The 72,089-nt window shown below is 39.9% G+C and overlaps 2 protein-coding genes, 1 long non-coding RNA gene and 1 pseudogene across 3 annotated transcripts; all 4 read right to left on the reverse strand.

The window, feature by feature from the left end:
* Window positions 1–21,147: 21,147 nt before the first annotated feature.
* On the reverse strand, window positions 21,148–21,587 carry LOC138890211 (uncharacterized). Its single transcript, XM_070173578.1, has 2 exons — window positions 21,462–21,587; window positions 21,148–21,366 (listed from the first exon to the last, which is right to left on the reverse strand). The coding sequence occupies exons 1-2, from the start codon at window positions 21,585–21,587 to the stop codon at window positions 21,148–21,150; spliced, it is 345 nt and encodes a 114-aa protein (XP_070029679.1).
* A 93-nt stretch (window positions 21,588–21,680) lies between these two features.
* On the reverse strand, window positions 21,681–22,322 carry LOC138890212 (uncharacterized; annotated as a pseudogene).
* Window positions 22,323–46,943: 24,621 nt separating this feature from the next.
* On the reverse strand, window positions 46,944–48,115 carry LOC138889058 (uncharacterized). Its single transcript, XR_011406620.1, has 2 exons — window positions 47,889–48,115; window positions 46,944–47,372 (listed from the first exon to the last, which is right to left on the reverse strand). It is a non-coding gene; the product is annotated as an uncharacterized lncRNA (long non-coding RNA).
* A 21,702-nt stretch (window positions 48,116–69,817) lies between these two features.
* LOC138890214 (uncharacterized) lies at window positions 69,818–70,546 on the reverse strand. The gene has a single exon (XM_070173579.1). It carries the CDS (start codon window positions 70,544–70,546, stop codon window positions 69,818–69,820), a length of 729 nt encoding a protein of 242 aa, XP_070029680.1.
* Window positions 70,547–72,089: the final 1,543 nt, after the last annotated feature.

Consider the following 72,089-nt stretch of genomic DNA (forward strand, 5'->3'; position numbering starts at 1 on the left):
GTGGATACTTACATAAGGGGCAAACATATGGTACTTAGAGTCGGACTTGTGACCTTCTTCTTGAGAGAGAGATGAGTGAAAATCCATTAACCTCGGTTTGTGTGTCAATACTTTAAAGGTAAGGTTCGTTTAGGGAGAGTTGAGGATGTGGGAGTTTGGGTTCCACAATGACCAAAGTAATTGAGAGAAGTTCTTTGATGAAATGTGTCAACTCTTGATGCTCTTGTGTCACACTTGATCCATAGTTTTCAAAGTTTAAATGTGTTAATGATGCATTCGTATTGAGGGCAATTGTGAGTCCCAATTGATGCTTGTTGAGGTTACTTTAATATAGATGGAATTACTTGGATTTTCCTTTAAGGGGTGGATCTTATTTTATTTGCTTGAGGACAAGCAAAGGTTTAAGTTTGGGGGAGTTGATAAGTTAGGATTTTAACGTGTTTTATGCCCCTACTTACTTATGCTTTTAGTATAAATTGCTACAAAATAGTCCCAAAAAGGCTCACAGGTTGTGCTTGATTGCAGGTTTGAGCGATAAAGTGACGAAATGTCCAAGATCGCCTAAAAAAGGAGTGAAACCTGCTCAAGTATCAAAGACCAAGAAATTCAAGAGGAGAAGGCCTAGTGCGGACCGTGCAAAAGTGACTGCAGCCGCACTAGGAGGTTCAGAGACATAGTTATTTAGGCTGAAGTTCACGTGGCCGCGGTAGGATTTTCGCGGTCCGCTGTAAGGCTATGCGGCCGCACTACTTATTTGTGCGGTCTGCATCCAGCGATTCAAAGAACCATCATTTTTGCCAAGACCCTACCATGCGGGCCGCGGGCCGCGTCAGAGTCCCTCCGCGACCGCACTACTTATTTGTGCAATCCGCGTCCTCCAGTTCAAAGAGCTTAAAGAAGTCAAAAGAGCCAGTGCTGCCGCGGTTGCTTTTGTGCGGCCCGCACTGACCTCGCAGAGGTATTTTTGTCCAGTTTTTCCAGCCTAGTATAAATAGGACATTTTACCATTTTTAGGTCAAGTTTGGTATTCAGAAACGCAGCTGAGCTCGTGAGACCGATATTGTAGCCATTTTTGGCATATTTGCTTCCCATTAACAATAGATTATAGTAGTTTCTTCTTAGTTATTAATTAATATGTTTAGTTCTTCATCTATTTCTTCAGTTTCTTCTTTAATTATGTGTAGCTAAACCCATTAGCTAGGGTTGTGGCTGAACCGTAGTATGGGTAATTGATGGGTGTTGCCATCTAGGGTTAGATTGATATTGAGTGTTTGCTATTTGGGTTGATTTTATGTTTTTATTCAAGAATTAGTGGTTGCAAACACTGATTCAAGCTTAGTGGGTTTAACTCTTCTTGAGAAAGAGAGTCTATGACCCCAAAATTGACCTAACAAGGAATTGGGATGAACCCATGAGAAATGGTAGTCCCAATTAACGGGTTAAATCTTGAGAGAATAATCACCCTACTTGAACCTTAGTTGCTTGGTCTCATTGGCCTACCCAATTGGTCTCGAGAGAGTCAATTGGGCAAAATCACTCTCTCTACCGAGAGGTGTGAGAGTGGGTACAATTGTGCAACTGCTATAGAATAATCCCCAAATATGTCAATCTATCCTTAGTCACATCTACCCGTGAATTAGCCACCTAGTTGATGCTACGACTCTAGTGCCCTTCTTCCCATTAATTACAACTTAGCAATATTCTCTTAGCATAATTTAGCTTTAATCCTTAGTTTTATAATAGTAGTTATAAATATAAAAACTCAAAAAATGATTGAAGTGACATTAGAAGCACAACCGCAACTCTAGGTTAGACAGAAAATACAACTCCACTACTAGCTCCCTGTGGAAATTCGATCCCGGACCTCTATTCGGGTAAAAGCTATTGCGACCCGCTCTTCCTACCTTAGTGTAGCATCGAGTTGGCTGTGATCAGACAGATTGTACTTTCTTTTCAGATTTTTGTTGTAGTAATCATAGACAGTCCGTGATATTATGACATCTAACCGGGTAGAGATGTATGTTGGCATTGTCGTACTGGCTTTGGTTATTTTATCAGACTAAGTCTTCCGCTTGATTTTATTTATCGTTAATATTTCAATGTTGATTAACTATTAATTCAAATTGTTAAAAAGGGCTAAAGTGAAAGAGTTAGTGATTCTTTATTTTGCGGCTTGTCTAGCTTCTACGAGTATGCACCATCACGACTCCCGAGGGAAGAAAATCCGGGTCGTGACAAGTTGGTATGAGCGCTCTAGGTTACATAGGTCTCACAATTTACGGACAATCTTAGTAGAGTCTGCGGGATCGGAATGGAGACGTTTGTATTTACCCCCCAAAGGCTACAGAGTTTGGAAGAACTTCACATTTGTTCTTTCTTGTCGTGTAGTTTGGTTTCTCAATGCTAATTGAATTTATAATCTGTTCTTTCATAGATGGCGAGAACACGCGCTTCCTTATCCACCGATTAGCACCCCGAGCCCCTAGCAGCAGCTCCCACGAGGGGCAGAGGGCGAGGTCGTGCTAGAGGTCGAGGCAGGGGCAGAGATCTACCCAAAGTAGCAGCACCAGCGGTGGAGCCTCAGGTTGACTTTGATGATGAGGTTCCGGCCCCATCAGTTTCGGTGGGCCCAGCGTAGGTCCCAGAGGGGTTTATTGCTACCTAGTACTCCAGGATGCTCAGGTCCTTATAGTGGGCCTTATGAAGAGTGTCACCCAGGCAGGCTTGCTTCCTGTAGCACTAGCCATCTCTCAGGCTAGAGGAGGAGCCCAGACGCCTGCTACTTACACTCTGGTGCAGGTAGCTCCCCAGTTTCAGACTCCAGCAGTTCAGCCAGTTGGAGCAGTTCAGTTGGGTGTGGTAGCTCAGACCGGTGATAGAGCAGCTATGTCTGCCGATGCTCTATGAAGATTGGACAGGTTCACCAAGCTCTTCACTACTATTTTCAGCGGCGCATCTTCGGAGGATCCCCAGGATTATTTAGACAGTTTTCATGAGGTTCTCAGGAACATGGGGATAGTAGAGATCAATGAGGTCGATTTTGCTACTTTTCGTTTGTTGGGATCCGCCAAGACTTGGTGGAGAGACTATTGTTTGGCTATAACATCCGGATCGCCAGCCTTGACTTGGGAGTAGTTTACTCAGCTATTTCTGGAGAAGTTTCTCCCCATCACTCATAGAGAGGCCTATCCGAGGCAGTTTGAGCGTTTCCAGCAAGGTTCTATGACTATTACCCAGTATGAGACCAGATTCATCGACTTGGCTCGTCATGCTCTTATCATACTTCCCACCGAGAGAGAGGGTGAAGAGGTTCATTGATGGCTTATTCAGTCGATTCGTCTTCAGATGGCTAGGGAGACAGGGAGTGAGATTTCCTTCCAGGAGGTGGCCAATATAGCCAGGAGAGTGGAGATGGTTCTGTCCCAGGAAGGTGGTCATGGGTCAGACAAGAGGCCTCGTCATTCAGGTAGATTCAGCGGTGCCTCGTTTGGAGGCAGGAATTCGTATGGTAGAGGCTATCCTCCTAGGCCCTTTCAGTCAGCACTTTAGGTATCTCACGGTGCTTCAAGTGGCCGTGATTCTCATATGCAATATTCTGATCAGCAGCCCTATAGTGCACCACTAGTTCAGTGCACTGCCACTCCAGAGTTTTTGGGGTGGTCATTCAGGTCTCCAGGGTCAGTCTCAGTTTCCTTAACAGTATCACTTAGGTGGATGTTTTGAGTGTGGTGAGTATGGTCATATCAGGAGGGCTTGTCCGAGATTGGTGGGTACTCAGTCACAGCAGCAGGGTTCCTGTGCTATGGTTCAGCCACCAGGTGTTCCACAGCCCGCCCAGCCAGCTATAGGTGGGGGAAGAGGTGCTAGAGGTGGAGGTATAGGTGCTAGAGGTGGAGCTCAGATGGATAGAGGTGGAGGCCAGCCAGTTGTAGGCCTTCCTAGAGTTGTAGTCCAGGGTGGTGGGGCCCAGCCCTGATGTTATGCTCTTCCAGCCAGGCCTGAGGCTAAGGCTTCAGATGCAGTTATCACATGTACTGTTCTAGTTTGTGGCCGAGATGCTTCAGTTCTATTTTATTCAGGGTCTACATACTCCTATGTGTCATCTTATTTTGCACCGTATCTAGTCATGCCTAGTGATTCCTTGAGTGCCCCTGTATATGTGTCTACACAGGTGGGTGATTCTATTATGGTAGATTGAGTCCATTGCTCTTGTATAGTTGTGATTGGGGGTCTTGAGACTCATGTAAATTTGTTGCTTCTGGACATGGTTGATTTCGATGTCATATTGGGGATGGTTGATCACCTTACCATGCTATCTTGGACTGTCATGCCAAAACTGTGACCTTAGAGTGGAGGGGGACTCCTGGTCATTCTACCCGTAGTGTTATCTCTTATGTGAAGGCTCGGCGTATGGTCGAGAAGGGGTGTTTGGCCTATTTGGAATATGTTCGCGATTCTAGTACCAAGGTTCCTTCTATTGATTCTATGCCTATTGTTCGTGAGTTCCCTGAGGTATTTCCTTCAGACCTGCCGGGTATGCCACCCGATAGGGATATTGACTTCTACATTGATTTGGCTCTGGGCACTCAGCCCATTTCTATGCTGCCATATCGTATGGCGCCGCCTGATTTGAAAGAGTTGAAGGAGCAGTTGTAAGACTTGCCTGATAAGGGTTTCATTAGACCCAGTGTTTCTCCTTGGGGTGCGCTGGGGTTGTTTGTTAAGAAGAAGGATGGATCGATGAGTATGTGTATTGATTACCGGCAGTTGAACAAGGTTACTATCAAGAATAAATATCCATTACCGAGGATTGATGATTTATTTGACCAACTTTAGGGTGCCAAAGTATTTTGGAAGATTGACTTAAGATCTGGCTACCATCAGTTGAGGATTAGGGCATTTGATGTCCCTAAGACAGCTTTCCGCACTCGGTACAGACATTATGAGTTCTTGGTGATGTCATTCGGGGTGACAAATGCCCGAGCAGCTTTTATGGATTTGATAAACCGAGTGTTTAGGCCTTGCTTGAATTCGTTTGTGCTAGTCTTCATTGATGATATTTTGATATATTTCCACAGCTTGGAGGAGCACGAGCAGCATCTTCGAGTGGTTCTTCAAACTCTGAGGGTCAGTCAGTTGTATGCTAAGTTTTTGAAGTATGAGTTCTGGTTGAGTTCAGTTGCATTCTTGGGTCATGTTGTATTGGCAGAGGGTATTCAGGTTGATCCGAAAAAGATTGGGACAATCAAGAACTGGCCTATACCAGCATTAACTACTGCGATCCGGAGTTTCTTGGGGTTGGCAGGCTACTATCGTCGGTTTGTGGAGGGGTTTTCATCTATTGCAGCCCTGATGACCAGGTTGACCCAGAAGGGTGCTCAGTTCAGTTGGTCGGACGAGTGTGAGGCGAGCTTTCAGAAGCTCAAGGCATCTTTAACTACGACACCGGTGTTGGTTTTGCCACAGGTTTAGGGCCATATACCGTTTATTGTGATGTGTCTCGTATTGGGCTTGGTGCGGTGTTGATGCAGGATGGAAAGGTCACTGCTTATGTTTCGCGGCAGTTGAAGATTCATGAGAAGAATTATCCGATTCATGATTTGGAGTTAGCAGTCATTGTTCACGCGTTGAAGATTTGGAGGCTCGTAGGATCAGTTTTTGCCTTTAGCAGAGTTTTCCTAAAACAACAACTACCAGTCGAGTATCCAGATTGCTCCGTATGAGACTTTGTATGGTAGGCGGTGTCAGTCGCTGGTTGGGTGGTTTGAGCCGGGGGAGGCTCGAGTGTTGGGTACGGATCTGGTTCAGGATGCCTTGGACAAGGTCAGGATTATTCAGGATAGGCTTCATACAGCTCAGTCCAAGCAAAAGAGCTATGCCGACCGCAAGGTTCGTGATTTGGCATTCATGGTCGGTGAGCGAGTATTGCTTCGAGTGTCGCCTATGAAGGGCGTGATGAGATTTGGTAAGAAGGGCAAGCTTAACCCTAGGTTCATTGGCCCGTTTTAGATTCTTGATCGAGTGGGAGAGGTGGCTTATAGACTTGCGTTGCCGCCGAGTTTATCAGCCGTACATCTAGTGTTTCATGTGTCCATGCTTCGGAAATATCACGGCGATCCATCCCACGTGTTAGATTTCAGCACTGTCCAGTTGGACAAGGACTTGTCTTATAATGAGGAGCCGGCAGCTATTCTAGACCGGCAGGTTCGTCAGTTGAGATCTAAGAGTTTTTCTTCTGTTCGTGTTCAGTGGAGAGGTCAGCCCGCCGAGGTACCAACCTAGGAGTCCGAGTCCGATATGTGGAGTCGTTATCCCCATCTTTTCCCCGACTCAAGTACTTCCTTCTTATGTCCGTTCGAGGATGAACGGTTGTTTTAGAGATGGAGAATATGATGACCCAAAAGGGCATCACTTGTTTTAGAAATTAATTATGCGTTCCGAGGTCTTTGAAACCTCTTTCAGCATCATCTCTATTTGTGTGTGCAATCCGGGCACGTAGACGGATAGACATTATGTGAAAATTTGTGAAAAATGATAAATTTTGACTACAAAATGAATTAATTTGACTTCGGTCAATATTTTGCGTAAACAAACCCGGACCCGAGATTTGATGGTCTCGGAGGGTCCGTAAGAAAGTTTGGGACTTAGGCGTATGCCCGGAATTGGATTCTGAGGTCCTAAACCTGAGAAATGAATTTTTAAAGAAAATTATTTTTGGAAATTGTTCATGAGTTTTGGAAATGAATTGTGATTAAAACTTGATGGTATCGGGCCCGTATTTTGGTTCTATCACCCGGTACATGTCTTATATGTGATTTAAGATAAGTCTGTGAAGTTTGGTAAGAAACGGACTTGAAACGACGTGAATCGGATCATTTTTGAGAAAATTGGAAATTTGAAGTTCTTAAGGAAATTTCATGATTTTGATGCTAAATTCCTAGTTGTTGATGTTATTTTAGTGATTTGAATGTATAAGCGAGTCCGTATGATGTTTTTAGGTTGGTGTGCATGTTTGGTTTGGAGCCCCGAGGGCTCGGGTGAGTTTTGGATAGGCCACAGGGTGGATTTTGGACTTAACGAGTTGCAGGTTTTATAGCTGGTGTGCTCAGGCCTCCAGGCTTTTCATTTATGAAGCCTGGCTCGCAAATGCGAGGGCCTTGTCTCATTTTCGAAAGCAGCCCAGGCCAGCTCCATCTCGCAAATGCGAGATTTCCTTCGCAAATGCGATGCACCCCTTTTGGGCCTACTATCGCAAATGCAATCCCTTGTTCGCATTTCCCATATCGCAATTGCGAGAACCCCCTTTGCAAATGCAAACATAACAGGGGTCGGGGTTCGCAATTCCCATACCTGCAACCTGCAACTTTTATACTTAGCCGAAAATCAACTATTTTTCACATCTTTTCAAAACATAAACTCCCTAGGGCGATTTTTCAAGAACAACTCTTCTTCCAAATCGATTGTAAGTCAATTTTAACTCGTTTTCTTCAATCATTAACATCCTTTCACATGATTTCAACTTAAAATCAATGATTTTCATTGGGAAATTGAGTGTTTTTGGTAGAACCTAGGTTTTTCAAAAATTGGGGATTTGGACCTCGATTTGAGGTCTGATTTCAAAACAAATTATATATTTGGGTTCGTGGGGGAATGGGTAATCGGGTTTTGTTTCGAACCTCAGGTTTTAACCATGTGGGCTCGGGGGCGATTTTTGACGTTTTGGGTAAAACTTTAGAAAATTCATTTTTCATGCATTGGAGTTGATTTATTTAGCGTTTATTGATGTAATTAAATAACTTGTGGCTAGATACAAGCAAATTGGTGGTGGAATCAAGAGGTAAAGCGATAGTAGAGGCTTGAATTGTATTCGTGACATCGAGGTAAGTGTTTGGTCTAACCTTAGCTTTAGGGTTTAGGAGTTGTGTGCTATTTGCTACTTGTTTCTTGTTGAGTACGACGTATAGGCATGGTGACGAGTATCTATACATTGGTGTCGAGCATGACCGTGAGTCATGAATTGTAATTTACTGTGTTCTTAAATAATACTACGGATGTTTAAGTTGATGCTTCTCTGTATTGAGTAAGGATTATGATTATTCTCGTGAAAATTACTTATGACTAAGTATTGGTGTTAGCTGAGGTAGTTAGATGTTGGAACAAGTTTGGTTATAGTTGTTTCACCTTTGTCGGGACGTAGTTACTTATATTGTCGATTCCCTTGCTGGGATAGTGTTGTTCTTTATTGATCCCTTACCGGGACTCTTGTTATGACTGTTGTTAATGGTATATGTGGGTCGGGTTGAGTGCCGCAACAATGATATATATTTGGATCGGATTGCATGCCGTAACAATGATATAATTGGATCGGGATGCACGCCACAACAATGATATAATTGATCGGGTTGCACACCGCAACAATGATATAATTGGATCGGGTTGCACGCCGCAACAATGATATAATTGGATCGGGTTGCACGCCGCAACACTGATAAATGATATGGATCGGGTTGCATGCCGCAACAATGTTATATGTTGGGATCGGGTTGCGCGCCGCAACAACTGATGGTACAAAGTGTTTATAGATTGGGTACAAGTTTCTTATTGTTTTGCTGTGAATTCTAAGTTGTCTTTATGCCTTTACTCTTGATCTACTGTCGATATTGATATACTCCTACAGCATGTACCCCCCTCTCATCTTTACTTGTTTACTCCTGTTTTATTTTCCGCTGTATATTATATAACTGCACAGGTTCATTTGGTAGTCTGGTCCTAGCCTCATCACTACTTCGTCGAGGTTAGGCTAGGCACTTACCAGCACATGGGGTCGGTTGTGCTGATGCTACACTCTGCACTATGTGCAGATCCCGAAGCAGCTTTTGGACAGTAGCATTTGGGTGGCTGCCTTCAGTCCAGCTAGAGATCCCGAGGTAGCCCTGCAGGCGTCTGTAGGCCCGACGTTCTCTTCTATCTTACTATGTATTCTGTTTTCATTGTTTCCGAGACAGATTGTACTTTCTTTTCAGACATTTGTTGTAGTAATCATAAACAGTCCATAATATTGTGACATCTACCTGGGTAGAGACGTATGTTGGCATTGTCGTACTGGCTTTGGTTATTTTATCAGACTAAGTCTTCCGCTTGATTTTACTTATCGTTAATATTTCAATGTTGATTACCTGTTAATTCAAATTGTTAAAAAGGGCTAAAGGGAAAGAGTTAGTGATTCTTTATTTCGCGGCTTGCCTAGCTTCTACGAGTAAGCGCCATCACGACTCCCGAGGGTAGGAAATCCGGGTCGTGACAATTCAAAAAGGCACTGACAGCGAAGAAACAGACGCAGACGCAAACGGTCCACCGCTGAGGTAGTCTTGATTACGCTCTCAGTGGTGGCAAGGTTCAGAAAGTTATATTTTGGGCTTAACAAGTTACCGTTGCCCGCAGTGAAATTGCGTGACAACGGTGTCTCTGACGCGGCAGCGGTCAAGTTCTCGCCCTCAACGGAATTGAGAATCAGAGAACTAAGTCTGGAGCTCAAATTGAAGACCGCAGTCCGCATTCATATTGCGTGGCCGCGGTAGTCCAAGCGCTGAGGTGGCCCATTTTCCGTTGTCAACGGAATCGTTGTATGGGTAATTTTGTCTAAAAAATTTAGTTGTGAATAAATAGTTCTTTTTCAGATTTTTAGGGAATCTGTTGTTTAGTGGAGCATGTGAACCGCCTCTTTTCACTTTTTAGAGTAATTTTAGAACATCTTTAGCAATTAATCTTAGATTTTACTCTTGTAATTACATTTTATGGCTCATATTTCATTTTCATCTTTGATTTCTTCTTTGATTATGAGTAGTTAAACTCATTAGCTAGGGTTGTGGCCCAACTCTAGTGTGGGTATTTAATAGGTCTTTAATTTTAGGGCTTAAATATTTATGGGTCAATGATATTTAGCTTGATTCATGCTTTAAATGTTGAATTGGTGGTTGCAAACACTGATTTGTGCCTTTTTGACTTAGGCTCTTCTTGAGAAAGAGAGACTAAGTCTAAAAAATTCAAGCTAACAAGGAATTGAGGTGCATTCAAGAGATTGATAGTCCTAATTAAAGGGTTAAACCTAGAGATAGTAATACCCGACTTGAACCAATCTTTCTTGTATTGTGTAAACACCCAATTGGGCTTGAGAAAGGCAATTAGAGCAAAGTCACTTAAACTACCAAGAGGTATAGAGTGAGTAATGATGTGCAATGGTTATATCATGATCCCAATTATAACAAGTTTGCCCTAAGTTTTAGACCCCGTTAGATACCCACCTAGGTGTAAGTCATTTCCCTAGTGCCTTTTTACCAATTGAGAAAACCTTACAAAAATATCATACTTAGCTTATTTTCATTCTTCATTAGTGTTAAAAGTAGAATAGTAACCAAACAAAGCATGATTGGAAATGCAATTAAGAAAATTGCACATAGCTAGATTAGATAGAAACCCAACTCCAACCTAATATTATCTCTATGTGGATTTGATCCCGACCTTTCGGGTAAAAGCTGCATCGACCACTCTTGACATTCTATAGTGGTATAGGGTTGGACCCGATCACTTTTTGGCGTCGTTGCCGGGGAGCTAAACGGTCTTGGCTATCTATCTCACTAGTTTTGTGTCTTGTTTTCTTTCCTTCTATTTAATAACTTGTGTGAGTCAATTGATTCAGGTACAAAATGGAAAACACCGATAATCTTAGAAATGCTATCCCGGGGGAGGAGGTAGATGATAATGGTGAAGATGAGGTACCTCTAGTACCTCAACCTCAAAAAAGAGGCCGCCGGGTCAATAATAATATTCTAGACCCTCCCCCAGCTCCTCCAAGAGTGGCTCCTAGGGTGCTTCCAAATGAAGGGTACGCAAGTGCAATTGTCCTACCTCGGATCCGGGCGGGCAATTTCTAGATTACAAATGTGATGTTGACTTTATTGGAGCAATAAAGGTACTTCACAGGTGCTCCCCATCAGAATGCATATAAACATCTAAAGGGCTTTGTGGATACCTGCTGGGGAAGCAAACAAACTAATAGTGTCGGAGGATGCATTGAGACAGAGATTGTTCCCTTTCTCACTTAAAGGGAAAGCTTTGGACCGGCTCGAAAGACTCCCCAACCATTCCATCACTACATAGGATGAATTGGCCGATAAGTTTATAGCCAAGTTTTTCTCATCGGGACATATGGCTGCATTGAGGGATAAAATCTTAGCATTCAAATAGGAACCAAATAAGCCCCTTCATGAAATCTGGGAAAGATATAAAACTATGGTCAAGTAATGCCCCAACAATAATGTGACTGAAGCAATAATTCAACAGATATTTTATCGGGGTATAAACACGACTAATCAATGTGTGGTAAACCAGTTAGCAGGGGGTAATTTTATGAAGCTGCCTTATGCTGAGGCTTGTGATATTCTTGATGAGATGGGTGATACTTCCTAAGCTTGGCAAAGTCGAGCTAATGTGACACAGGGTGATCCCACTGTCATTCACCTGCACAAAGAGCTCTATGACCATGGCCAGGCAATAGCAAAGTTGACTACAACAATGAATCAGTTGGCTAAAGCTCAATTGCAGCAAGTTCAAGCACCAAGATAAGTAAATGCTATGGAAGGTGTAAACATGTTGATCAACAAGAGGCGACAAAAAGGTCAACAAAGTCAAGGAAATCCGGATCAATATGAGCAAGGTAACAGTGGTTTTAACCAAGACGATGGGTATGATGAGCAAAGTGAACAAGTCCAGTACGTGAACAATTACCAAGGACAAAGGGGCAATGCTCCTAACCAACAACAATAGTGGAGATCCCAAGGAAACTGGGGGAATCAAAACCAATAGGGAAATAGCAACTAGGGGAACGACAATCAGAATTGGGGCAACCAGAACAACCAGGGCAACTGGAGTGGCAACAAACAATAATTGGGAAGGAAACAACAACCAAGAGGGTTGGAATAATGGCAATCAAGGTAATAAGGGACAAGGCTTTCAAAGACCTCCGAAGTATCAACAACCAAACAACCCACCTCCATTTCTGTCCCAAGGTCCTAGCTCGTCAACCAATAAGATGGGAAGGATCGATATGATGTTTAAACAAATGATGAAAAAGAATGCCAACTCTGATGCTCAGTTGGCATCCCATAATACTTCAATCCAAAATTTGGAGGTTCAACTTGGCCAGATTTCGCAATCTTTGAATACTCGCCCTAAGGGGGATCTACCTAGTGATACGGTAGTAAAACCGAAGGATAGGAATAATACCGGTCATGCAATGGCGGTGATTACAAGAAGCAGTAGAGGTGGTGAAGTGAATACCTCTAAGCAAAAGGAAGTTGTGAGTGATTAGGTTGAAGTACAAGATGATGATATTCTTATAGTTGAGCAAGTGAGTGAAGAGAATTTAAATGCGGAAGTGAGAATTGATATTCATGATAATGAGGTGGAGACTCAAAATAACGTGAACCCGTCTAGGGAACACGTGATAGACATGCCGGAAATGGTAGTCCCCAAGGCTAAGGCTCCCCTACCAAGGCCTCATCCACCTTACCCTCAACGACTTTCGAAGCAAAAGAATGAAAACCAATTTAAGAAGTTAATTAAGATGATGAAAAGCTTGTCGATCAATGTTCCTTTGGGGGAAGCTCTTGAGCAAATGTCGGGTTACGCTAAGTTTATGAAACTTGGTGACTAAAAAGAGATCTATGGATTGTGAGACCATCAAAATGACTCATCAAGTAAGTGCAATTGTGCACTTGATGGCTCCAAATCTTGAAGATCCCGATGCTTTCACCATTCCATGTACCATTGGGAGTGTGGATTTTGCAAAGGCATTGTGTGATTTGGGAGCAAGAATCAATTTGATGACTTACTCCATGTTTAAAACTTTAGGCATTGGGAAGCCGAGACCTACTTCAGTGAGATTGCAAATGGCGGATAGAAAGATAAAGAGGCCGTTTGGCATTATTGATGATGTTCTTGTCCGGGTGGACAAGTTTATTTTGCCTGCCGATTTTGTGATTCTTGACTGCGAAGTCATCTATGAGGTGCCTATAATATTGAGAAGGCCTTTCCTAGAAACTTGGAAGGCATTGGTTGATATGGAAGCAGGGGAGCTCACCTTCCGGGTAGGTGACGAGAAAGTTGTCTTTCATGTGTGCAAATCAATGAGGCAGCCGAATAGTACTGAAGTTTGCTCTTTTGTGGATCTTGTCATGGAGGTGATAGTTGATTATACTAGTGCCATGGTCAATATGGAGGATCCTTTAGAAGCGGCATTGTTGAACCTTGATGTGAATGAGGATGAAGGTAGGGTGGAGTGTGTCAATGCTTTGCACGGAATGAATTCTTATTCTTATGAGCCCCATAAGCTTTCTTTGGATCTTGAGAACAGAAAAACTCCACCAACAAAGCTCTCAATTGATGAACCTCCCATTTTAGAGTTGAAGCCTTTGCCTCCACACCTCAGGTATGAATTCTTGGGCCCTAGTTTAACTTTACCTGTTATTCTTTCTTCTTGTTTTGCTAACGTGCAGGTAGATGCCACACTGAAGGTGCTCCAAAGAAGAAAGAATGCAATTGGATGGACTCTAGATGGTATTCGGAGAATAAGCCCCGCCTTCTGCATGTCACGCCTCTTTTCTACCGCAAAATAGTATTATGTGGATTAAAGGGTTTCTCCAATTAAAGTGATAAATTTGAGTAGGAGTTATTTTATTTACAGAGTCGCCACTTGAAATTGATTTTTGGTGTTCCAAGTCATCTTTTATTTGAATCCCTAGTCAAAGAAAGGATTGACTCTATTTTTATTGATCTGCAAAATAAAAGATCGGGTAAGAAATTCTATTGACCAGGGAGAAGGTGTAAGGCACTCCCTGCAAAAAAAAAAATGATCCGAAATTATCCTCTTTATTTACTACACTAAACAACTATACAAACTAACAGGTTTACAACAGCAATCTAAGCTAACCTTAAAAAAAAAGAAAAAAAAAAGAAAGAAAACCTTTAAACTGGACTAACAGAGAAAAGGATATCCCAAAAAAAAGGTCTCAAGCCACTCTTGAATTGAATCACTTACATTTACTTAAAACACAAAACAAATGCTTTAACTGAAACATAAACTAAAGGAAAACAAATAAATACATTTGAACAGACATTAGTAGGCTAGAGTTACTTGCTACAAATCCTCATGAAGGTGCTCAAAATGAATATAAACTTTTTAGCACTCAGGCTTTATGCCGAAACTGGAAACTAAAAGCAGTTAGCATTTACATGTGGATAGGCCTTTTCTCATCATTCGTAGACATGAGAAAAATGACCTTAGACCCTCCTTTTTGTTTGTTTAACACATTTAAAGTATCATTTTAAAAGGACAATTTGCCTTGATACTAAGGACTTTACCATTTAACATGCGCATGGATACTTATTTAACTATTAAAGAAAAACTTGAAATTCAGGAACCCAAGTAACAAATTGAGCCATGGAAATATTTATCCTTTCACCTTCCAAGGAACAAAGCCGACTTCAAATGTAAATAAGCACAAATAAGAGAATCTGACTTCAAATCCAATACGTAAAAAGAAAAATCAACTGCTAACAGTAAGAGTAGAAGCTTTCAACTATTCTTTTTCCATTGTGAAAACTCAACTTAAGGAAATCAAGATGAACCAAACATCCGTATTTTAGCACGTAAATCTGCTTGAGATATAAGACACAACCAGAGAAACAACCATCCAGCATTCGTCTCTTTTCTTTTTAACTAAACAACACTAGAGTATACTAAAAACACATGTCATGTCCATTAATATTGAAAAAGCTGCATTACAGAGGTTTAAGGCTTATCTATGTTGCAGAGAAATCAAAACACAGTAGTGAGAAAATCCAACCAGCAGCAACTCAAACAACAATAGAAAGCAGCTTAAGAATCTCCGAAAATGAACCCAGAAACAACAGTCTTTTTACAAGGAATTACACCAGAAAATAGACTTTTAAAGGCACTAGTATTTCATGGAATGTCCAGAATGTGTAAGATGTGTGTTTTTTAGAGTAAAAGATGTGTGTAAGATGACGAAAGAACTCCTCTTTATATAGGAGGAGAAAGGACTTTGGGACAAATTTTGTTTTACCAAAAATCTGTCTAAAATGATAACTTTTTGACAAATAATCTGTCCAAAATCAAAAATATGTCCAAGAAACATTTTTCTTATACCAACTGGGGCAGATTTTTGGAGTATTATACTTCAAACAGTCCTCGAACAGTAAAAGCAACCAAACAAAGGCCTTACACTCAAGTACCTTCTACAACCCTCACAAACCAATATCAAACTAAACTACTCCTTCAAACTAGAAAGTGCAAAATCACATAACTAGACTTGAACCATTAACAAAAGAACCTAATGACTACAAACAAATAAAATATGTAGTTAAGGCCTTAAACTAATTAGCTTAAACATAGACAAAACTAGAAATAATATACATGAAATTAGAACTTAACAACTTAAGGCAACGCATAATAAGAGTTGATAGTGAAACAACTATCGAGTTGACCGAAACACAAAATAAAAAACGAGACTAAACACGAACTAACGATCACTAACAGATTTCGAACTAAGGCAAAACACCAAAATCAATCGCGAAACCAGAAGATCAGTGAACTTCGCCAATTACAAATAGTCAATCGGATTTCACAAGTGATTAACAAAACCGATTGACTAAACAAAAACGTAATGACAGAGTATGACCAACTAATACATGATTCAAAAGTATAAAATAACGACAAATCATCGATGATTGTCAATGAAGCTAACACGAACTAACAGTCACGGAATAACAATTAATTGAAAACTAGAAGTTAAACTAAACCTAAACACAAATTGGGGGAAAAAAAGAAGTTATAAAAAGAGGGAAAGTATTGAAGCAATGGACTAAACGAATAAACAACAACAGAATTTCTAAAATCAACAAGACGACTAATCAGTAATTAAGAAAAAATAGAACTTAAACTAAACTAAAAATCTAAAAAATCAGTCAATAAAGGTGAAACTAAAACCAATGAATAAGGGATTAGGATTTTACCTAAATGCTCAGGTTTCAAACCAGAAGTACAACACAACTAGATGGCGGATCGACCTCCACACCTCTTTTTCTCAATGACAAATGCCGAAAAACACACAAACTTTGATGAGACATAGTTGAGTCCAGCATTTGTCAAAGAGAAAGAGAGGCAACATGGTCATGCTCATGCTGGAACAGAGGCTCAGCAACGATGAGGCATCGGTGGAGGCGGTCGCGGCAGCAGGGTGGTGTCAAACGGCGGTGGTCGGGTTTCGGAGGTGAAATTATAGGGAAAGTGTAGATATCCTAGAGATCTACACGTCTATGTGAAGTTTGTGGGTGGGGGGCAGTTGGATTTTCCATGAAACTAGAGAGAGGAATAAAGGGGCGGCTACCTAGGGTTTCAATTTCATGGAATTAGAGGGAGGTTTCAATGAGATGAAGAGAACGGTGTAAGTTGGGTGGTGTTTGGAGCACCACCGGCGGCGGAGCACAATGGATACAATGGGGAGAGGCGGCGGCTTGAAAGAAGGTAAGAGAGAGGAGAGAGTGAAGAGATAGGTCTCTAGAGTTTAGATTTTTAGAGAAATGGCAAAAAAATCTGATTTTAAAAGGATTTTATACCTCAAAGGGAATAAATGAGGGCCATTGGATCAAAGATTATGAATGGATGAGATCAAGTCTTTAGATTACTTAAATGAAACGACGTAGTTTTGATACAAAACTACGTCGTGTTGACCCTCCCATGGCAGCCCCATGTGGACCGGGTTTGTGAGTTGTTTGGGCTTTAATTTTGGGCCAATTTGGCTCAATTTCAATTAAAGTACACTAGCCCAATCCATTAACCCCTAATTATCTTATTTAGTCCTAAAGAAAATATACAAATATAAAGACAATCTTTTTGGTATATATAATTCAAAGATGTAAATTAAAATATACAAATAAAAGGTAAAAAATATTTTTAATAAAGGAATGCAAATAAAAATGCACAAATAACTAAAAATTATCCAAATATTAGTACTTGTAGGAGAATTAGAAATGAGCAAAATTAGGTATTCACAACTGCCCCTCTTTGCTCGATAACATGAAGAGTTTTCGTGCAAAGAAAAGGGACTGCCATGACTAATTTTGCTCACACATCACCAAAATGAAAGCATTTTTTATGTGAAAAAGGTGACCGAACCTTGCTTCCGAGGTTGCCTACATATCCTTGGCTATAAAGGAATCAGGTAAGTGTAGTTCTAAAAATATTTGGTAGCTGGGACTACCGAAAACTGGAGTTAAGACTGTTGTTGTTGCTGTTGTTGTTGTTGTTACTGTTACTTGCTGCTTACATCAAAAGAAGAAGAGAACTACATATTCTTGTAAGCTAAGAGTTACAAAATTCCTATCTATGTGTCTTTTGGAGTCAAATCTTGATTCTTGACTTGCTCGCTTGTGTTGAACTTAGATTAGATCTTGATTCTCTTTGAAGAAAAATTTATGATTCAATCTCGATTGCCTGCATTCTGGATCAGAATTTGAGAAGACAAATCTTGAGAAACTGGGTTGCTGATACATTGTCAAAGTTAACTCCAACTATCCTCTGATCATCCTTTTGATGATAACTGAAACTGCAAGATTCGATCGTCACAACCTGTGTTCTGCGACAGGGCCTGCAAAGCCATCAAAGACGAACAAAACGAACAAAAATTTTCTGCCCCAGTTTGGACTAGGAAAATTTTGTGAGTTATCAGCGAAAGCTATAAATTATCTAATTTATTAAAAGGCAAACAGAAACAGTAGTATAAACTAGCTAAAAGAAATAAAATTTGTAACGAGGGATTGTGTACCCTACGTTACCAAGAGGATATATAAGCAGGGGTTGGTACCCTGTATTAGTGAAAGGGAAAGTAACCAGGGGTTGGCACCCTGTATCACTAGGAAAGAATGTAACCAGAGGTTGGTATCCTGTATTGCTGGAAAAGAATGTAACCAGGGGTTGGTGCCCTGCATCACTATGAAGAAATGTAACCAGGGGTTAGTACCCTGTATTACTAGAAATGAATGTAGTCAGGGGTTGGCGCCCTGTATTACTGGAAAGGAACGTAACCAGGGGTTGGCACCCTGTATTACTCGAAAGGAACGTAACCAGGGGTTGGTACCTCTTTATTACTGGAAAAGAATGTAACCAAGGGTTGGTACCCTGTATTATTGAGGATCAATGTAACCAAGGGTTGATACCCTGTATTACTAAGGAAAGATATAACCAGGGATTGGTACCCTATATTACTGATAAAGCGCTGAATCCCTCTAGGCGAAAAGGTTCTACCTGAGTTAAGTTACGTAAAACATCCTGAGCAAAGAGTACTTCCACCAGAAACTATGAGCTGGATCCCCTTAGGCGAAACGGTTCTACCTGAGTTAAGCTATGTAAAACAACTTGAGAGAAGAGTACTTCTACCCGGAACTATGAGCTAGATCTTCCTAGGTAAAATGGTTCTACCTGAGTTAAGCTACGTAAAACAACCTGAGCGGAGAGTACTTCTACCCGGAACTATGAGCTGGATCCCCTTAGGAGAAACAGTTCTACCTGAGTTAAGCTACGTAAAATAACATGAGCGAAGAGTAATTCTACCCGGAACTATGAGCTGGATCCCCCTAGGCGAAATGGTTCTACCTGAGTTAAGCTACATAAAACACCCTGAGCGAAGAGTACTTCTACACGGAACTATAAGCTGGATCCCCCTAGGCAAAATGGTTCTACCTGAGTTAAACTACGTAAAACAACCTGAGCGAAGAGTACTTCTACCCAGAACTATGAGCTGGATCCCCCTAGGAGAAACGGTTCTACCTGAGTTAAGGTACGTAAAATATCCTGAGCGAAGAGTACTTCTACCCGGAAATATAAGATGGATCCCCCTAGGCGAAACGGTTCTACCTGAGTTAAGCTACGTAAAACACCCCGAGCGAAGAGTACTTCTAACCAGAACTATGAGCAGGATCCCCCTAGGAAAAATGGTTCTACCTGAGTTAAGCTACGTAAAACATCCTGAGCGAAGAGTACTTCTACCTGAAAATATGAGCTGGATCCCCCTAGGCGAAATGGTTCTACCTGAGTTAAGCTACGAAACTGGGAGGCGTGAACAGTAGTGATGCATGCTAAAAATAAAAGAAAATGGAGATTTTAAGGAGCTTACGTTTGGTGACATTCGTCATTTGAGAATTGTCATTCTGTACTGCCTTGTTCCTGCTTCAAACAAAGAAAAATTTATGAGTTTTCAAAGTGGTCAGTCTGTGGCCTTGATACCCTGTTGTAGTTTGAATCCACGGCCACTACGCTGTTGAAGAACTGATTCTATCAGTGTAGTATCGAGGTGCTCGGATACTCTGTATGCATTCTGGAGACCTCATTTTCTGAGGTTTCCCCTGACTGTTTCATACTCGGATGTCCATGGTATCGTTAACCCTTGTCCCTAAGGCAAGGTAGTTTTCCCTTTAAAGTCAAACTCGATTGTCTTGCACCCAGTACCAGTTCGTGTCTGTAGTGCTTATCAACTTTTCTCTTGAAGTGTGTCTTGCTTATGCGACCTTTTTAGTTTCTTTGAGACACTTTGTTCGCCTTATCAAACAAGATCACATATGGATTCGTGCCTTTGTCAATGCCATATATGCCCCAAATTGTGCTCGATATTACGGGGAAACTGTAGCTAGTTTTGCAACCATTTCTTTGCTTCGCTTTTGATGCAAGATTAGATAGAAATGGACTCAAAGAAAAATTATGGGTGAAAAACAGAAGAATAATTGAAAGTGAAAGAGAATTGTGCTTAAACAAAAAGGTGTCCCTTTCAGGGAAAGAAATAGGGAGACTTATTTGGAGGTATGTGCCGACTTCAATGAATCATGACATTTCTGACTGGATGCCTGATCTGTCTAAGCTATCTAATTCTCAAAATTCATTGCAAATGTTCATCTTAAAACTGTCTTGGTTGTGCTCATGCCGGAGTACCGAAGACCCTAATTCGGGTAGCAACGCCCTTTGAGGGTTTTCGCTAACTGACCTCTCTCATTTCTCTACTCACCGTCGCCTTATGGTGCTCATTTGGGTTTTCACCAATAAGACTCTCTCATTTCTCTGCTCACTGTCGCCTTATAGTGCCCGTACGGGTTTTCACCGATAAAACTCTCTCATTTCTTTTTTTTCCTTTTTTTCTTTTTTTTCTTTTTGGACTAAGATACTGCATGCGGGAGGTTGCCCAACGCCTTTGGCATGGGGACTTCAAACATTCTCAAAGATCGATCAAACGTTCATAATAGGGAAAAGGCGAAAAGAACCTTGAACTGAATTACAACTTTTGGAACCGTTTTTATTGGAAAAACTATAAAATAAACAAACTTCTGCCCCAAATTTGGAGTATTAGGAATATGGATATTTTTTTGTGATGGGACCGAACCTAGGGTAAGGCTACCTACATATCCTTTCGGAATCAGGTCGGACGTAGTTCAATGACCCAGAAGAATATGGAATTTTTTTTGCTTTTACAAATACACATATTCCAAAAAGGTGAAAACAAAGAAGACAAATACGGCTCGAAGGGGTTAACAAAGGGTGACACCTATTTGGAATAGCGAGCAATGATAGCCTTCGTCATCTCGATCTGAGAAAATCATGCATAAAAGTTCCACAGTAGGTATATATCAGACATAATATCTTTTGACTGCATCTGCGTTAATAGTCATGTCCGGTACCCATCCTTCTTCATCTACCAAGTGCAAGGCCCCTTTTGGTAATACTTTCTTGATGATGTAGGGTCCTTGCCAGTTTGGGGAGAACTTTCCGTTAGCTTCTACCTGGTGCGGAAGGATGCGTTTCAAAACGAGCTGGCCTACCTCAAACTCCCTTGGGTGCACTTTCTTATTGTAAGCGTGTGCCATTCTTTGCTGGTATAACTGGCTGAAACACACTACTGCTAGTCGTTTTTTCAGCATCAGTTGTTCTAATCGGGTCTTGACCCACTCAGTGTCTTCAATCTCCGATTCCACAATAATTCAGAGAGAGCGAATTTCGACTTCAGCGGGTATTACAGCTTCGGTTCCTTATACAAGCAAATACATAGTTGCACCAATAGATGTGCGAACAGTCATGCAGTATCCCAAAAGTGCAAAAGGCAACTTTTCATGCCATTGTCTGGAACCTTGGATCATCTTCCTAAGAATCTTCTTGATGTTCTTGTTCGCCGCTTCAACGGCTCTATTGGCTTTTGGCCGGTAAGGGGTAGAATGGCGATGCATAATTTTAAATTGCTCATATACCTCCTTCATCAAATGACGATTTAGATTGGCTGCTTGTCAGTGATAATGGTATTCGGGATACCAAAGTGACAGATGATGTTGGAATGAACAAAGTCTACCACTGCTTTCTTGGTGACTGCTTTGAAAGTGACGGCCTTCATCCACTTGGTGAAGTAATCAATTGCAACCAAAATAAATCTATGCCCATTTGAAGCCTTTGGCTTGATTAGTCCAATAACATCCATTCCCCAAGTAACGAAAGGCCAAAGAGAGGATATGGGATGTAACTCCGAAAGAGGCGAGTGAATTAGGCCACCATGAATCTGGCATTGGTGACACTAGCAAGCAAAACTGAAGTAATCTCGCTCCGTAGTAAGCCCATAATACCCTGCCCACAGAATCTTCTTCGCCAAAAAATATCCATTCATGTGAGGTCCGCATACCCTCGAATGCACTTCACTCATGATCCGCTCATCTTCTGTGGCATCTATGCATCTCAACAAGTTTAAATCTGGGGTCCTCTTGTACAAAATTTCCCCATTCAGGAAGAAACCACCGGCAAGCCGCCTTATAGTTCTTTTTTGATCTCCTTTGGCATGCTCTGGGTATTCTCTTATTTTTAGGAATCGTTTTATGTCATGATACTATGGTTCACCATCTGGTTCTATCTCAATTGTATTGCAGTAACCGTGTTGATTCCGAACATGGATTTCTAGTGGATCAATATGAGTGTTGCCTGGATAAAAGAGCATCGAGGCTAAAGTAGCCAAGGCATCAGCTAGCTCGTTGTAAAACCTGGGAATGTACCTGTACTCAATGGATTTGAATCTTTTGCTCAAGTGTTGCACACATTGTCTGTACGGAATAAGCTTGATGTCTCGAGTCTCCCATTTGCCTTGGGCTTGCCGAATAAGCAAGTTGGAATCTCCCATAACCAGTAGTTCATGCACATCCAGATCGAGGGCCATTTTCAGACTCATGATACAAGCTTCTTATTCTGCCTTATTATTAGTATAGAAGAACTAAATTCATGTCGTTGTAGGGTAATAATGTCCAATAGGTGAGATGAGGATTGCCTCGATCCCAACTCATTTGATATTGACAGCCCCATCAAAATACATTTTCCATACAAGGTTATCGTCTGGAACTACTTCCTCTATTGAGTTGACCTCTTCGTCTGGGAAGTATGTGCTAAGTGGCTCGTACTCATCATCAACTGGATTCTATGCCAAATGATTTGCCAAAGCCTATGCTTTCATCGCGGTGCGAGTAACATAAACGATGTCGAATCTATGAGTAGGATTTGCCATTTTGCGAGCCTTCCAGTGGGCATTGGCTTTTAGAAGATGTACTTCAAAGGATCCATTATGGATATGAGGTAAGTAGCATAGGCCAAAAGATAATGCCTCAACTTCTGAGCAACCCAAGTCAAGGCACTACACGTCCTTTCTAAAAGGGTGTTCTTAACCTCATAAGTGGTGAACTTCTTGCTCAAATAATAGATCGCCTGTTCCTTTTTGCATGTTGCATCATGTTTCCCTAGAACGCATCCAAAGGAATTATCCATCACTGATAGATATAAAAATAGAGGCCTACCAGGTTCGGGTGGGACCAGTACAGGGGGTTTTGATAGATAATTTTTGATCCTATCAAAATCTTTTTGGAAATCGTCCGCCTACTTGATAGCAACATCCTTTTTTAGCAACTTAAAGATGGGCTCACACATGGTTGTGAGCTGAACAATGAACCTACTGATGTAGTTCAACCTCCCGAGCAAACTCATGACTTCCTTTTTATTCTTCGGGGGTGGCAGATCTCGAATGGACTTTATCTAAGATGGATCCAATTCGATGCCTCATCGGCAGACTATAAAACTGAGGAGTTTCCTAAATGGAACCCCATATACTTCAATCTCTTTGTGCATCATGTCCTAAAAAATGATAGTCATGGCCCTCATATAAGTTGCCCCTGCATTCTTCAAACCGAATGGCATGACCCTATAACAATAAGTACCCCATGGAGTGGTGAAAGCTGTCTTTTCTGCATCATCCTCATCCATTCGAATATGGTGGTAACCAGCATAGCAATCCACGAATGATTGTATCTCATACTTTGCGCAATTATATACAAAAATGTGGATGTTTGGTAAAGGAAAATTATCCTTTGGACTTGCTTTGTTCAGGTCCCTATAGTCAACTTATGCTCTGGTTTTTCCATCCTTCTTTGGCACATGCACAACATTTGCCACACAGGTGGTATATTGGACAACTCTGACCATATTGGCGCTCAGTTGCTTCATTATTTCCTCTTTGATTTTGTCACTCATGTCTATTTTAAATTTTCGTTGCTTATGTTGGACTGGTGGAAAATCAGGATACGTAGGAAGCTTATGAACCACTAGATCAGCACTTAAACCCGGCATTTCATCATAAGACCAAGCAAACATATTTCTGTATTCAAATAAAAGTTAAATCAAGGCATCTCTGGTTTTTTGTTCAGTGTGAATGCTTATCTTCGTTTCTCTAACTTTTTCATGACTTCCGATATTAATCGGCTCAGTTTTATTGAGGTTGGGCCTAGGCTTGTTTTCAAATTGTTCCAACTCTCTTTTTATTTTCTCAACAACCTCATCTTCATCATATTCAACATCTTGATGCATTATTTTGAAATTAGACAGCTTTTTAAGATCTGGGTGTGAATTCCGTATGCATGTCATGTTATTAAAGTCGGTATTAACAAAACTAAAATGGAAACAAAATGACAGGAATTAGGAAAAGAAAAAAAATACAAAATTTAATACGAAACTGAACTGAATTTCATTGAATTCAAAAGGATAGAAGGGTCAACATCAAAACAAAATAATCATACTGGGATGTTTGGATTACAACCCTAAAAGTAACCCAAAATACAAAAAAGAAGCTGCAAAAGCAAACTACCAAGACTCCTTCCTTGTGGGGAGAGGAGTTGCTTCCCAGTTGTTAAGCATGGTGTCTGGGCCAATTAGTTTCATATCGGCACGACTAGTGCCTTCACCAGCCTGGATCATATTTACTTCAGAAAACATCTGGCTGAGGCCATGGCAAATTTCATCAATGTTTTCCTGCGCTGAGGAATTTTGACCCTCTTGGAGTCGTGGCTTGACAATATTGTAGAAAAAATGTGAGGGATAGGTTGTTGCAAGACCCATCCATGCTTTTTGCGGTGCTTGGCTTTATCTTTGTTTGCTTGTGTTGGTGTGAAGCCTAAACCAAGCCTTTTCTTCGCTCATAACCTTGTCTCAGCATAAGTCCAGCCACCATTACAGATGTGGCAGAAAGACGAGGATGTAGAGTGGGCTTTCCTTCCTTAATATGGTCCACAACAACCACTTCAAAAGCCTAATAGACAATTGACTCACACCCTTCCTTGGCCTCAATATAGGGGATTAACATGTCTTTATAAGTGGACGACTCGTCTTCCCCGTAAACAATAATTTCTTGCATGTCATGTTTGAATTTGAGCATCTGATGCAAGGTGGATGGTACAGCTTTGGCCGTATGGATCTATGGCCTTCCAAGAAGAAAGTTATAAGAAGTGACCATATATACTACTTGGAAGACAATCTCAAAGTCAACTGGCCCAATAGTCATGGTGAGGTTGATCTCTCCAATGGTATCTCTCGTTGAGCCATCAAAACCCCGGATGTGAACATTACTGGGTTGGATTCTATCTGTATTGATCTTCATGCTTTGCAAGGTAGAGAGAAGGCATACATCTACACTCGAGCCTCTATCAACCATGACTCGCTTTACATAATGCCCCTCACATTTGACCATCAAGTGCAAAGCCCTATTATGCCCGGTTCCCTCCCCGGGAAGTTCATCATCAGTAAAAGAGATTCTGTTCACCTCAAAAAATCTGTTGGCCATCTTCTCTAACTGATTCATTGTGGTCTCCTCTGAGACATGTGCCTCGTTCAGGATCTTGATTAGTACACGAGCATGCTCTTTTGAATGTTTGAGCAGAGATAGTAGAGAGATTTGGGCAGGAGTCTTTCTCAGCTGGTCAATGATTGAGTAATCTTGAACTTTCTTCTTTTTCAAAAACTCTTTCGCCTCTTCTTCAGTGGCTGGTTTGTTTATTGGCAATTGGCCTTCTCTGATTTGCTTGGCCTTCCTCAACTCTTTTGGAGAGTAACGCCTCCCTAATCGAGTCAAACCTCCAGTTTCCCCCACTTCTTTTATGATTTCCTTGCCTTTGTAAGTCATCACAGTTTTGTTGTTGTTCTAAGGAATAGTTTTTGTGTTTGTCACAGGGGGTTGCACGGCAGGTTTGATTATGATCGGCTCTGTTATACCATTCATATCACCCTGATTCTGCTTTGTGTTGGGGTGGCCTCCAAGGACATATAACCTTGGGCTTGGAACATTGGAGCGAACTTCCAACCTCGAGATTTTTAGAACAAATAAAGTTGCCTTCTCTGAGCTCTGGACACCTTTCACAATCAATGGCACATCTTGGCTGAGACTTACTTCCAGACTTGTTCCTTCTTGAATTGATGCCGCTGTCATTTCTACTTGATCGATCAGCTTGTATTCTTGATCTCGGCCAATCATTCCAACAGTCATCAGTGTTATGCCCCGAGGCACCTGAATGATATTCAATCTAGCATTTGCTTGAAATTCATGTGAATCAAGATGCATATGGTGGGGAGCTGTGGGTCCAATCATGCCTATTTGCTTCAGCTTCTGGAATAGACTAGAGTATGATTCAGCCAATGGAGTAAATTTTTCCGCCGACCTCTGCTCTCGACCATAATCCTACCTGAGACGAGCATTGTAGGGTGCCCGAAAATTTTGCTGCTGAGGTCAGGGAATCCTTGGAGCTGGTGCCCATACCTGCTGATTGGGAGGCTGGGCATACGATTGAGCATTAAACATTGTATATTGTGATGGGCCCACAGAGTATTGAGGAATTGGTAGGGGATAATAATGTTGAGGGTAGCTGGATTGCTCCTGCTGAACTTGCACATAAGAGTGCAATGCCCCTCTTTGAACTTCCCTGGATCTCGAAGTCATTATGGACCCTCTATCTCTCTTATTTCTTTTTGCCAAAATTCCCGACCCATTTTGGATTGCTTGGATGGTGGCTTTGAGAGCAGCTTGACTTACAATTCTGCCAGTTTTGAGGCCATTTTCGACCATCTCCCATATTTTGATTGCTTCTACAAAAGGTCTACCCATCGCAGACATCATGTTCTGAAAGTAATCAGGCTCTTGAACCTCCAGAAAAATAGTGATCAACTCGTGGTTATCCATGGGTGGCTTGACTCTAGACGCTTGTCCTCCACTTGATTGCATACTCCCTAAAGCTTTTAGTCGGCTTTTTCTTCATATTAGATAGGGATTTACGATTTGGTGAAATATCTATGTTGTACTGGAATTGTTTGACGAAGGCCTGGGCCATGTCGTCCTAGACATGCCAGTGAGAGATATCTTGGTCAATGAACCATTCGAAGGCTACCCCTACAAGACTTTCCCCAAAATAAGCCATCAGCAATTCTTCTTTTCCATCTGCACCCCTCAGCTGGTTGCAGTACCTTTTCAAGTGGGTGATAAGGTCGTCGTGTCCATCATATTTCTCAAATTTTGGGGTCTTGAACCCTAGTGGCAAATGGATGTGAGGGAACATGCATAGATCACTAAATGAAACACTTTTTTAACCACCTAGTCCCTGTATGTTCTTTATGTTCTGTTATAAACTTTTCATTTTCCTGGACATCTCATCTGGCTCACCCGTTTTGGCAGGATTTTCATTTTTTAGTGGTGACTCGTACTGAGGGGTCGAATTTTATGGAGCCAAGAACTTGAAAGCCATATTTGGTGAGTAGTATTTGTCGCGCCCCCTTTTTTCCTTTTTTCGGGGAAGTCCGGGTTTCGACATTCATGGGGGGAGATAACTCGATTCCTTTTAGGAATTGGGTATTTGAAGAGTCGCCACCTAATAGATTATGGTACGTTAGGGCACCTAGAGCGATTAACGCATGGACTAGTTTGAATTACCAGAGATTAGGGTAAGGGCTCGAAATAACCTTGAGGGGAAGGTGGTAGTCACCCCTCGCGGTCCACAATGGTGGGTCCCGACCGAACTTAAACTATGTGAATTAGTCATTTTAACAAATAAACAGTTTTAACACATACTTGCAAGTAAAGGCATGTTTTGACAATCTGAGCACATGTATGATTCAAGTAATGAAACTAGGGAAAAGGCTTGAACAAGTTGCACATTTATAAAGAAAAGTAAATTTATTTAAACAACGGGAGTTGGGAAAGAGGGGTCCTAGGTTGGTTAGCCTACAGGATCATACCCACACAATGCTCGGTAATCACTCCTCAATGAGGGGCTACATGTGACATTAGCGCATAGTCATCATATCCTTACTATCCAATTCCCTCCCCTTGGTCATAGCCTAAAGCGTTCTAGCAACCTTGAAAGGTGTCCTATGCGTGCACTACCCATCCCTTCCTTATGGGCCTGGAAGTATTTAGGACCTCTAATTTTTGTAGTTCTAGACCATCCTAAGGCACTTAAAGGACAAAAATCTAAGCGTCAATCAAAACAATTAGGACTGCATTTAAAGAGGGAACAATTAAAGGCTCCAATTTACCTCCACAAACATAACAAATAAGTGCACATCTCAAACAACAGTTTCAAATATTTAAGAGAAAACCTTAGAACAGGATATCTAGGTGAGCAGAGAGTAGACAATATTGAATTAGGACCAAAGTGTCAAAGAACCGAATCCTACTTGCCTACTGATTCTTTTAAACCTGTTGAGTGTGAGCAGTCTTAAATAACCATGCGCAGTTTCGTAGTTTACAGGGTTTTAGTCGCCCTACAGGCTTGCGTATAATAGTGATGTCCTATGAGCATGATATCTATTATTGATTAAGAAAGCAATGAAACAACAAATAGTTTTAGATGGCAGTTTGGATCCTATAGGCATGCTTTCTAGCAATATTATTTAAGGCAGCGTTGAAACTTATTAAAAAAGTGGACGGATTAGTTAATTAAACCAATTCAGAATAAACAAACATGAATTAAACTGTTTTATAACTAAGTTGGTTTTAAGTCCTATAGGCATGATTTCTAGTTAAGCATAAGGTGAAACAAACAACATTCATTTAACCAAAGTGAAACCCCTACGGGCATGATTTCTATTAAAACTGATTTTAACTCCTATAGGCATGGTATCTAATTATTAAAATCTGATTTAGATCCTATGTGCATGGTTTCTAATTGTGTGGAAGTAAAGCAAACAGAACTTATTTTAAACCAAAGCAGATCCTATAGGCATGTTATCTAACAAACACATTTGAATCAACATGGACCCTATAGGCATGGTATCTACCCAATTCTACCCACAATATATAACTACCCTCCCCTTTTCACTAATCACCCCACTGTTTGTTTACAATAATTATTGCAGACCAATAAATTGAATAAAATTACATAGGTAGAACATAAATTAATCTATATGGAGCCTGAAGTAGGCCCAAATGATTTCCAAGCCTCCAATAGTCTCAAATACCCAAAGTTCCATAGCCAATTTCATGTCTAGGTGTGTAAGAGCTCCCTAAGGATCTCAAGGATCCCGGGAAGTGCTCACACCTAGATCTTTCTCAAATAACAACTGATTATTGTGCAGTGTGGAAGTGTCAGCCTTGATATGCTAGAGTTCAAAGAGATCTCAAGGGTCTCTAAGCAATACACATACCAGAGGGGCAAGACCTAGTATTCTAGGAGTAAGTAGAAGTGCATAATGGTTTGAAAGACTTTAATAGATAGTATAAAGAAAGGTTTAGGATTGAAAAGAATTTCTGGAAAAAAAAACATTGTTGATTTTAGTGATAAAACAGTTTGAGGAAAGTGTAAAGAAACACTTTTGCAATCAGAGAACAAGTCATAAAACAAAACAAGCTTTAGGAATAACTTTCACACAAGGGAAGAGGGGTTGGGAACATAGATAGTACACCTCAATGGAACACCCAAACAACAGAATAAATAGAGTTTTGAAGGGTTATATAGAACTAGTAGGTTAGGTAGAATGCAGCAATAATTACAGCAGAAACATGTTGAAGTCATTCTAGGGAGAGTAATTAACTTAACAGGAGTGAGGCAGAACATGAAAAGACTTAGATGGGCATGCTAGACAAGTATTAACAAATGAAGGCGTGCTAATTACATAGAAGCAGAGTTTAAGAAAGATAGTAGTTAGTCAAAAAGGCCTAGTTACATATGTAGATCTATCAAACAAAACATCAAGCAAGCAAGCATAGTGGAAACATGTTGATCATAGATTTGAGCTGGGTGAGTAGTAAACAGAAGCAATAATGGACATCCTGCCACATGAACTAAATTAGTAAGTAAACACATAGGTTTTGATTCTTAAAAATTAATTAGAAGCATACCTAGTTAAAGAAAGAAAACACAAGACTTGAGTAAGGTATTGTGCAATTCCCAGCCTTGGCTTGCAGCCGGCTAGAATAACAGGGATCACAAGTAGCAGAGAGAGCATAGAGAGAGCCTTTTAAAGTGTAAAGTGATAGTTTTTTTGAATTATTGTTCGTGTTGAAGTTAAAATAAGAGGGAGTTTATATAGTGATCAAGAGTTAAACAAAAGCAGTCACACATGTAAAATAGGTAATTATAAGAGGGAAATTCACGGAATCAGTCACACATGTAAAATCAGTAGGTCTTCTCCTTAATCAAGGGATAATCAATCAACGGTAAAAGTAGGACATGTATTTAAGGAAGGGAATCAAGTAAGACATGGGTATAGAATAGGTAATTATGGGTGAATGAACGAGAGTTCAATTAAGGAAACAATTGGCAAGAAATCAGCAAATAACAAATAAGGCAAGAGAAAACTTAATTAAGGCAAGAAGTTCAATCAAAATGAGTAAAGAAGTAAGAATCAAAGGTTTTGTTAAGGAAAAGAGTTTCAATCAAACCAAAAAAAAGAACTTCAGAATAGTCCAGGATTTAATTACAAGAGAAAATCACGTAAAGAGTTAGCAAATCTCGCAGACAATCCAAACAGGCCAGGAAGGAATAGTCAGGGCTTGGCACATAGTTTTAGACGAAGTAAATTGGTAAATCAAAATTCAAAACAACCCTGATTTAAAGAGAACATATAGTCTTAACATGAATAGTCAGAATGAACATAAACATATAGAATCAGTAGAAAAGTTGAACTAAGAAACTCAGTAGAGGCATATTAGGATAAGAAAACCACGAGACATCTAAATGGCTAAATGAAAAATTACAAGAACCAAGGCAAGAACAAAGTCAGTACACAAGTACTCAAAAATCAAACAAAGAATGTGGAAAAAATTAGGGCTTTTAGTATAAACAAGTTAGGGTTAGAGCAAATCTAATGAAATCGGTTAGAACATATAGGAAACAAAAGATTAAACACTCAGAATTACCAAATGTTTTGGAAAAAGAAATTTCTGAAAATCTTAGCTTAGAGAAAAATGAAAAATCATTCAAAAATCATACGGTTCTTGTAAAAATCAAAAGGTTCTTGTAAAATTCATATGAAATATGTCCAAACCATCTCAGATCTGTACAAATCTAAGAAGTTCATAAGAAAGAAATTAGGGTTTCAAGAAGAACAATCATAGAGATGAAGAATCAAGCCTAGAAACCCATAGATATAGGAAGATCTTACTCGGAATCAAACCGGCACAGCCCGAAACAGGCAAGAAATGGCCATAGATTCAAGCAAACTAACCCTAGTCCCTTGAGGACCCTGGGGTGGGGGTGAGAAACCACCATAGATAGCCATAGATGAGTGACGGTGAGGTCCGATTAGGGTTAGGTTTGAGAGCATTTGAGAGAGGAGAGGATTAGGTGACGACGTGAGAGGTGAGGGAAATAAGAGGGTTTTGGGGGGTCGTTTAGGAATAAAAAAGGAAGGGGCCAATTGTGGCCGTTGATCTCTATGATCAACGACCGAGATTAAATGAGATTGGGGCTGGGTCAGGCATTTAGTTTTGGGCAAGGTAGGTTTAGGTTGAGATTGGGCTGGGTATTGGGTCAAAATTAAGGCCAAAATTGAAATAACATAAAGCCAGATTTTAAATAGCCACTTGTAATAACTAAATAATTTATAAAAAATAATAAATGAGTACCAAAAATATCTTTGTGTACTAAAATGATTTAAAATAGTTATTTAACATTTTAAAAAATGTAAAAGACCATTTATGCATAAATAATGTAATTATACATTAGTAAGGGTTATTATTGCAAAGATGTGGAATTTAGCTTAAAAAATATAAATGTAATTACACAAAATGCATTAAAAATATTTAAACACTATGCTGACATAAATAATGAATTTAAATGGCTAAATCATCACAAAAGTAATTTGAAGGATAATTATTGGACATTTATATAATAAAAAGAGAAGAAATAAATTGATTTGTTGCTTTTAAAACTATAGAGAAAAATTGTAAAAATACTTATGCATGCTTATAACTGCATATGTCCTAGTTTGAAAGTATATATACGTGTTTAAAATATGTGAGGAAAATTGGGTATCAACAGTATTGGCCATCATAAGCATGAGATAGTGGCTCATTGTTTGGCCTTGTCACAGGAGGTGGTGGCGACATTGTATATACCGGCGCGCCAGACACGACGAGAGGGGTGTTGCTGACCGGTGCGGCTAGAGGTCGCACATTAGAGGTACCAGGGGCGGCATGAAAGTTGTAGTTTGGAACATACCATGGCGGTAAAATGTGATCTCTCGTTGCATGGAACGGTGGTTGAGTGGCTAGGGGTATGGTGGAAGTTCCTTCTGAGGGACCTTGAGGCGAAGGATGACCGGAGACCCAAGCCTGATACACATCACACAATTGTTGTTTCAATCTTCTTACTTCGTCTAACTCTTTCTCAACCGGCTGACCTTGGGGGTCGTCACCGACCAGCTCGATTTCATCATTGTTAGTCATTGCTACTTTTCCCTTAGATCTGGTGAAGTATTGATGTGTTGCCAGTTTCACCACAAACCAACCACCTTAAGCTTACTCGATATAAGAGACAACAAACTAGTTAGGGTTAAGCATTTTACATATATGAATCACACGTAATATGCCATGTTCCTATCATTGTCACCATTTCTAACATGTTTTTGGAAGGCTTCATATTTCATTCCGGCTTATAAGGTTGCTGCTTACTGACGCTCTTATTTTCTTCTCTATTTTTTTCCGCTTTTCTTTTCACTTGCCTCATTTTCATCCCTCATTTAGAGTCATTGAATAATATTTCGATCGAACTTTTTAGGGGTTGCCTATGTATCATGTCACCGCATGAATCAGATCACTACATAGTTTAGGGACGTAAGACACTTGATTGATTTTTTTTTTGAATTTTCCAATAAGAAAACACACACCTTTCTTTTGGTTCATAACATTTTTCAAATTAAAATCTTTTTGGATTTTCAATATATAATTTTTTTTCTTTTTTTTCTTTTTAGTACAAGACGTTGAAACGAAAATGCGCAAAGAAAACTACAACAGACTCGACAGGAATGAAAACGGACTCCACAAAATAAATGCCACAAATAAACTCCGTACCGACTCAAACTAAAAATACACATACTAAAACATCTAAGAAAGTGAATGTAACAAAGAAACTCCAAATTTGCAGACTATCCACTTGACATCATCTCGGTTGGGGCGCTCCCTGCCCTAATTGGTTGGGCATATCTCTGTACAGGGCCTCCAGGTCTGTTGCAATATGGCGAGCGAGGTTGATTGCGAATTCGATAAATATTTTCTTGTTCATTTTCCCACAATCTGCGCACCCTAGAGCGGTGTACTCAGCTATCTCAAGTATCCTCCTCTTGACATTCAGTGCATCTGCCTCGCGGTCTAATGCCGAGTTCCTTTGTTTCATAGCTTCTGTCAAGTCATTTTGCAGCCGTCCAATTACCCCATGATAGTGACATTTCTCCATCTCGAATTCGGTTAGTTCGTGATCCTTACTTGACTCAAATTTCTCTTTTTGGAGATCAAACTCCATTTGTTGCTGGTGCATTACTTCCTCGACAATGCTCAGGTCTTCTTGTAGCCTGTGTATTTTAGAGAGTCGACCCCTCTAAGCTTTCTTTAGGGCCAACTTGACCCTGTATGCCAACTGTTCCTCCAAACATGCTAGGTTCATACAAGCAGTTTTTAAGTCCTCATCCATAACCTGTAGGGAGGCCTAGTAGTCTTTCTTAAACTCTGACTGGATCTGAATGATATTGGGCTTGTTGTTGGAAGATGGTTTCTTTGGCTTGCTCCAGTTCTTGCTTCAACATTTGCACGACAAGGTGGTCACTTCTTCTTCTGTTGGACCCTTCTGGCCTATGTGCCAATGATGAAGGGTCGTGAAACCAAGAAAGGTACCCGGGGACCACCTCCCCTCTGTCGCTATCTTCTACCATATTGCGGAACTCAAAAATTCCGCTCCCAAACCAATTGTTCATGACTTCCTTGTCATCAACTAGCTTTTTCGGAGAAATGTCATATGCGAACTTGCTCATGCCCTTTTTGGTGTTATTTCTTCGCGTCGGCCTAACTGGCGCATTACCCTAAGCGGAGCATAAGGTTAGATGTCATTGAGACCCATTAATATCAGAAAAGGTTGATGAGAAGATTCACAAATAATGTCTTTTGCAAAAGACCAATGATAATTCTAAGTGATTTGGTCTGCAGTCAAGGTGAGAAATAACTCTTTCCAAGCTTCAATTCCTTCAGGAAACTCACATGTTTCGATCCTCTCTTTATGATTTTGAACAAAATTGGACCAATGCGAGTTGAAGTTATCGATGACAGGGTGACGGTAGAAGTGTTCCAAAATCCACATTTGAAGCAATATGTTGCAGCCCTCAAAGAACTTTTGTCCCTCTCGACACTTGGTCAAAGCCCATAACATATTCGAAAGAATCATAGGGATAAGAGTGGGTTTTTCCATGGTAGTCAAATCTTGCACTACCCAGCTAATAGGATGTCGATATGCCCCTCTACATCTAGAAAAACCATACGGCCCAAAAATGCGACCATATAGGCAAAGCGCATATGCACCTTCCATGTTTCTATGTCTTTGTCGTTTTCGAGTTGACCCAAGTTGTTTTCAAAAGCATCTCTATCGCTATACCTGTCAAACGGAAATTTCAAAGTGACCCATCGATCGGATAACCCCTGATACTCTGCATGATTGATCTTCAAGAGTTCCAGAAATTTGTGTGCCTGTACTCTCTTTGGTACTATAGGTCTATCACGGGGAAGATATTGGCCTTTTACCATGAAGCTCATGACCTCTTCTAGTGTGGGCGTCATTTCACAATCATTAAAGCGAAATAGGTTATTATCCGGGTCCCAACAGGGAATTAGAGCTTCTATCACATCATTTCTTGGTTTAATCTCTATTATGTGAACCAGATTCCCAAGTAGCATTTTATTTGTCTTTGTTCATGACCATCTATTTCATTCCACCAAATTGATAGAAGCGCGGGTACCTCATCGACGACAAAAAATTGTGGGTTCTCCTCATCCATAGGCCTCTTTTCAGATTGTTCACTCGTTGTACTCATGTTGTACCTATACAAGAAGACAGAGGTTAGGGCCTATCTAGACCTAATTGACACGCAAACCTGAATATCTTGATCCTTTGACTCTCGAATATTAATGTTGGACTCAAATGAACGACATTGTGCACATTTAAATATTTTTTTAAAAAAGAAAAAACAAACAAGAGTTTTGATTATGGAACACAAGCGAATATACCATTCGGGGATGACCCTATTTCAAATACCAGTCAAATATGACCCAAATGATCAGTATTGACTGGCCCGTCCAATTCAGACGGAGAAAAAATGAGCTCTAGCCAAGTTACCTACGTGCCCAACCTCAAGGGCGAAACATATGTGCATGCAGTTTGTGCAAATATTATTTGAGAGCCAACATCTACTCTAGGAAGGTTTTGATAAAACAACGGGACATGAGGAGCCCTAAAAAGAAACAAAATGGTTATTTTAACGTAAACAACCCTTCAGCACATCCTAGGAAGGTTTCAAGGTTGTCTCGGCAAAAACTGTTGGACGCATGAGTGAAATAATCAATAAAAAAAGAGAGGATTAAAATAAAAAAATTAACTATTTTTACGAAAACAGCCCTTCGGCGCTCCCAAGGAAGGTTTTAAGGCTGTCTTGACAAAAAGGACTGGACATAGGGGCAAAACAATAAAGATTATCGGAAAGGAGAAAAATGGTTATTTATTCGAGAACAGCCATTCGATACTTCCGAGAAAGATATTAGGGTCATATTGGAAAAAAAATAACCGGATGCAATGACAAAATGACAAAAACGGCAAAACTGTCGATTTATTATTATTATTATTATTAAAAAATATTATGGGCAAACTGATTTTCGAAAAATTTTGCAAAAATGGAGGCCGGACCCGATGAGGGTTGCCTATGTATCACATTGGGTTTGTGAGAATCAGACCAGTGTAGTTCAAACCAAGACTAAAAATTGACCAATTTGAAAACCTTACTCCGCCCCACTTTTAAGATGTTAGTAAAAATTGGGTATCTACACTGACCCGGGGGGAGTGCTTTTTTTTTTCTTTCTCTCAACTCTGCTCTAATTTTCCTAAAGCCGGTCAACAATATAAACAAGCCTTCCAAATGATTTAGCAAGTAGCACATAAGTGAACATGATGGTCTCAAAAAGGGTACATGTCCTATACGAGCCCGACCCTTGTGTCGAGCTTCGCTAAGTTGAATGATGCAACAAAAATGATCCTACTAGGGATAACTAGGCATGTGACTTGTTCTTCTAGGTTTTTAAATCTTACAGGAGAAGGATCTAGACCTGGCTTACTCGGGCGGACAACCCAAGCCGAGGAGCGTCAGCGTGCCGGCCGTAGAACGGTTCCAACTTTACTGGTAGTTCTCCCCGCCTAAACATGTGTGACTAAATCCTTCACTAGGAGCAGGTCTGCACACTGGCTTTATCTCAAACAGAAAATTTTGTGGAGCTGGTCAGCAAACACAACACTATTACTTATCAGAATACTCAAATGGGGTGCGAGAGAAGACAATTTATATATACAGTTAAAACAATATCAAAACAGTAAATGAGCGACAATTAATACATTAGGCTCGCATACACAGTAATATCCAAAAATAATAAAAGCCAAAAATTAATCAATGTACAAGCTTGAATTCTTACAATTCTCCAGTAAAGTCGTCAGAGCTGTCACACTCCTTTTCTACCCGCAAAATAGTATTGTGTGGATTAAAGGGCTTTTACAATTAAAGTGATGAATTTGAGTATGAATTATTTTATTTACAGAGTCGCCACTTAGGAATTGATTTTTGGTGTTTCAAGTTACCTTTTATTTGAATCCTTAGTCAAAGGAAGGTTTGACTCTATTTTTATTGGTCCGCGAAAATAGAAGATCGGGTAAGGAATTCTATTGACCAGGGAGAAGGTGTAAGGCACTCCCCGAATCCCGTGGTTCTACCACGGTCGCTTTTATTTATTAAAAAATGGCTTGAATTATTTTTTGGACAAAAATATGTTTTATTCGCCTTGCATTATTATTGTTTATGGTTGCTTAATAATTAATACTTTTGGCCTAGGAGCATGCAAACACACAAGGTCCTTATTGATTATATGTACTAAACCAAGGAACGTGTCGGTACACATGGTTTAAATACAATTAATATTAAAGAGTCAAGGAGCGGGAATACACACATGACTACTTTATTAAATAAATATCGACCAAGGGTTGAGTATGAACACATGGTCTACATCTCAAACGTGCCTAAAATTGCCTATCGCTTAAATTAATTATTAGAAGTGATTAAGTGACATGTTGTTTTAATTTAAGGGAAGGGTCTAATCTAATTGGTTTAGAATTTTTCTTTCCTCTACTGTCACAATGGGACGAGTCCACGTCTAAACTTAGCTAAAGGTTCAGTCATGATTAATAAGAAGCTTTTAATATGAAAATGAGACAAAGTGTAATAAATAATAAGTAAGATATATAAATAAATAATCCATTTAAAGATCACATTAATTAAACTTATACTACTACTTTTTATTCTTTAAATTTGACCATAGCAGATCTGTGCGAATCATAAAACTATTTCAAACGCAAAAAAAATGAATCCGAAATTCTCCTCTTTATTTACTATACTAAACAACTATACAAACTAACAGGTTTACAACAGCAATCTAAGATAACCTTAAAAAAATAAAAAGAAAAAAGAAGACCTTTAAACTGGACTAACAGAGGAAAGGATATCCCAAAAAAAAAAGGTCTCAAGCCACTCTTGAATTGAATCACTTACATTTACTTAAAACACAAAACAAATGCTTTAACTGAAACATAAACTAAAGGAAAACAAATAAATACATTTGAACAGACATTAGTAGGCTAGAGTTACTTGCTACAAATCCTCATGAAGGTGCTCAAAATGAATATAAACTTTTTAGCACTCAGGCTTTATGCCGAAACTGGAAACTAAAAGCAGTTAGCATTTACACGTGGATAGGCCTTTTGTCATCATTCGTAGACATGAGAAAAATGACCTTAGACCCTTTTTTTTTTGTTTCACATTTAAAGCGTCATTCTTTAACCAAAAAATCTGAGTCTTTGATCAAAGCTAAAAAGAAATTCGGGTTACTGATAATCAGGAGACAAAAATAAAATATTTTTGTGAATGATGGTAAAGCAATAAAAATTTTGTATTTCAGTAAGATTCCAATAGTCTTCCCCCTTTTACAGATGGTGAATTCTTCTCCTTTTATAGCTAATCCTAGGAGAAGATGTAATGTCTTTGTCTTAATGAGGCAATTATGAACAATAAATGACATTAAAAGAAACGTTACACAATCATTTCTTTTTAAAACAAATATTCTAACGTATTTGATATTTAATGCTATATTTAAACTCTTTTACGTCATCAGATTCGTATCTTCAACTTCTTCCGATTTTCGGTCTTTTAGATGACTTGGATAGGTACGAGACTCGTACCTATTTTAGTAACGGTCTGCACCAATGTTGCTTTCTTTTTCCCTTATCTTTTGTCACCCGTGCCTCTTGGCTATTTATTGTGTTTTAACCGTTTGACCAGTCCACGTGTCATGCCACGTCACCTACAATGTAAATTCAGTTTTTTCCCAATACAGATAGTCCCCCCACTTTCCATTTATTTATCAAGTAAATAATTGGGAAGTGGATCTTCGTAAAAAGGGAATTTTTGCCGTAATTAATATTATGACAAATACTGACGCTCCAATTGTCTCTTCCATTTAATGCTTTACATACGTGTCACCTTCTGATTGATTCTGCAATTCTACCCCTTTTGTTTTTCGAGACTTCTTCATTCACACTATTCACGAAATGATAGTTGCCTTTATTATAGGCTTTCCTTCATTGCACTTCTAAGTTTGACGGTTGTCACTATAAGCATTTTTAACCCTCTTTCGTTTACCTCCTTCTTCATAGATCTTCAACAATCAATTTCTTACTTGTATTTTCTCTCCCTTTTGGTACATCCTTCTTCAACAATGTCATCTCCAAACCCCAATCCTAGAAAAGTTCCAATTCTCGATCACTTTCCCAATGCCCCCACAAGACATAGGAGAGGCAGAGGTGGTAGGCTTCAGAGCTTGTGCCTAGGGTCCGCTCGTGATGGTTTATCTGGTCCTGCTTCTTCTCCTCTTAGTATCGGGAGTTCTATTCCGAAGACCCCTTCTTCTAAAGGTAAAGAAATCATTGATTCTTCTCAAGAACCTTTAGTCGATGAAATTGTTCCCAGTGATTTGTCTTTTGGGAGTGATAGAACGTCTCTTTAAAGGCAAATTGTAAATTTAGAAAAAGCTGACACTTATCCTTCATTAGTAACCGAACTTACAATTCCTACCGTCAGAAGGGATTGTAACTGGAGCAATAGTCTTCGAATGTCAATTCCTTCCCCAAATCAGAGAATTTCTTCCTTTAGAAATGGTTACTCTTTTGTTTATACTTACCCATTTACTTTGGGTTTTAATCCTCCGGTTGACCCAGTCATTATTAATTTTTGCCATTTCTTTAAAATCTGTTTGGCCCAAGTTGGTCCCCTAGTGTGGAGAGCAGTGGCTTGTCTGAGGTACTTATCTGCCAAAGCCAATATCGACTTCACCCTCTCTCACCTTATTCATTTATACCATCCCAATTTAATGTGCCATGGGGTTTTTACCTTAACTACAAGAAGTGAAAAGGTTTTGGTAAGCCCTGAAGATGACAGAGATCGTGGATAGTACACCCGTTACGTTGCTGTACGTACGGTGGACTTGCTTGGTGAAACAAATATTCCCTTCCCTGAGAAGTGGAATTTTGCACGTAAGTTTCCTTTTATTTACCGCACCTATTTTTGAGAATTCTGATTCTTTTTCTTACTTCGTCTCTTTTTTGGTTTTTTGTAGCAACCATGGGAGATGTGGAACTTATTCCTGACTTCTGTGGTTTGGTAGATTCAATTTTGAAGATTGCTCCTAAGGATCAAAGAACGTGAAAATCAATTTTATCTTTACATGGCTGGAAGGTGAAAACACATGGTATGTCTCTTTTTACATGTTGTTTTTCCTTTTTACATGTTAAGCACCTTTTTCTCAGTGTTGATTATGTATCCTTCTTTTGATAAGGATTTGGTGTTAGAGGAATGACAGCTGAAGTAGCTATGGCCATTCGCATGTCTGCTAATGCTGCACTTGATTTGAACAAGGCTCGAGCTTCGCTTCCCAAAAGGAAAGCTATAGGAGAAAGTTCTGAGAATGAGGAAGAGGAAGATACCTCTTTAATTACCAGACCAAGAGTTAGGAGACGAGTCATTAATAATGATGAAATTGAAGATACCCCTGCTCAAACTTCATCCACCGAGCCTGTTTTGATTCATTCTGACGAGGACACCGTGCCAAAAGATACTAATGAATTAACTCAGCGTCTTTTTGACAGTGGTTTTGAGAGTGGCGAGCTCGGCCCTGTTTTTGATGAAGCTCCTCTCTCCTCATTCGACACTTAATGAAGAAGACGTCTCAACTTCATAATGGTGTTATAATACGATAAAAGAAATAGGAATACACACGTTTTGTATGAAACAACTTTGGCAAGTTTCTATTCATGAACTTTAACAAGTGTTTGACTATTACATGTATTACAATACATCTACAACTTTCTCGTAACTGTTTTTTTTTGTAACAGATTTGTACATAACATAGAATAAACAAGGTTTTTCTTCATAACCTGTTTCAGTACATAGTCATGACCCTATCTTTATATATTAAGAAGGGTTTGAGAGGTGACTTTGTTTATGAGTTTGAGAGATGACTCTGTTGTTCTCATGAATGCTGAAGACTTCGTAACTTTTTCTCAACACTTGTCTCTTTGTGGCCGACTTTTGTTCGATATTCGTATCTGCACTTCTACACATATCTGTGTACAATATGTAGTCCCCCAAGTGTTTGAGCGGTGAAGTATGAAGCCTCGAGCACTTGTTTATTTCTTTTACTTTGGCCCTTTTCCTGAAACAGAAAGATATACGGGACTCGGAGGTGCGATTATAGATGAAGACTGCCTAACTCGTGTGTATTTCCATCAGATTAATTGTAACCCTGGGCTGGGAATTTAAGAATACTCCATTTTGCCTTGCAGGTTATGACTCATCATTTGGCACGAGTTAGGGTGTTTTGCCTAGCATCTAAAATCGTTAGTAAAACATTAATAATTCAAGAGAGAAATTTTAACATGGTGATACCTGACCGTAGGTACTTTCTCAAAAGTAATATCTTTTTAAATGGACGGCATTCCAATGTGAGGGTAAAACTTTGCCGTCCATTGTCTCTAACTAGTATGCTCCTTTTCCCGCAATGTCACGGACTTTGTACGGTCCTTCCCATGTTGGACTTAGCTTTCCTGAGTTAGCAGCCTTTGCAGATTGGAACACCTTTTTAAGCACGAAGTCCCCAATTTTGAAAAAACTGAGGCGTGCTTTCCTATTGTAATATCGTTCAATTACTTACTTTTGTGCTGCCATTCTTATCAATGCAGCTTCTCTTCTTCCTTCAAGTAAATCAAAGTTGACCCGCATCTCTTCATCATTAGATTCCTATGTTGCCTGATCGTACCGTGTGCTTGGCTCACCTATTTCAACTGGAATTAAGTCTTCCGCACCATAAACCATTGAAAATGGTGTTTCTCCAGTGCCTATTTTGGTCGTTGTACGATAAGCCCATAATACTCCAGGTAACACCTCAGGCCAATTACCTTTTGAATCCTGTAACCTCTTCTTCAAATTGTTGATAATGACTTTGTTAGTAGATTCCGCTTGTCCATTACCTACTGGATGGTATAACGTAGACGTTATCCTTTTGATCTGCCAACTTCGAAGAAATTCTGTGATTTGAGCTCCAATGAACTGTAGTCCATTGTCACACACGATCTCCTTTGGTGTTCCTAAGCGGCATATTATATTTCGCCATATGAAGTCTTTAACTTCCTTCTCTCGTACCTGTTTAAATGCCCCTGCTTCTACCCATTTAGTGAAATAATCTGTAAGTACAAGTAGAAACTTTACCTGACCTTTTGCTTGTGGAAGTGGACCTACGATATCCATTCCCCATTTCATAAAGGGCCACGGGGCAATAACAGGATGTAGTAACTCAGCTGGTCTGTGCATATTGTTGTCGTACCTTTGACATTTATCACATTTGGACACGAAACTGGTTGCTTCTTCTTCCATCTTAGGCCAATAATATCCTGTGTGAATTAATGTTCTTACCAGCGACCGTCCCCCTGCGTGATTCCCACAATGTCCTTCTGCACTTCTCTCATCACATATTCTGTTTGAGAGGGTCCGAGACACCTTACTAGTGGTCCACCGAACATCTTTCGATAAAGATTTCCTTGATATAAAAATATCGAGCAGCTTTTTTGCGAAGCGCGTGAGCCTTTCCTTTGTCATTAGGCACGGTACCGTGCTGTAAAAAGGCAACAATTTCGTTTCTCCACTCCCATGTTAAATGATTAAAATTTACCTCGTTTTTATCAGATTCGAGAACGGAATGAAATAAATGTATGACTGAAGCATTTGTATCGTTTGCTACGTCTGCTTCAGATGCGAGATTAGCTAAAACATCTGCCTCTACATTCTCATCTCTTGGGATTTTCACTACTTTCCAAGTTTGGAATTGCTTTATTAACTCCCGTACCTTCGCGAGGTATTCTTGCATTCGCGTCTCTCTGGCTGTATAAGTCCCCAGCATTTGATTGACCACGAGTTGAGAATCACTCTTGATTATAATCTGTGTTATGCCGAGTTCTCGTGCCAATTCTAAACCTGCAATTACAGCCTCATACTCTGCTTCATTGTTAGTTATAGAATGACATTTTATAGCCTGTCTAATAGTCTCACCCGCAGGTGGTACGAGGACTATCCCTAGGCCTGCCCCTTTTACATTAGATGAACCATCAGTGAATAAAACCCAAGTCCCCGGGTTTGCACCATTAAAAACTAGTAATTCTTTTTCTGCTTCTAAATGCATCCCCTGGCTAAAATCAGCCACGAAATCAGCTAGTACTTGAGATTTTATAGCGGTCCTGGGTTGATAAACAACTTCATATTCACTTAGTTATATAACCCATTTTGCTAATCTTCCTGAAAGTTCGTGTTTATGCAAAATATTTCGAAGCAGAAAAGCAGTAACTACATTAATGGGATGACATTGAAAATAAGGTCTTAATTTTCTAGATGCCATGATCAAAGCTAATGCTAATTTTTCTAGCTGTGGGTATCGTGTCTCAGCATCCAATAAGGACTTACTTACATAATAAATAGGAGATTGTTTACCTTGGTCCTCGCGGACTAAAACAGCACTCACCGCGACTTCAGATATGACCAGATAGATGAGAAGTTTTTCCCCCACCTTTGGTTTTGCCAATAACGGTGGTTTTGACAAATAAGCTTTCAAATTTCTAAGGGCTTGTTGACAATCTTCATTCCATTCAAAATGATCTTGCTTTTTGAGTGCAGAGAAAAACTTAAAACACCTTTCTGAGGATTTGGAAATAAATCTCCCCAAAGCTGCAATTCTTCCCGTTAATCTTTGTACTTCCTTTTTATTAGTAAGGATATCAGGGATTTCTTCTATTGCTTTGATCTGAGAAGGATTCACTTCAATACCACGGTTAGAAACAAGAAAACCCAAAAACTTACCTGATGCAACTCCAAATGCACATTTTTCTGGGTTGAGTTTCATATTAAATTTTCGCAAAATTTCAAAAGTAATAGATAGATGAGAAATATGATCATGAGATTGCTGGGTTTTGACGAGCATATCGTCTATATATACCTCCATTGTTTTCCCTAAATGTTCTTGGAACATTTTGGTGACCAACCTTTGATAGGTTGCCCCAGCATTTTTGAGACCAAAGGGCATTACTTTATAACAGTAAGTCCCCCTGTCTGTGATGAAAGAAGTTTTTTCTTCATCACCAGGATCCATTTTAATTTGATTATATCCCGAGTATGCATCTAAAAAACTTAAAAGTTCATGACCTGCGGTTGCATCAATTAGTTGGTCTATATGCGGTAAGGGAAAGGAATCTTTTGGACAGGCTTTATTTAAATCGGTATAATCTACACAAACACGCCACTTACCATTTTTCTTGGGTACAACCACCGTGTTAGCTAACCAAGTAGGATATTTTACCTCACAGATCGATCCGATTTTTAATAATTTTTGGACCTCATCCTAAATCACCTGGTTCTTGAAAGCACCTTGCTTTCTCTTCTTTTGCTTTATTGGTGTGAAAGAAGGGTCCTCATTGAGTTTGTGAGTCATCACATCCGGTGGTATCCCTGTCATATTAGCGTGGGACCAAGCAAAGAAGTCTAAGTTAGCTTTTAAAAATTCGATTATCATACCTCGCATGTCTAAGCTTAAATTGGCTCCGACATAAACCTTCCGTTCAGGCCATTTCTCAAATAATATCACTGCCTCGAGCTCTTCAATTGTCGTTTTGATGCTTTCATTTTCTTCAGGTTCCTGAATCGTGTCAGGCCTTGAGTCCAAATCTGTCTTTTCTTGTTCAGCTGAAGTTTGATCTTTTTTACCTTCAACTATTTCCTGTAATTGTTATTTTTCTTTATTTACGGTGCTCGTACTTGTTACAGCGTTGACACTTCTAGCCATCTGTTGATCCCCACGAATTTGGCAAATTACCCATGGTGATGGGAATTTAACAACTTGATGTAGAGTTGATAGGACAATATCCATATCGTGTATCCATGGTCTCCCCATGATCATATTGTAGGCCATTTCCATATCAACTACCTGAAATTTAGTTTCTTTAACAACACCCGTAGCAAAAGTTGTTAGAATTACCTCTCCTTTTGTTACCACACTTGAATTGTCGAAGCCTGACAAGGTATGCGCCTTGGGTATCATTTTGTCTTCAGCTTGCATTTCACGTAATACCCTTAGTAGTATAATATTTACGGAACTCCCTGGATCAATCAAAACTCGTTTTACATTAGTATCATGTACAAGTAAAGATATTACCAGTGCGTCATTATGTGGAGTTATCACTCCTTCGGTATCTGCATCATCGAATGAAATACTTTCATTTTCTAAGACCTGCCGCACCCGTTTCCCGTGTGTAATTGTTACCTTAGAAACCTTGTTGGAGGCTGTGTAGGTTATGCCGTGAATATCTTCTCCCCCACTTATCACATTCACTGTCCTCTTGGGTGAAGGAGGCTGTGGTGGCTCTTGCCTATTGTTCATATAAGCTTGTTTTCCTTTCTCGCTAAATAACTCGGTGAGGTACCCTTGCTTCAATAGATGATCCACTTCACTCTGCAAGAATCTACATTCTGAAGTTTTGTGCCCGTGATCATTGTGGAATTCGCACCAATGATCTGGATTGCGTCTATTTGGATTTGACCGCATCTCTTTTGGCCGTCGTACCTTATCTCCCATGCTTCTTAAAACAGCCACGAGCTCGGAGGTAGAGACATTAAAATTATATCTGCCGAATCGTGCCTTTAAACTTCTGTCATCATCTCGTGATTCTTGTCTGTTCCGATCATTCCTGAATTTTGAAGAAGAACCAGAGTCTCTGTTCCTCGATTTTTGATCATATTGCTGGCTATCTTGTTTCAACCGTGGGTTTTTCCTGCAGGTCCCATATATGGATCGTACCTGTTTTTACCTGATCTTTTTTCGGTTTCTGATCTTCGGGGACCACCCCTTTCTTCATGATGAAACTTAGGTACGATATCTTCTTCAATTCGCAGCTTCGTACTATACCTGTTGTAAACATCATTCCACGTGGTTGCAGGAAATTCTCGAAGGCTTTCTTTGAGTCATCTCGTGGCTTCAGAACTTTTGTCATTTAAATTACTTGCAAAGGCTATTGCAGCCCAGTTGTCAGGCACACGGGGTAGAGTCATTCTTTCACGCTGGAATCTATCAACAAAATTTCTAAGCAACTCCGAATCCCCTTGTTCGATTTTGAAAATATCTTCCATTCTTTTCTCAACCTTTTGTGCTCCCGAATGTGCTTTAATAAAAGAATCTGCAAGCTCAGCAAAAGAATTAATAGAATTTTCAGATAAAAGAGAATACCAGGTTAATGCACCCTTGGTGAGTGTTTCTCCAAATTTCTTGACCAGTACTGATTCAATTTCTTGTTTGGTCAAGTCGTTGCCTTTCACGCCTGTTGTAAATGCAGTCACGTGGTCACGTGGGTCTGTAGTACCATCATATTTCGGGATGTCAGGCATTTTGAACTTTTTCGGAATTGGAAGGGGAGCAGCACTTGGCTTCCATGGTTGTTGTGAGTATTTGTCCATGTCTACTCCTTTTATTACAGGCGGAACTCCAGGGATTTGCTCAATACGCTCATTTTGTTCCTTAATCTGTTTCTGCAAGGTTAGTACTAAATTTTGCAAATATGAATTATTTGAATTACCTGGTCCCCCTTCCTGTGGTTCACTGGGGGTTGCTCCGTTTCCAGAATTATCAAGACCAGAACGGGGATTCTCCAATGTATTATTATTAGGAGTTGGTGTGGGTGGTGCAGCAGGCAATCGACTAACTAGTGTCTGAAGAGCTTTGCCGACCTGTGTATCAATTAGCTTTTGTAAAGCTTTAGTTGTAACTCTTTCAAAGTGTTCAGATTGTTCTTGTTGATCAGCACGGGATTCAGTAACATGAGTGCCTTCACGAGATTGTCGTGGTGAATCTGGAGGGGAGGGAACCACGTCACCTTGATTTTGATGGATTTGATTTTCATGGTTTCCCAATGTGTTATTACTGTTATTGTCGGTGTTGTTGTTTGACATGGTGACGACAATGGACAAGATATAGCTTAAAAGAAAAGATTATCAGATTCCCGGTAACGGAACCAATTTGTTTAGCCAAAAAATCTGAGTCTTTGATCAAAGCTAAAAAGAAATTCGGGTTACTGATAATCAAGAGACAAAAATAAAATATTTTTGTGAATGATGGTAAAGCAATAAAAATTTTGTATTTCAGTAAGATTCCAATAGTCTTTCCCCCTTTACAGATGGTGAATTCTTCTCCTTTTATAGCTAATCCTAGGAGAAGATGTAATGCCTTTGTCTTAATGAGGCAATTATGAACAATAAATGACATTAAAAGAAATGTTACACAATCATTTCTTTTTAAAACAAATATTCTAACGTATTTGATATTTAATGCTATATTTAAATTCTTTTACGTCATCAGATTCGTATCTTCAACTTCTTCCGATCTTCGGTCTTTTAGATGACTTGGATAGGTACGAGACTCGTACCTATTTTAGTAACGGTCCGCACCAATGTTGCTTTCTTTTTCCCTTATCTTTTGTCACCCGTGCCTCTTGGCTATTTATTGTGTTTTGACCGTTTGATCAGTTCACGTGTCATGCCACGTCACCTACAATGTAAATTCAGTTTTTTCCCAATACAGTCATTTTAAAAGGACAATTGTCCTTGATACTAAGGACTTTAGCCATTTAACATGCGCATAGATACTTATTTAACTATTAAAGAAAAACTTGAAATTAGGGAACCCAAGTAACAAATTGAGCCATGGAAATATTTATCCTTTCACCTTCCAAGGAACAAAGCCAACTTCAAATGTAAATAAACACAAATAAGAGAACCTGACTTCAAATCCAATACTTCAAAAGAAAAACCAGCTGCTAACAGTAAGAGTAGAAGCTTTCAACTATTCTTTTTCCAAAGTGAAACTCAACTTAAGGAAATCAAGATGAACCAAACATCCGTATTTTAGCACGTAAATCTGCTTGAGATATAAGACACAACCATAGAAACAACCATCCAATATTCATCTCTTTTCTTTTTAACTAAACAACACTAGAGTATGCTAAAAACACATGTCATGTCCATTAATATTGAAAAATCTGCATTACAGAGGTTTAAGGCTTACCTACGTTGCAGAGAAATCAAAACACAGTAGTGAAAAAATCCAACTAGCAGCAACTCAAACAACAGGAGAAAGCAGCTCAAGAATCTCCGAAAATGAACCCAGAAACAGCAGTCTTTTTTCAAGGAATTACACCAGAAAATAGAGTTTTAAAGGCATTATATTTCATGGAATGTCCAGAATGTGTAAGATGTGTGTTTTTAGAGTAAAAGATGTGTGCAAGATGAAGAAAGAACTCCTCTTTATATAGGAGGAGAAAGGACTTTGGGACAAAATTTTGATTTACCAAAAATTTGTCCAAAATAATAAAATTTTTTGACAGAAAATCTGTCCAAACCCAAAAATATGTCCAAGAAACATACCAACTAGGGACAGATTTTTGGAGTATTATACTTCAAACTGTCCTTGAACAGTAAAAGCAACCAAACAAAGGCCCTACACTCAAGTACCTTCTACTACCCTCACAAACCAATATCAAACTAAACTATTGCTTCAAACTAGAAAGTGCAAAATCACATAACTAGACTTGAACAATTACCAAAAGAACTTAATGACTACAAACAAATAAAACATGTAGTTAAAGCCTTAAACTAATTAGCTTAAACATAGACAAAACTAGAAATAATAAACATAAAATTATAACTTAACAACTTAAGGCAACGCATAATACGAGTTGATAGTGAAACAATTATCGAGTTGACTGAAACAAAAAATAAAAAGCGAGACTAAACACGAACTAACGATCACTAACAGATTTTGAACTAAGGCAAAACACCAAAATCAATCGCGAAACCAGAAGATCAATGGACTTCGCCAATTACAAATAGTTAATCGGATTTCACAAGTGATTAACAAAACCGATTGACTAAACAAAAATGAAATGATAGAGTAAATAACCAACTAATACATGATTCAAAAGTATAAAATCATTGATGATTGTCAATGAAGCTAACACGAACTAACAATCCTAGATTACCAATTAATTGCAAACTAGAAGTTAAACCAAACCTAAACACAAATTGCGGGAAAAAACATAAGTTATAAAAAGAGGGAAATGATTGAAGCAATGGCCTAAACGAATAAACAACAACAGAATTTCTAAAATCAACAAGAAGAATAATCACTAATTAAGAAAAAATAAAACTTAAACTAAACTAAAAATCTAAAAAATCAGTCAGTAAAGGAGAAACTAAAACTAATGAACAAGGGACTAGGATTTTACCTAAATGCTCGGGCTTCAAACCAGTAGTACAACACAACTAGATGGCAAATCGACCTCCATGCCTCTTTTTCTCGATGACAAATGCCGAAAAACACACAAACTTTGACGAAACAGAGTTGAGTCCAGCATTTGTCAAAGAGAAAGAGAGGCAACAGGGTCGTGCTCATGCTGGAACAGTGGCTCAGCGACGATGAGGCAACGGTGGTGGCGGTCGCGGCAGTTGGGGGAGGGGGGATCAGACGGCGGTGGTCGAGTTTTGGAGGTGAAATTAAAGGGAAAGTGTAGGTCTCCTAGAGATCTACACGTCTGTGTAAAGTTTTTAGGGTAGTAGTTGGATTTTCCATGAAATCAGAGAGAGGAATAAAAGGGCGGCTACCTAGGGTTTCGATTTCATAGAATTAGAGGGAGCTTTCAAAGGTTTGGGGCTCGGATTCGGAGAGAGGGTAATGAGATGAAGAGAACGGTGTAAGTTGGGTGGTGTTTGGAGCACCACTGGCGGCGGCGCACGGTGGAGATAGTGGGGAGAGGCGGCGGCTTGAAAGAAGGTGAGAGAGAGGAGAGAGTAAAGATATGGGTCTCTAGGGTTTGGATTTTTAGAGAAATGGCAAAAAATCTGATTTTAAAAGGTTGTTATACGTCAAAGGGAATAAATGAGGGTCGTTGGATATAAGATTATGGATGGATGAGATCAAGTCTTCAGATTACTTAAATGAAACGATGTGGTTTTGATACAAAACTACGTCGTTTGGACCCTCCCCTGGCAGCCCCTTGTGGACCAGGTTTGTGAGTTGTTTGGGCTTCTAATTTTGGGCCAATTTGGCTCAATTTCAATTAAAGTACACTAGTCCAATCCCTTAACCCGTAATTATCTTATTTAGTCCCAAAGAAAATATACAAGTAGAAAGAAAATCTTTTTGATATATATAATTTAAACATGCAAACTAAAATATACAAATAAAAGGTAAAATATTTTTTTGGTATTTTTTATAAAGGAATGCAAATAAAAATGCACAAATAACTAAAAATCATCCAAATATTAGTACTTGTAGGAGAATTCACACTGCATGCACAAGATTATACTTGAGGATGATGTCAAGCCCTCCATGGAACATCAAAGGAGGTTGAACGAGGCTATGCAAGAGGTTGTCAAGAAGGAGGTGATCAAGTGGTTTGATGCAGGGGTTATGTACCCCATCTCGGATAGTTCTTGAACTTCTCCGGTGCAATGTGTGCCGAAGAAGGGTGGTATGATTGTGATCATCAATGATCAGGAAAAGTTGATTCCCACGAGGACTGTCACTGGATGGAGGGTGTGCATGGACTGCCGAAAGCTGAATAAAGTGACCCGCAAGGATTATTTTCCATTGCCATTTCTTGACCAGATGCTGGATAGACTTGCTGGGCGTACCTTCTACTGCTTTTTGGATGGGTACTCAGGTTACAACCATATTTTGATTGCTCCGGAAGATTAGGAGAAAATCACATTCACATGTCCGTATGGCACCTTTACATTTTCTAGGATGCCATTTAGTTTGTGTAATGCGTTGGCTACCTATCAGCAGTGTATGATGGCTATATTTACCGACATGGTGGAGGACTTCTTGTAATTGTTCATGGATGATTTCAGTGTTGGGGTGACTCCTTTGATGAGTGTTTGAATAATCTTGACAAAGTACTGGCCCGATGTGAGGAGACAAATCTAGTGCTTAACTGGTAGAAATGCCATTTTATGGCCGAGGAGGGCATTGTCCTCGGCCATAAAATCTCAAAGAACGGTATTAAGGTGGACAAGGCGAATATTGAAATATTTCAAAGCTTCCTCCTCCTACTTCAGTCAAGGGGGTTAGGAGTTTTCTTGGGCATGCAGGGTTCTACCAAAGATTCATTAAAGACTTTTCTAAGGTAGTGAACCCTTTGTGCAAATTATTGGAAAAGGATGCAAAGTTCATGTTTAATGATGAATGTATGAAGGCTTTTGAACTTCTCAAGTACAAATTGACAACCACTCCCATTATTACCGCATCCAATTAGAACTTACCTTATTAGCTCATGTGTGATGCAAGTGATGTTGCGGTAGGAGAGGTCTTGGATCAAAGAGTAAACAAGATGTTTCACCCGGTGTATTATGCAAGCAAGACAATGAATGATGCACAAGTAAATTACACGGTGACGAAAAAAGAGTTGCTAGTAATTATGTTTGCAATGGAAAAGTTTAGACCTTATCTCATGGGTGCCAAGGTGATTGTTCATACTGACCATACAACACTCTGCTACTTGATGACAAAGAAGGATTCCAAGGCTAGGTTGATGAGATCGGTTCTATTGCTTCAAAAGTTTGACCTTGAGATTGTTGATCGAAAAGGGAGTGAAAACCAAGTGGCGGACCACTTGTCCCACTTGGAGGAGGATGTGACAACCCGTGATGGCCTCGAAATAAATGATTCATTGCCTGATGAGCAACTCCTCTCCGTATCTGTGAATAGCATGCCTTGGTTCGCGGATGTTGCCAACTTTCTTGTGACCAGTATTGCTTGTTGATACCCAATTTTTTCCTATTTATTTTAATATGCATAAATACTTTCTAAATAGCATACATATGCATATATAAGCATGCACAAGGTTTTTATTTTTTTTTAATTTTAAAGATTTTAAATTAATTTATTTCCTCCCTTTTTTACTCATAAAATCCCCAATAATTATCCTTCAAATTATTGTTGTGATAATTTAGTCATTTAAATTCTATATTTATACCAAAATATTGTTAAAATATTTTTTAGTGCATTTTATAATTTACATTTATATTTTTAAAACTTAATTTGCATAAAATTGCAATATTAGCCTTATTAATGTATAATTACATTTATATGCATAAAATCGACCTTCTATATTTTTAAAATGTTGAATATCTATTTTAAATCATGAAGTTATTTTTTAGAAATTATCTATTATTTATTATAAATTATATGGGGATAAATTAGCTATTTAAAATCTAGCCAAATTGCATTTCAATTTTAGCCTCAATTAAACCCAATACCCCAGCCCAATTTTGGATTAAATAACCCGACCCAGGCCCTAAATGCACCTACCCGACCCAAAACCTATCAAATCCTGGTCGTTGATCTAAAAGATCAACGACCCTCATTAAGTCTTGCCTTTTTTATTCCAAACGACCCCCAACCCTAACCATTTTTCCCTGATCCGCCACCCTAAGATCCTCTCCTCTCTAAAAACACTCTCAACCTAACTCTAACCCTTCAAACGCCGACCTCTCTTCTCCGGTCATCTCCGGTGACCTCTCATCGTCTCCTAAGCCTCCAATGGCTTATCTCATGTCATGTCTGCCTTCTCTAAGGTCTTCAAAGGCCCAGAGCCATGCCGACTTGAATCTAGGGTTCGTCACTTGTCTGTTCTTAGCTACTCTAGTGTGATTTCGAGCAAAATCATGCTATGTTTGTTACGATCCTTGGGGTTCTAGACAGGTTCTTTCATCTCTATATAGGTTTGTTTTGAAACCCTAATTTCTTCCTATATCTCCTAGGACGATTTGAGTTTGTTTCTTTAATGTTTTACATTGTCCTTGGAACTCTTTACAAGAATCATTGATTTCAAGTGTTTTTCACCTTCTTCTAAAAATTAGGGTTTTGGAGCTTCTTTTAAAACTTTGTTTAACTGATTCTTTGTGTTTAAACTTCTATTTCTTGCGTATTTTGACTGATTCTATGATTTTATCACATCTTTAACTCGTCTATGTTGAAAGCCCTAATTTTCTAGGTTTCTTCGTTTGGTTCTGTGACTGACCGGTTCTTGTTTGAGTTTCTGTGACTATCTTGCCTCGAGTGTGTTTCTATTGAGTTTCTTAGCCTAACTTACATCAACTCTATGTGCTTGTGTTTATCTTGACAGTTCAGAACTTGCCTCTTTCTATCAGTGTTGTTTAACCTTCATGTTTGCTATGTCTGGTTATTCTTATCTCACTCTATTTATATGCTAGAACATTGACTCATGACTTTCTCTTTGATTGATTATGGATTCCCTATTTCATGGTTTGATTGGAAGACCTTCCTTTAAATCTTCAATTCCTACCCTTTCTATTCAAATTGATTGATTCGCCTACCTTGTCTGCATTGGTACTTTATTCTTACCGACTAACTCCTTAATTAGAGTTTTCTGAACTTAGCCCTAATTGTTTACCCTATACTTACTGTATTTAATTCTTTCCTTATTGGTCGTACATAGATTTCTTTCCTTATTTGTTACTTGTCCTTACCCCTTGAACTGATTCCCTTAAATTAAGGGAGTACTTGCACTGATTTTGCTCTAATTGGTTCTGAGTTCTATAATTACTATACTATTGTGATTCTTGCCCTATTTTACCTAGTTTCGAACTACTATATATACATACTCTCTCATTAACACAAACACACGAACACATTAGTTCAAAAGGCCCTCTCACACTAAAAAAAAACTTTCTGCTATCTTTTTGGTTACTTGCTATTATTCTGAGTTAGCCGGCTGCAAGCCAAGGCTAGCTATTGTGCTTTCCTATTCCTCACTTTGTATTTACCATCCCTCTACTGGTATGTTCTGATTTTAATTTAAGTCTCAAAACCAATATGTTTCTTTTACTACTTTAGTTTATCATGTTTCTCATTTGTTTCTAGCTATGGTTCTGTTGTTCACCATGCAATTGACATGTTTACATTACTACTTCATTTATCATGCTAGTCTAACCTTCTTAGGGTTTTTAGAACATGTTCTACCCCTTCCCCTAATAGTGTGTTTCAATATGACTCTACCTTGCATTGAATGCTTGTCTACTTGTTATCCAGTTTTGATATGTAAGCTGATATGCAATTCTGACGTACCTGGACAATGATATTGTCTATGAAATTGGCATTTGAGGTTATTGGAGGTTTGGAAAATCACTTGGGACTGCTTCAGGCTCCCTATAGTGTAACTTCTTCTTTTTCTTTTTATCTATTTATATAATTCATTCATCTGGTTTGTAACAATTTGTAAACGAATATTGGGGTAATTAGTGAAAAAGGGTGGGTAGTTACATATTTGTGGGGTAATATGGGTAGAAACCATGCCTATAGGATTCTATATTTGCTATGTTTGCCTTACCATGTTAGAAATCATGCCAATAGGTCTCAAGTGGTTCCAATGATAGAAATCATATTTGTAGTTCTTAAAATCAACTTCACAAGTAAATATCACGCCTATAGAATATGATCCAGTTCAACTTTTGTTATAACGGGTATTTACATGTGTTTCCATTTGTTATCATGCCCACAAGTTTCTAACATCAGCTCTTAACAATTAGATATCATGCCTATAGGGAACAACATCAGAAATTCTACCTATAGATCTAAAATCATTTTAGTTTAAATCAGTCAATCAATTTCATGGTTTATTTTGAAACTAGTCTAATTAGTGGTTTGTTTTCCCTGAAATGAATTTTTTGAGTATTGTTCTAATTTACTATTAGAAAGCATTCCTATAGGAACTCAAGAGTCTATTTTAAAATCTGCCCACTATTTTTACTATATCAAACGTAGTTATCATGCTCTTAGGACATCACTATTCAGCGTGTAGGCAAGCCTATAGGGCATTTTTCAAATCCTGCAACTCTGAAGTTGTTTCTGCTACTTAATGTTGTCTTGATTTAACAGGCTTAAAATTTGTAGGCAAACTAATAGGGCCATTACTTCTGAGTTTATAAAATAAACCGCCTATCTTCTATGTCTTGATATTCGCTTAGACATCATGTCTCAGGATACTGTTTAGCAATACGACCCTTATTTGTGTTTGAGTCGTGCTGCTTATGTGCGTTGTTTGTGGAGGTAAACTTGAGCCTCTAATTGCTTCTTTTTTGCCTTATGTGCTAAGGTCCTATTTGTTCTTGCATGTCGCCTTAGTATTTTCTCCTTTAAACCTTAGGGGTCTGTCTAGAACTGCCTATAGATAGAGGTCCTAAATTTTCTCCAAGACCAATAAGAAGGGACGGGTTACAGCACGCAATAGTGATCGCTAACTAGCAGTCGCTTTAATAACCACTAAGGGGGTGGGAAGGGTATATATGGGATATGATGAGTACGCACTAATGTCATGTGTAGCCCCTCATTGAGGAGTATTTACCAAACATTGTGTGGGGTGATCCTGTAGGCTAACCAATCTAGGACCCCTCCTTTCCCAAATCCCTTATGTTTAAAACTTTGTTTTATTTGTATACAACTTGTTCAAAATCTTTGTCTTATTGTTTGAGTTATACAACGTCCAATGTGCTTACTTGCAAATTATTTGATTCAACTATTTATTTGTTAATGGACTGATTCACAAGTTAAGTTCGGCTGGGACCCACTATTGTGGACCGCGAAGGGTGCCTAACACCTTCCCCTTAAGGTTATTTCGAGTCCTTACCCTAGATCTCTGGTAATGCAAACCAATCCAAGAGTTAATCGCTCTAGGTGCCCTAACGCACCATAATCCATTAGGTGGCGACTCTTCAAATACCCAATTTCCAAAAGGAAATGAGTTGTTCCCCCCATGAATGTCGAAACCCGGACTTTCTCCGCGGAGGAAAAAATGGGGCGCGACAGTATGGAGACTCTGCTGGGGATACCTTTTAGGCTCTTACCATAACAAACTTATCTTTTACGAATTAGTCCAAGCATGTTTTATCCCGTACCCTTCTCCCTTATTTGAATTTAACCGATGTTTTCTTTTAAGCATTTATGGTTCTTTATCCCTGAAACTGACTTGTCTCTTTGTTTTCTTTTCGTGTAACTGTCTTTCAATTATTTAAATGCTGTATTTATTTTTCCTACGTGCAAAAACTTGACTATATGTTATCAACTGCTGCATAAATCATGCTTTACATTATATTCCACTCGTGCGTATCAAATCCTATAGCAACGCTTTAATGAGTGGTTGCGCTCTTCCTATTTACTATACTTAAATTCGAAAAGGCTTATTTAAGGTAAAACCAGTCGATCAGCGGTGCAGTCGACGATTCTGTTCCTTCCCCCTCAAGCTGTCCGCTTGAGGGTACCAGTCTAAAACCCCATAGAAACCTTACTCTGATTAAAATCATGCATGCATCATGGTCAAACCTAGTCGGATCAATATGTTGTCCACATAATGATCCTTTAAGATAAGCCTTATCCAAAAGTCCATCGGGTTTTCCATAATCCCAATGGACACAACCACGTTCTGTGCATTAATTTGGAGAGCAAAATGCTGATATGTTGATCATAAATGTATATAGTCGAATCTGGTGGGGGGGGGGGCGTAAGGCCTAACCCTTTTGTTTTGCAGAAAATAAGGCATGAGGTCCCTAGATTTGGTATGGTTAGCAACATCCCACCATTGCTACTAGATTGGTGGGAGGACCTTTCCTCAAGTAACAAGAAACACGTGAGAAAGTACCTGGGTAACCTGCCTTCCTTGCTAGATATTGAGCCAAACAACAAACTGATCGAGGCTGCCACCTTATTCTGGGATAGTGAAAGGGTTGTGTTTCATTTCGACGACATAGAAATGACACCACTCCTAGAAGAATTAGATGGCTTGCGGGGTTGACTTGGGATAGTCCCGGGTTATTTGTACCAGAAAATCGTACTGGCAGGAGAATTTTAAAGATGATGGGGCTGAAGAAGAATGTCGACCTAGTGTGCTTGAAGTAATCTTACATACCTTTAGAATACTTGTACGAAAGGTCTGGCCATAGCAAGTCTTTCCGTACCTACCATGATGAGATCTCTCTCACTTCTCTGAGTCACATCCACCATAGAGTGTTTGTATTCATTGTGTGCTTCTTAGGCCTGATAGTGTTCCCAATGAAAAAGGAAAGAATCCACACTAGGTTGGCCATGGTTGCCAAGACTTTGATGGAAGGGATTAATGGACAGACATATACATAGTCCCCATGATCATAGCCGACATCTACAGGGCTCTGGAGCGCTGTCAACACGGGTCAAGCATTTCGAGGGTTGTAACTTGTTGCTGCAGTTATGGTTGTTGGAGCATTTCCAAAAGGGTCGCTATCGCCAAGAATTTTCGCGAAGGGCTTGGAACGACCATATTGCCTTCCATCACCCCATGTAAATGACTTACATTTCAGACAGATTTGCTCAGTCGGAAAGCGCTAAAGAATGGGTAGAGTTCTTTGATAATTTGATCGAGGAACAGGTGCAATGGATGTTTGAATGGTTCCCAACAGACGAATTTATTACCAGATCCAGGGATGCTCCGCACTTGGTGCTGATCGGGTTGAGAGGGATATACTCATATGTCCCTATGCGAGTTATGAGGCAAGTAGGCAGAAAACAGGTTGTACCAAGGGTTGTCAAGATGAGTCATTTCTGGGCAGAATTTCAAGACGACGATGTCCCTTATAAGTGCCAAGCTCAGCACATGTGGCACTGCAAAATCACTGTGGAGAAGAACATCGTTGAGCCAGACATGTATCATGCAGGGTGCGAGCCTCTCTACCTGTCACGACCTCGGTTCGCCCTCCGTGAACCATCGTGATGGCACCTAGTCTCTACGATTAGGTAAGCCTAAACTTGCGAAACATAACCAAAACTTGCGGAAGTAAAACAATTTAAAAATAGAAATAAGGCGATAACAGTGTTAAATATGCCGCTCGGCATACACCATATTTATATAGATCTCAAAACCAATATCTAAATCCAAGACCCGGAAACCCACGAATGACAAGCTAAGATCAATACTACATAGCTCTAACTCCGGAATGTCTAATAAGAACAGGAAAATACAGGACGGCTAAATACTAAAAGCAGGAATAGAAAGGGACTTCTCGGTCTGCGGACGCGGCAGATATACCTCGAAGTCTCTAGAGCAGTCACCTCCCTCAAGGATAGTAGGCCTGAGTAGAAGTACCTGGATCTGCACATAAAAAACATGCGCAGAAGGGGCATGAGTACACCACAACGGTACTCAGTAAGTGCCAAGTCTAACCTCAGTCGGGTAGTAACGAGGAAGGTCAGGGCCCTACTGAGGTTAAATACAATATAAGGGTAATAGTGTGGAATAAAACAATATAAATAAGTGCAACACTAAAAAATAACATAGAATTGACAGAACAACAACTAGAACAGAGACAAAACAAGCCATGCAAAGAATTACAGCTCAACACAGAGATAACAACCGGGGCACCTTCTAGGATACCGTCCTGTAGTCCCAATTACAACTGTCCAGTGGATCTCCCGGGTACCGTCCCGTAGTCCATCCTATATATGTCCGAAGAATCTCCCGGGATCTCGTCCCGTAGTCCAACTATCAATGTGCAGGGATCTACCAAAATCCCGATCCGTAGTCCCAAATGTAAATACCCAGTACCGGGGGAATCTACCGGGTGCATTCCCGTAGTTCCATATAACTGTGCAGGGGGATCTATCGGGAATCTAACCCGCAGTCCCAAAGTAAATATGCAGGGGCATCTACCAGGAATCTAACCCGTAGTCCCAAAGTAAACAGACAAGGGGGAGCTACCGGAATCCCACATCCGTAGTCCCAATATAAATATACAGCAGCAACAAGAAAATATTCAGAGAAGGGCAATTTCATATTAAGGCAACAAATAATTCTAGCCTAGCTTGCTGCACAGAGTTCAGGTAAACAGATTGAACAATTAAAACAATTAGATCACTTAGACATGCTTTCCTAAGCTAACAACAGGCTTAACAGTACAAGTAATAAAAGCAGGAGAAGAAACATATTAATAAATACTTAAAGAAAACCAGATTTCCAACAATTTGCACAAGTACGCACTCGTCACCTCATGTACAAGGCATTTCAATCACCAAATATATAAATCTTAAGGGGAAGGTCCCCCCCACAAGGTTAGACAAGCCACTTACCTCGAGCCGACTCAAAATCAACCTGAAACCACGTTCTTGCCACGAGTACTCGACTCCAAATGGCCCAAATCTATTTAATTCAATCGCATAATGTAAATAACACATCAAGTAACTGATTCTACAATTAAATTGTAAGCTAATACGCGAAATTATATAAAATGACCAAAATGCCTCTTGGACCCATGCCTTGGAATCGGGTGAAATTTACATTTTCAAAAACATCGTACTCTCACGAGTCTATACATAATAAGAACACTGAGATCGGAGTCCAAATGACCCCTCAAACCCTCATTTAAAGGCCTCTTAAACTCAAGCCCTAATTACCCATTTTTCCCAAATTTCTCACCACTAATTAGGTATTTAATCACATAAAAATGAGTTATGAAGTCAAGGATGTTACCTCCAAGAGATTCCCCTTTGTTTTCCTCAAAAATCTCTCTCAAAAGCTTCAAACCCGGATGAAAATGGTGAAAGAATCCCTCAAATTCGCGAAGACAACTATTTATATGTTCTACCCAGCGATTTTCGCATTTGCGGCCCTGGGACCACATCTGTGGTCCCGCTTCTACGGAACAAGTGTCGCATCTACGAATTTCACTTAAGGACCTAGCTTCTGCTTCTGCGGAAATTCACCGCATCTGCGGTTCCTGAGAAGATTCCCAATTTCCGCTTCTGCGGTCCTCTACGCCGCTTCTGCGGTCCCCAAATTGCAGATGCAAAAATACCAGAAGAACAGCTACTGTAGCAACTCAACTCCAAAATTTTCCTCCGTTAACCATCCGAATTCATCCAGAGGCCCCCAGGACCTCAACCAAAGGCATCAACATATCCTAAAACCTCATTCAAACTTGTACCAATCTTTCTAAAATCTTCCGAATTCCGCTTTTGATCAAAAACCCAACCAAACCACGCCCGAATGACCTAAAATTTTGCACACACATCCCAAATTACACAACAGAACTACTGCAACTCTTGGATTCCATTCCGGCCCTTGGATCAAAATCTCGCTATCGAACCAGAAACTTCAAAGATTCAACCTTCGGCATTTCGAGCCTAAATTAGCTACGGACCTCCAAAATACAATTCGAACACGCTCCCAACCCCAAAATCACCAAACGGAGCTAACGGAACCATCAGGTTTCCATTCCGAGGCCATCTTCACATTGATTTTACTACAGTCAACTTTCCAACACTTAAGCTCTCATTTAGGGACTAAGTGTCCCAAAACTCTCCGAAACTCAAAACCGAACATCACGACAATTCTTATTAGCAGAAATAAACTTGGGGAAGGCAGTTAAAAGGGGATCGTATCGTTAATTTTTAAGACGACCGGCCGGGTCGTCACACTACCTGGCATGGTTAGAAGACAATCTGAAAGGAATGGTGAAACCAGGGGCCGGTTGAGGGAACAGAATCATAGATAAAGAAGCTGAAGCTCAAGTCAAATACAATAGGCTGTGCAAAAGGGTCCACGACTCTGAGAATGAGAACCAGGAAATACATAAGAGGAATGCGAGGTTGATCGAAGAATGGAAGGAAATGGTAGTCACTTCCAATAGTAAACTGGAATATCTGGAGTGAGGAATAATGGAGCTGGAAGGTAAAGTCATAAAGAGGATTGAAAATTGCCAGAACATTGAAAGAGCTGAAGGAGGACATCTAGCCAGGGCCTACTTGCTGTTGGGGCTGCGCGAGCTAGGGGATCTATATGATGGAGTCCGAAGATCGAATCTGGGAAAGGTTCTTCTGGGACCAAATAGGCTAGATTTATTTGCTTTTTCCTAAAATGTAATAAGGCCAAGTGCCAGTAGTGACTTATTTTATCTTAGTGTCGTTTTGGGATTCGTTTATTTTTATATTATGAAATGAAGCATTTATTGGCATTAAAAGTTCTCCAAATCTATTTATCGCTAGGCCTACCTCGGGCACAACGAGGTTCCCAAACTAAGACATGAATTTACATTTCCACAATATGTGTTTAAATACTGCAAACGTTTTAGGATCCTCACTGACTTGTTACCTTTTTGTTTTTGCTTATTTTTATTGTTATTCCCATCCCCTTAGGTTGGTTCACTTATACTGGCCTCATCAGCGTATCACACCAGATCTAGAGGCCTTCCACCTCCTCCTTCTCCAAGCAACACAAAAGGCAGAGGAAAAGCAAAAATGGATAACTTAAGTGGAATTTGAAAGAAGAATATTGAGAACGCAGAGATTTCAGATGGTCGTAGTACTCTGGCCCCAAATGATCTACTCTTGAGACTGGAACAAAAGATACTGGAATTGCTAGGAGAACTTGAGCAGGTTCACAACTTGGCAAACTTGTCACTCACCCTCAATGTCCCCGATATCCACCAACAAAACACAAAGAACCCAACACCTCATCAGAACACACAAAACCAACAGCCACAAAATCCTGCCATACCAAATCAATACGCAACTCCACCCCAAAATATCAATCCACTACCAATACCAACGCCACCACAACATCACCATCAACCAATTCAGTACCCACCAACCACCACTTACCACACTCCCCAAAACACACCACAACCCATTCCCGATCCCCAAAACTCCACCAATGACCATCATTACACCCAAGTCCCTGGTACCCATCAGAGCAACCCTATATATGTGGAAAATGCACCTCACTCATATACACCGGAATCTTCCGAGAAGGACATGCTCATTAAAAATATAGCTGAAGAAATCAAGAAGTTAACAAGCTAAGTTCAAGGTGTTTAGGGCGATAGAGGAATGGAAGGTTTGAACTATGAAGATCTGTGCATACAGCCGGATGTCGAACTGCCAGAGGGGTACAAACCTCTCAAGTTCGAAATGTTTGATGGCATAGGTGATCCCAGGGTTCATCTAAGGACCTATTATGACAAGCTTGTCGGGGTCGGGAAAGATGAAAAGATCTAGATGAAGCTCTTTATGAGGAGTCTTACTGGGGATGTTCTGTCTTGGTATATCAGCAAAAATCCCAAGAAATGGTCCAATTGGGTAAGCTTGGCGTCGGATTTCATGGACCGGTTTAGGTTCAACACAAAAAATGCACCGGATGTTTTCTACATTCAGAATCTTAAGAAGAAACCTACTGAGACTTTCCGTGAATATGCTACTCGTTGGAGGTCGGAAGCGGACAAAGTCAGGCCTTCTTTGGATGAAGAAGTTGATGAATCCACAATATTATGAGAGGTTGATGGTTATCGAAAATCAAAAATTCTCAGACATCATCAAACTCGGAGAAAGAATCGAAGAAGGAATCATGAGCGGGATGGTAATGAACTTCGAAGCACTGCAAGCCACGAATAAGGCACTACAATCAGGTGGCATATCGAAGAAGAGAGATATTGGGGTGGCAATGGTGGCCCAAGGCCCAAAATCTCCACTTACCCATCAGACACCTCCACCCACATATCAAACACCTCCACCCACATATCAAATACCTCCACCCATATACCAAGCATCACCGCCTACATATCAACCTTCATCTCCCAGATATTCTCAACCAGCCACTGTCCATCACACCTATAACTCCCAACCATCCTATTTCCAATCACCACCAGCACACCAAAATTATCTAAGACCAAGACCTAACTTCGTCCGCAAGCCACCCAGACAATACACCGCCATTGCTGAACCCATCGACCAACTGTATGAAAGGTTGAAAGCCGCAGGTTACTGGTTCCCGTCGTGGCATTAGAAAATCCATCGCAATGGGTCAATCCAAACAAAACTTGTGCGTACCATTCCGGTATGAAATGGTACACCACTGCTGAGTGTCGAACATTAAAGGATAAGATCCAGATGCTAATTGACAACAAGGTCATACAAGCAAAGGAAGCCACACCTAATGTCCGCAATAATCCCCTCCCTGATCACAGAGGTGATGGTGTACATATGATAGAGACAAATGAAGAATAAGACCCTGAGGGGTCGATTAGGCTTATTTGAGAAGGCGATGACTTTAAGGTTGCAGTCACACTCACTCCTATTGTGATTCAGACTCAGGCACCAATCGAGGTTGAGGTAACTGCATCAGTTCCACTCGAGGTGGAAGTGGATCCGCCCGTAGCATTTGAAGTAGAAGTGGTCACACCTTTCACTGTGACCATATCAACCATACCCCCCATTCAACTCAAAAGCAATACCCTTGGATTATGTTGCCGAGGCTCAGCGAAAAGGGAAGGCCAAGGTAGAGGAATCTGATGCTGCATAAGGAATAACTAGAACTGGAAAAGTCTATACACTAGAACATTTGGGATGATCAAGTAAGGAGGCCACTACTAGGTAGCCTATCATTGAGACCGGGCTAGATGACCTATGGAGGAAAGTACAAGCAAAGGAGTATTTTGTTGTTGATCATTTGACCAAAGTCCCTGCTCAGATATCTATCCTGTCACTATTACAGAATTCAGAGGCACACAAGAATGCCTTAATGAAAGTGTTGAGTGAGGCTTATTCACCCAATAACATCACTGGAGGAGAAATGACCAACATGATTGGGTAAGTACTACAAAGTCATAAGATCATCTTCCACGAAGATGAGCTACCACCTGAGGGACTGAATCACAATCGAGCATTGCATATTATGGTGCAATTTGAAGACAAGTTCATTGTCAGGGTCTTGGTTGATGGAGGTTTGAGCCTAAATATTTGTCCATTGGACTAACTTGTAATCTGCCTATTACAAGCCACTTTGCAATAATACTAATTGCAAAGACTTTAAACTAACTTGTGATGCAACCACTACAAGACACTCTCTAACTCTCCTAGTTACAGAGGATTTAACTTATGACTATTCCTAGTCACAACATAAACTCTAAAGTTTATGAATTTAATTTGTTCCTAAAACAACGCTTCTAAGAAAGCAAACTAGAAATTACAATGTAGAGCAATTAACAAGATTACAACTCAACTATGGATATATATAAGACTCGTTTAGAAACTGATCCTTAGTGGAGTTGTCTTCTTGTTCTTGACACACCAGTTACTTCAATGCCGAATGAATGTTTCTTCTTCTTGAGAGAATATCACTGAATACACACCCCTAGTGTGTCTTGCACCAGGTTGTTTTATCACAAAATATATCCCAATAGGTAGTGATGTCAACTCGTGGTGTACTTTTTCCCAGAGAGAAGTGACTGATGCACTGTCTGCACAACCACTACTGGCCAGTTGTGTTCCAGCTGGATAGTGGACTTTGTACTTCTGTCAGAACACACCAACGGACCAGGTCCTCGTTATGTTCCACTTTTCTAACAGTTACCAGATGGTCACTTTCTTCTGTCACATTCCAGCTGTGTACTTGACCTGTACTTCTATCAGAGAACCTACAGGGAGCAGGTCCCTATTGTGTTCCACTTTATATTGATTGCGTACAGTCACTGACTTCTTTGTTCCAGAGAACCCTAAGAGACCGGGGCACCAAGTCCCTGTGATGTTCCTCTCTGTGATCATTTAGTTTCTTCCTGTTGTTGACTTGTTCATATGAGATGTATAACCTGTGCGACAAGGTTCTCTATCTGGTTCTTCATAACAAGTTTGTTAGATCATCAAAACATAAGATGTATAAGGCTAAGACATTAAAAGCCCATCAATTTCCCCATTTTTGATGATGACAAACTTAAGGATGAAAAGCATTTGTTTAGATAAGGATTAACAGTTAATTATCCAGATGAGTCAGCAGTTCCCTCTTAATCTTAGATCTCCCTCCTTTGATCATCACAGATATAGCACATCACAGCATAGTATAGTTCCCCCTTAATCTTCTCAGCCCCATCCCCATCTTGCTCAGCCTCATCCCCATCTATTATATTGATACCAATTTCCCCCTTTTGGAATTATTAAAAAGACCAACTAGTATGACAAAGAGCACACGCAGGTAATAAGCATAAAGAAGTCTAACACAGCTAGCTCATGCCACATATGTGCACACAATCATGACAAAAAAAAGAAACCAAAGGAACACAGTATTGTACATGCAAGAAAGAGGGGAGTTGTTTCATTAATGTTTACATTGGACTGAGTAAGTTAGGAGCAGTAATGGTTAAGTTCAACATGCCATCACAAAACAAAAACAGGTAAACACAAGTAAAATAGCATGCACAGGAAGTTGGAGCAAAAATAGCTAGATACTGGGGAGAATCCTAAGGAGCACTAAGGGAATGAGGCTTGGAGGAAGAGATTAAAAGTGTTTTGAGAACTAGGTCCAGTCTAGCATTTGCGGCCAGTTGTTCTTCAAGTAGTTGAGCCCGAAGTCTCTCATTTTCCTTTCTCTGTTTGGCAACCTTCTCATGTACAGAATCAGGTCCCTAAGCTGCTTGGCTAAGCTGAGTTTCTAGAATGGCATTTCGAGCCCTCAGCCTTCGTATTTCCTCAGAGGCTACATTTTGGGCATTTATCAGCTGAGAAATGGTCGAGATGCTTCCACCAACTTTTTCTATACATTCATATTCTTCTAGAGTGGTCTTAGAATACGTTTGCTTGTGTGTTCCCACTCTAGGATTTCCCAAGGGAACCTTATAGAATCTAAACACTTGAGTGAGGAGAAAGCCATAAGTTAACCCATGATTTCCACCCTTAAAATTTGCCACCTTCTGCATGTGATCTATCATGATTGCTAGCAGGTTGATTTGGACAAATTCATCAAGCGCTTCCATAAGGACCAAATCTGACTTTATGGCAATGGTATGTCTCTCAGAGTGGGGTATGAGTACTTGATTGACCAATTCAAAGAGAAGCTGATACTCAGGAAGTAACACTTTCTTATAGACCTGTTCCCCCTATTGAATAACTTGTTCTTTCATGATGGCACTCCGAAAGTTTAATCCACAAACATCCTTGATTGAGGACACACCTTCACACGGAATTCTGAGAATTTTTCCCAATGTTGAAGTGTCGAGTACAATGTCCACTTTGTTTACAAGTGCGTAGATGTGGTCCCCTTCAACAGTGAAGAGAGATGAGTAGAAGGTTTGCACTGCATCTTCATACACCAGAGGCATGCTCCCTTCAAATAGGTGTTCCCATTGTTAAAATTCTACAATCTCCAGAATTTGTCTCATGCCAGCCATTTCCAAAATTGATGGATCAAAAGTTTTGCCCCACAACACTTTTTGAGTTCTTAATCTTTGCTGCCACGGAACACCATCACAGGTTAAGCACTTTGATGGACCAGGTTCATGAATAGTTTCCCTTTCCTGGTTTCTGGTTCCTTTGAAAGACTCTCTTTTCCATCTTGTTACCTCTACAGTTTTGTCCTTTGACATGGCTATCTCAGTTTTACTCCGTTTAGACTTGTTGATGTGCTTCCCAAGTGACCCTTTCTATTCTTCAACATTTTCCTTAATCGTCACAGACTATTGCACTAAAGAACCAGGTTCTCTAGAAGCATTTTTGTCTATCTGATTCACTGGCACACTCTTTATGAAATCTTTTGGATTCATTTTCCTCTTTTTTCTTGTCTTGACACTTCTCTTACTTTTCTGCAATGAGGATTCAAAAATCTCTTGTTGTAGTGACCTAGTGATGGGTGATTTTGAGGAAGACTCTAGGAGTTTGGAGTGAGCAGAAGATATAGGAGTGAGTTTGCATGGGATTGAATTAGGTTCATCAGAAGGCTTTTCTGAAAATATCTCATGAGCCAAGGACTCGAGGAGTGTTGTGGTTCTTACATCTCCTAGGAGTGTTAGGTCTTTACCTTGATACTCTGAGGAGAGATAAGATTCTTTATCCATCAAACTCTTTGCAGATATAGTCATAATGTTATGAGCTGCTTTCTTTTCTGGTGACTCCTTGAGAGTCAGTGAGTCTAACATGGAGGTATTAAGGTACTGGTCAGGATCGTCCTCAGGGGCTTCTGATACTCGAGGAGTGATACCTTCTGTGTGGTCTTTGATAAGATCGTAAGATTGACTGGACATAGGATTCTCAAAATAGTGGTAAACATGTTTTATCAGAAATTGAAAGACTGTAGGGGTGGAGGAGGACCCAAAAGTGTGTAAGGTGGTAGAAGGCGTGAAATAGTGAAGCTCTAGTAATGATTTCAAGGGTGATAAATAAATGGGAACAGTGTTAATGGCGGGGTAATGAGAAGATTTTTCAATCGCTATTGGATGAGTACTTAGTATATGAGTTGAAAGAGGAAGGAGTAGATAGGGAGAGGATCCTAGCTATGCACAGGGGATGAAGGTTCATAACTTGTCGTGAGAAGGAGGGGAAGTTTTTTATTGGGAGAACAAATAATGATGAGCGGGGAGCGAAACAGGTTCTGAAACGTCTGAAAACGGCGGTAGATTTGTGGGGAAGTGTTACCGTGCAGAGGGGATGAAGGATTTGACTGACAAGGCATAGCACTCAGACGTTGAAAAGTTGAATGACGTGGAAGTTGAATTACAAAGTATTTATATGCCCTTTTTTTGTTTATAAAGGGCATGCAAAAATTAACCACATTCCTACTAACCTCGGATATGATAACCTGATGCCAGAGCAATATTTTGAACAAGATCTTAGCAGCTCCCCTCCTTGCAGTTCATAACTGTACCTTTAGCTTCTATGATCGTCATGCGTGCTTACCTACAACGGTATTGATGTGAGTTAGGCTTGGTCAGAAAACACTTTAGCTATCTTTACCTGAAGGTGTCTTACACAACCAACAGATGGAGAATCAGGTTCTTCATTAGATTTTTGTGACCCCATCTTCGCCTTGATTTATCTGAAATATTGTCTATTTGAGGCTTTGATACAGATATCTGGAATTTGGTCTTCTGTTATGCAATCCTTTCCACTGATCAATCCCTTCTTCATATTTACCTCAGAAGAGGATCTCACCCTTCAATGTGTTTGAAATTTCTCTCCAGATATTGATGAGGTCATTTCGTCTTGCTTCCTTGTCTTCTAGAAGATAATGCATGAATCATGACAAGTGCACTTTGGTTTCCCAACTTGAGATAGAGGTTGGTTGGGAAGAAACATATGGAGGTCAGTTTGATTTCCTTACATTTTGTGTTCTACTGCTTGTGTAGTGCCATGAGCTGCATCTTTTCTTCTTCCTTCAGCTTCAGTTGTGGCAAATGACGTACAAGGTTCTTTGTGAGACATGGAAAATGATGTTGCGTTGTCTCTCGCCGGTCTTCTTTCATTTTGCTCACTCTATCACCCTCCTGATTTGAAGCCCCATGAGCATTTCCTGCCATTTTGTGCTTCCTTGTTGAAGACCCTGTGGCCTTGTTTTGTGGATTGAACTTTAGAAGAAGTCCTTAGCTCGTCCTTTTGCATTGAGCTCACCAAGCTGACCCTTCCTGTTGTCAAGCACAAGGCATTTTCTTCAAATTTGGCAGTTCCTGGTGAGTTTTGATTTAGGAGGCACCTGGTCCGACACTTGTTCTCCAAGTTGAGAGTAATGTTCATTCCTTTTCCCAGAGTTTCTTGGCAATTCCCTAGACGATGAGCACAGTTCATGCAGCAATTTCCAGATCCGTTCTTTCTTTCTGCTACGCCATTTTGGTTATGCAATCCTTGGAGTTTGGGAAATTGTGCGAAATCCCTTCTCCTCCTCCTCCATCAATTTTGTGAGCTCATGTACAAGTCACGCTTGAGTTTGGCAGATCATGGACCAGGTCCGACTGAGTTAGTTTCTTCGGAGGTGATAAATTTGCATATACTGCCCCTTCATCCCATAGTTGTGATTTCACTCATCTTATTTTCCAATTGATGATTAGCAGGAGTGACTATTCTTGCTTCCTTTGTTCATTGATACTACTTGGCTAGTTATCAGATTGATGACAACACCTTTTAGGTCATTCACATAGTGATTGTCTCTACTCAAATGCCAAGAAGAACCTTTTCTACCTTTTCATTCACTGAGAATGTACCCTTTATTTTCTTTTCAAGGATACATTCCCTTCCTACAGGGCTTTCAATGAGAAGAAATTCATGATGTTGCGTGCTTTAAGCATCCACTGTCCATAGTTTACCGTAGTCTGCTTCCTCTCACTGCATCCTACACATACACATCAGGGGTAAGATTTAGGAACCCAAACTAGTTTGGGTCCCTTGTTACTATAAAAAGGATGAATGATGGTTTTCTTGGTCCACACAGGCAGCACTCGCATTTTTGCGAGTGGTACCTGGTCCTTTGCTAGTAGTCATTCTATCAGTAAATGCTTTGTTCTTCTGAGCAAACTGAACCCAGGTCTGGTAATTTTCTTTAAAATGCCCATTGTTTCCGTAGTGGGTACATAGCAAGTTATCAGGTACAATGACATACTTGTTGTGTGGGTTGTAGGGAGTTTTCTCCCTTTGGAACCCGATGCCCTGCTTGTTCCCACTATTGTTGAGATTCAAGGCAGTGACTGCATCTGAGGACCAGGTCCATTTCAAGGATTTTTCAAGATCATTTCTTACTTTTTCCAACTCAGCTTCGAGTTGTTGATTTCTCTTGAGTTCATTGCAAAGACTGGTTTTTACAATAGTTAACTCCTTTTCGAGCAAGATGTGCGACTCACTGGCTACTTCATTCCCTTTCCCAATAGTTACATTCCTACGTTCTCTATGAGCCCCTCAATGGTTTCCTCTAGATCATCACATATTACTAGAAGGTCATCTCTTTCCTCCTTAGTGGAGGCAATTTTTTCTTCTAAGGAGTGTTTCTCATTGCTAAGACTTTCTATTGTTTCTTTTAGATCAACGACTACTACCATCAGGACGTCTCTCTCATTCTCCACACTGGTTATTTTTTCATTTAGGGCCTCCTTCTCTAGTTCAAGATTAGCTATGGTTTCATTTAAGTCCACTACACAGACTACTAGATCATCTCAAGATTGTTCGGACTCCCTTAGTTCTACAGTCAAGATCTCCTTATCATTTACAAGACTATAATAAGTGTCAATTAGGACATTTGATAAAGACCTTAGTTTCTTAGAGGAATAGGATTTCAGATTTTTTTGAATATCCCTGAAGTTTACCTCATCGTCTTCATCTTCTTCATCATTATCATCTGATTGAGCCATCAGCGCGAACAGTGAATCATACTTTGTTGCTTCAGTTTCCCTTGCCATCATGGAACTGTTTTCTGCATCTGATTCCCTTTTAGATTCACTTGACGAGTCTCCCCAAGCAGCAAGAGCCTCCTTAACAATATTGTCTGCAGCACTTTTTCGATTAAATCTTTTCTCTGGAACCAGGTTCCTTTTTCCAGCTTTGTTAGGATTTTGCTTGTACTGCTCCTGTTTCGCGAGTGGGCAGTTTTTGATGAAATGCCCTGGCTTTCCACATCCGTGACAGAGATCGTTGTTCCTTGTTTTACTTGAATTGCCCCACTTTGGTAAGCCACCATTTCTTCGAACCATTTTTTGAAATCTCTTCGTAAGATAGGCCATGTCACTATCTTCATCACTTGAGTCACTCCTTTCAGCCTTAAGCACCAGGTTCTTTTCCTTCTTGGGCTCTCTTCTTTCACTGTCTTTCTTTCCTTTTATCTCATATGTTTTCAGATTACCAATCAACTCATCCATGGTCAGAGTCTGTAGATCTTTAGCTTCCATGATGGCATTTACCTTACTTTCCCAAGACCCAGGTAGAACACTGAGAATTTTCCTTACAAGCTTGTTTCTGGGAATGACATCTCCAAGTGAGTGAAGCTCATTTCTGATGGAGGTGAATCTGGTGTGCATATCTTGTATGGACTCATCATCCTTCATCCTGAAGAGCTCATATTCAGTGGTGAGCATGTCGATCTTGGATTGTTTGACTTGAGTGGTTCCTTCGTGTGCAGTTTGTAAGGCTTCCAATATTTCTTTGGCAGTATCATAGGCTGATACTCTGTTGTGCTCATCAGGTCCTATGCCACATATTAAGATTTTCTTGGCACGAAAGTTCTTTTCTACAACTTTTCTATCAGTGTCGTTGTACTCTCTTCTCCCTTTGGGCACCAATGGTCCTGTTTCTTCAAGTTTTTTCATGGGAACATGTGGACCATCACAAATAATGTCCTACAATTCTGAATTGTCAGCCATTATAAAGTCATGCATCCGAGTCTTCCACCATCCGTAGTATTGACCATTAAATCTGGAAGGTCTATAGGTTGATTGTCCTTCTTCAAAGCTTGGTGGAGTAGCCATTTAAGGATCATTCCTAGGTGTTAGCTTGATAGGAAGAACCTGCTCTGATACCAATTGATAGCCTGTATGAGTCCACCAAACAATGGAGTACCTGGTCCCGTATGAGGCTGATATGTAGAAAGCAGTAAGACTGAAAGTAAAGAAGGCAAGAGATTTTCTACGTGGAAAAATCCCACATAAGGGGATCAAAAAACCACGACTTACTCTTGTAGGCTTTTAACTCAACTAACTTGTAATCTACCTATTACAAGCCACTTTGCAATAATACTGATTGCAAATACTTTAAACTAACTTGTGATGCAACCACCATAAGCCACTCTCTAACTCTCCTAGTTACAAAGGATTTAACTTATGACTATTCCTAGTCACAACATAAACTCTAAAGTTTACGAATTTGATTTGTTCCTAAAACAGCGCTTCTAAGAAAGCAAACTAGGAATTACAATGTAGAGCAATTAACAAGATTACAACTCAACTATGGATACATATAAGACTCGTTTAGAAACCGATCCTTAGTGGAGTTGTCTTCTTGTTCTTGACACACCAGTAACTTCAATGCCGGATGAATGCTTCTTCTTCTTGAGAAAATATCACTGAATGCACACCCCTGGTGTGTCTTGCACCAGATTGTCTTATCACAAAAGATATCACAATAGGTAGTGATGTCAACTCGTGGTGTACTTTTTCCCAGAGAGAAGTGATTGCTGCACTGTCTGCACAACCACTACTGGGTAGTTGCATTCCAACTGGATAGTGGACTTTATACATGTATCATAACACACCAACAGACCAGGTCCTCATTGTTTTCTGCTTCTATAACAGTTACCAGATGGTCACTTTCTTTTGTCACATTTCAGCTGTGTACTTGACCTGTACTTCTGTCAGAGAACCTACAGGGAGCAGGTCCCTGTTGTGTTCCTCTTTATATTGATTGCGTACAGTCACTGACTTCTTTGTACCGGAGAAC

Source organism: Nicotiana sylvestris, chromosome 4, assembly GCF_000393655.2.
Source record: "Nicotiana sylvestris chromosome 4, ASM39365v2, whole genome shotgun sequence".
Taxonomy (NCBI): Eukaryota; Viridiplantae; Streptophyta; class Magnoliopsida; order Solanales; family Solanaceae; genus Nicotiana; species Nicotiana sylvestris.

What these genes read in the sequence shown, in the direction of transcription:
- LOC138890211 (XM_070173578.1), bottom strand. Translation starts at nt 21,587, where the DNA reads ATGGATGTTATTGGACTAATCAAGCCAAAGGCTTCAAATGGGCATAGA. An exon ending in CAGTCACCAAGAAAGCAGTG is followed by an intron (nt 21,367 to 21,461) that starts GTAGACTTTGTT and finishes CATTTGATGAAG; the next exon opens with GAGGTATATGAGCAATTTAA.
- LOC138890214 (XM_070173579.1), bottom strand. Translation starts at nt 70,546, where the DNA reads ATGGAAGCTAAAGATCTACAGACTCTGACCATGGATGAGTTGATTGGT.